The sequence below is a fragment of the Typopeltis vanoorti genome, chromosome 2, assembly GCF_054136105.1.
Source record: "Typopeltis vanoorti isolate ZY-2024b chromosome 2, IOZ_Tvanoo_1.0, whole genome shotgun sequence".
Taxonomy (NCBI): domain Eukaryota; kingdom Metazoa; phylum Arthropoda; class Arachnida; order Uropygi; family Thelyphonidae; genus Typopeltis; species Typopeltis vanoorti.
This window is the reverse complement of record NC_143550.1, coordinates 13,257,263-13,329,351: the sequence shown is the minus strand read 5'-3', so window position 1 is coordinate 13,329,351 and position 72,089 is coordinate 13,257,263. Positions and strand designations below refer to the sequence as shown.

Sequence of the window (72,089 nt, the reverse complement as noted above, 5' to 3'; positions counted from 1 at the left end):
TATATTCTTAATGTCTGTCTTATTGGTGTAGGTCTAAATATTTTAACTTCCTAATTTGTTCAATTATTTTTCTATCGATTTCTATTTTATATCTTAGAAGTTCACTATTAACCGTTATGGTTTAGCTTTTACAATTGATATGTTTATCTGCTGCATTTAATAATGCAGCAGATGCTTTTGTTTGCTTCTTTTATTATTTTATTCATCACCAAATTAAATAATATGGGACTTAATGAGTCACCTTGTCTAATTGCTATAGACATTTTAATTTCTTTAGTCTACCCTTGTTCTGTATTTATTATACTGTAGAACTGTCATTGTACATATTCTGAATTAGTTAAATTTTAGTTAACTCCATCAAACACGTGTAAAGAGGTTTATTGTTCTAATAATTTCTGTATTATTTGCTTTAATATAGACATTGCAACTATTGTCTTTCAAATCTTTCTGCCTATCAGATAATTCAATCAAATTCTTTATTTTATTTCAATTATTTTTATACACACTTTTAATGTTGTGCAACTCCCGTCTTCTCTTTTGAAAAATGGTATTGTTAAGATTTTTCCTCGGTCATTCTTTCTTTAAATACTGTTATTTAGAATGTCACGTAATTCTTTTGCTAATCGATTCTCTGTAGGAAGTTTTTTTTCGATATCTTTTTCTCTTATTTCAGGAGTTATGTTCTCTTCATAAACATCATTATTGGTTATATTATCTTCATTCTTTCTATGTTAAGATTTTGAAAATAATATTTTCACTTATCTAATCTAGTGTTTGACAGTTTTATACTTTCATTTAGTTCTTCCATCTGGGTTTGTATTATTCTCCTGATTCGTCTTCTTTGAGTGCCATAAAAATCATGTTCTAATTCTTTGGAGTATCTACTCCAGTATTGCTATTTACTTTTCCTTATCTCAATATTTACTTTTTGTATAGTTTTATATTCTTCATGCATAGATGTATTTGATTTATCTTGTACATATCTGTAGAATGCGGTTTTCTTTTAGAAAGAAAAAAAAACATTTTTCACTAAGTTTTTTTTTTTTTTTTAAATTTCTTTATATGATTGGTGTCCTGCTATGATTAGTTTTTGTACTAAATGCTTTTTCTCTTAATGCTTCTTTTTTCTGCTTCATGAAAAAAGTCTTGTAAAGGCTATCCATTTCTTTTCTATTGTTTGCTTGTCTTTTTAATGTTTCTAATTTATCTAACAATCTTTTCTCGTGTAGATGTTCTATAATTTCTTCTTGGAGTAACTGTATCCTGTTGTTTGTTCTTCTTCTGTTGTGTTTTGCTTTATTTCTTAACGTCTTTGATACCCCCCCCACCCCCAAGAACTAACTCATGATGACTTTCTGTGTCTGCTGAATTTTTACATCGAATTTTTTTTTTTTCTGGCATGATTTCTCTATTAGTTATAAAGTAATCAATTTCAGATTTTTTTCTGTTCTTATCCATGTTTATTTCATGATCATCTTTTCGCGGTAAACTGTAGCAGATTTATTCTATTTTCATTAATTAAATCTTGTTCATATACCTGGAAGAGTCACGTTGCCTACTCCCATGCACTTTTTTGTGCACGGGATTACACAAAACTAAACAATTACAAACAAATTGGATAGAACATGTAAACCGAATGCCAACACCCGATATCCTAAACAATTAATAAAATACGTGTATAAACCAATTGGAAAGAGAAAGCTGGATAGAAGAGGGCGGTTGGTGATCTCGCAGAGCGCTGCAAAGTATCTACCACGTAGCCTCTTTTAGATAGCGAAGACACAATGAAAGCCAGCAAATATGACTATATACATTAATTAATGTATTAATAAATATTAAATATAATATACTAATCACATATTAATAATACTTAATGTTAATAAATATGTTAAGTAAATTGCAACCAGAATTAAAGTATCCCTGTGTAAAACCTTGTGAAGCGCCACCCAGTGATGTTGCCAAAGTTTACAGGAGCACATTCTGCGTCCTACGAAAGGTACATGAGAAAAAAAAAAAGTAATTCCAAAATTCACCACCATGGCGCTGTATAATGTATTGAATGTAGATGTGGTAATTTTTCTGTGCATGCTAGAAGGAGAAAAGCGACACGAGCATAAATAACATTTTTATTCACTACCGGCTGTACAGTTCAGTGTGCTGCACTTCCCGGTATGTCACAAACTGTACCCTTTGCTGAGTGTGTGCAACAGCAGAACGCGGCTGGTCGGGACTGATGCTTCGCATAATATGTTTTTCAGCGCTGGCAGGTTATCAGAATGATCGCAATAAAGTCTGTCTTCGAGAAATCCCCAGAGCTAGAAGTCACAGGGGATCAGATCAGATGATGAGGCAGCGCTGCAGTTGGAAACGAGAGGCTGATCACTCTGGTTTTGTTGAAATGTTCTCGAAGAACCTCCTGTACGGATCGACAGATTCGTGGAGAGGATATCTTGCATGAAATGACTGAATCCATGCACAGGTGCTGCTATGGCACAATTAAATTGTCTATCACATCGCGAGCCTCTTGACAGTGACTGAGCATGTCATAGAAGCCAGCTGGCAAATGTTTTCAAAGAAGAATAGTCCAATGATAAACTAAGCTGTAAATCGCGCACCAGACAGTAACTGGGTAAATGAAAAGGAATTTGTTGGATTGTATGCGGGTTTTGCGTAGCTCATACCCGGCAACTGTCAGTATTCACAGCTCCGTTCAGCTGAAAGTGAGTTTCTTCTCCGCACAAATTCATCCACGCCACACAGCGGCCAACTCCATCGAGCAAGGAATGTTAAAACGATTGCCCGTCGACTTTCAAAGTTTTGCGGGCGCAACTCCTATGTCAGGGTTATCTTGAACGGGTAGAAATGCAGAATATTCCTTAGAATTTTCCAGAAACATCTTGATACAGCACATACACTACAGAAACGAACGCTGTTATTCATGACCTGCTCCACAACGAATTCACCTGTTGGGAACTGATTAGTTTGCGACCTTTGCCAGGTCTAAATCACAACGATTCCTTTTCTTCAAAACGACTAAACATTCTTCACAGAGAACATGGAGATAGTGGACCTCGTCGACCTTTGTTTTCAGTCGACGAAATTCCAGAGTGCAGCAGTACATGAATCCGGGACTTGCCGTGAGAAGCCAGTGATTCTAACAGGTGAAGTGGTTGATTAGATGAGATGACACAAATGAGCTTTACATTTTGTCCAACGTCGAAGTCAAATGCAGAAAACATTAGACATGTGGGAGCACCCATGTATTCGCATCAGATCAATCAACCCAAATTCTATATCTTGTCCCCAGCATATAATAATTCAAAATGTTCATATTTGAACGCGTTCTAATTTTGCTCTCACAGTGTACAGAAACCAGTATTGATCATGCTATTGAATCCTTTATTACATTCCATTTGTATCTATCCTTCGTGAATATTTCTCATTTTCGCTATGTTTCGCTCTGTTACAGCCAATGCTCAATGACTGCTACCGCCAAGTAACCTGGCTTATGTGATAGGTTAATCCTCTTTGCATAGTGGATTATTGGTTGTCATTTGCGTGAGTTCTTCTGGCCTATTTTGATGGATGTAAAATACAGTTACAGGCAGGAAAAACGCCGTCACCACTACTAAATCGACGGGCACCCACCTTGAATTTAAAAAGTCCTGATAAAAGTTGTTCCTGTCCTAGGGAATTTGAACCTAGGTCTTTTCAACCAAATGTCATTATCGAAACCTACTGTGCTATGGGGGATTCCTCCTCCCTGAATACTGTATTCATATATTTTAATGCCGTATTTTGACATTATTTCCAGTACAGATAAGCAACAGGAACTATTTAGATAAAGTAATGAAAAGCTGAACATTTGTAACGTGCGTTGCTGAATCAGGTGGGAAAAAATGCGCTTCCTGTGTGAGACAAGGGTCAAAGATCATTTGGTTGTTATGTTATATTCAAAACTAAAAATAGATACAAAACCTATAATTCTTACCGACCTGTCTCTTTTCATATCGCCAAAAGAACGGAGAGACGTTCAAAGTCTGCACATGTGTTTATTTCTAACCATTGCACTCTGATGTGGTAAGTGAGCTGTTAATGGCAGAAGGCAAAGGGTATGCCACGTGTACGGCTGAGGGATATTTTGATAGCAATGCTACAAATAAGCATGAATGTGATGATAGAAATTCTAAATCTCATGATAATCAAGATAAAGAAAACATATAAAATTACACGTGATTCTAATTTGACAAGAAGGTTGGTGTGACAGTACGCTGCGTTGCAGAAATTATTCCGCGGAATTACACAGTGCTGCTGCCTAACAGTGGCAATAACGTAACAGTGACTAACATAACTAATGACTAAAGACTAATATAACAGTATGTGACTATTATATTAGTCATCAGTCATTTCTGGTCACCGCAGCATCTTAAATCAACTGTGGATGACGTCATTACAAGATGGAAATGTGCAGGCGAAAGGAAACCGAAGCAATAGGCAGATCGTATAAACTAACGGAAGCAGCAGAATGTTAATAAGGATATTCGTTACTCCTGTCGTGTGCATCGCTCTCAACCAGGAATTGCAATCTCAGCTTTAAAAGTTTCTTCCAGAATATTATGTAGGGTATGCCGTAATCTCGGTGTCCCATGGAAGCAATGCGTCCTACGAGCCAGATATCACCCAAACATTGTTCGTCTTTGCGTTCTACAGTACTACTTCCGAGAACAGCGCAGTGATTGCGAAATGGACAATTGGGAATTTGCAGTATCGAGTGAAAAACCACAACTCTTCAGATCAGATTTTGCTGTGGGGGATGAATCTCTTGGTTTGGAGAAAAAATCCTTAAATAATACACATAAAATGAACATCATACTTTTTACTGACATTCTGGATATTTCAGTGTGACCTGCACTGAAGATTCTGAAAACGGCCCTGTAAAGTATCGCGCCATCACATAACGTGAAATATAAGTGCTGTGGCACCATGCTTTTCGAACATCCGAGTGGAAAGATTAGAATCACGAGCACAAATTGCAGATCTAACCTTATAAGGTGCTTTTCCTATGAAACAAAACATCTTTCCAGGGACTGAACTAACATCCATTGGGCATCTCATCATAAACGCTAACTGCCATTTCGGTAAAAAAAAAATGGGATAAAGTACAATATATTTGCCGATTTAGTGGAAAATCTGTTCAGAAGCTGTGTGCCAAAGGTATATCGAAGTTTGCTAAAATGAGAGGCGTAATTATGGTCTTGGTACAATTCTTGTAGCATGATGTATAATGATAATCAGAGCACGACTTTTGCTCCTCTAGAGCAAACTCTGAGTAAAATAACTCCGAGTATGAAATCATATGGTTAATATCACTGCGCGAGTAATCTCATTTTCAGTCTGTTTCTTTAAATCTGTCTCTTTTAGGTGGTTTTTGAATGAAAATAAAGATGCAATTCCCTTTTCTCTGAATTAAATGATTTCGCGCGTAAAACTAACTAAATAAACGCTTTTCGTAATAATCAATCTACTTCGAAGGCAATCAAATGTAAGCAATTATTTCAGTTATTTAAAAAAGTCAAAATAAAAAGTTAACTTTTAACTGAGGGAAAAAATAAACCATGAATGGAAGTCTAAAATATTGTCACAGAAGGAATTCGAACTCGGATTAATTTCCAGCGCAAGAAAATAAAAAAATGATGAGCTACAATTATTTACCCTCAAGCCTTAGGTGCATAAGTACGGCAAGTTTTGTAAGTAAGGGTAAGCACAAATCCACAGGTAAGAGAAATCTGATTTTCTACAACCAAATGACGCTTTGTATTTGCAAGACACAGAAATTTTCCTTTTTTGTTCTTTCAAAAATCATTTTCAAATCGGGAACTTATAATGGGGAACAATTCACAGTACGAGTTATTTTAAATATTTTTCTTCATAAAAGCTCCCTTCAAGAAATAGCTCAACACTGTTAAGCGTAAAATAAAAATTAATGGCCGTTATTTACTCATTATCTGCCTCTTTGAATACATTTTCTTCAACTATTTTGGCCGTCGATGTGTAAGTGATTTTAAATATTTTCTCTTAGGAACAGTGTTAAACATTTGTTGAAAAATCAAGATATGATGAAGATGGATTTTTAAAGTGGGTTGAGAAGTCAATGCTTCATCCTCATGTGAGCGACTGCGCTGATGCTATTATTCTCTGATAATCATTAGGTGAAAGGCTTTTAAAGAAACAGGTTAAACAAGGAAAAATAAGAATAATGATTTTAAAATTCATTGCATTTATGTAATGAATTTTAAATGCAAAAAAAAAAAAAAAGAAGAAAAAAAAAAGATCCTGAGAATCGCTATAATAAAAGTACTCATTCGAACTGGAAATCTAAACGAATTTATTTTCTAGGAATTTACAGACAAATCACGCAGCTTCTCCTGGCGTAGTTCCTTTGTCTCCCAAGCAACCATCCAGCATATCATCAGCTAACAGTAGGCCTTCGTAACAGCTTAAGATGGTATGGAAGGAAGTACGGTCGAATAGCCATTATACTCTGAAACGAAGAACAGTTATATTTTCTATATTTATTATACTAAATATTTATTATACTAAAATATTATACTTTAATATTTATTATACTAAAAATATAATATTTTTATAAATTTTTATAATATTTATAAATTTTATGATATTTCTATTATATTTTTAAAAAAATATAATATTTTTTTGCATCAAACTCTCGTGTATTGCAGCACACCGAAATGAGAATCTACATGCCACAACAGTGATCTGGACAAAATGCACGCAATTGCAATTCTTCCGTAAGAGTGCTATAGTTTCTGCGAAGACTCTCCCTCTTCCTCCTCGTCTGATCAATGTGCTTCGCCTAAAACGTAAATGTTAACATTTTCAGGAAATATCAGGAGCGGAATGTTCTCAACGTTTTAAAGAGGGTTTCATGTTTCCCGAAACACATGCATGTTTCGTGGTCGTGTTTCATGAGAAATGAAACTGTAGACATCATAGAAGTTATCGATTTTTCTTGGAATGTTGCTCCAAAGAAGTTGATTTGATTTGATTGATTTCTTTTTGAATCCCACGAACTTCACGAATCCATTCTTAAATTAGATAATTTAAGAATGGATTTGCGAAAATTTCCAAAACAAAAATATGTGTTTATTTTTCTCTCATTTTGTCTGTCTATCCTTCTCATTCCTTTCAGCAAATTCCAAACATACGCTTTGACCAACCCGTTCTTTCAAGTAAGGAGGAGCCCAAGATGGAGACTTCAGAGGATAGTAAATGATTATTATATAAATCATAAGAGGCTATGCTAAACGCACTTAGATGAAAGAAGATATATACCGTTGAATTCTTATGAGAAAAACTGACATTTAATTAAATATAATAATTAATCCCATAAATCACGGTTGTTTTTGCCTATCAAAGTTCTAAAATATATCCGTATTATCGTCATAGAGTTAGCGGTGGAAGAGTTTCCGAAATTTGGGTTTTCATTCTTCAATCAAACAAATGGACCAGGAGAAAATGCGCAATTTATACAGGAATATATATATATATATATATATATATATATATATATATATATATATATATATATATATATATATATATATATATATATATATATATATATATATATATATATATATATATATATATATATATATATTGTATATATATATATATACACCTTGGGTATAATATATGTTAAAGATACCAAGCTATTTTAAATATAAACCTGGTTTTTTTACTCCATTTCCCAAGTAAGCAAACAGACAAGTCAGTCAAGTTTGCGCCTGCAAGTGTTGCAAGTCTAGCTGACCCTGCACGTAGTGCAAGTCAAGGCAACTCGTGGTAAAGGGAGTATAAGCTCTGATCACTATTCTTAATATTTACCCTTAATGCAAAGCACATCTCCTCCAGGAGATGTAACATATATATATATATGTTACATATATATATATATGTTATATATGTACATATATATATACATATATATGTAACATATATATATAGATGTAACATATATATATATATATATATATATATATATATATATATATATATATATATATATATATATATATATATATATATAGGGTGATTCAAAATTCCATGTACAAACTTTGAGGGTAGGTAGAGAACATCAAAATCAACCATATTCACATAGGAAAGCATGACCGGAAACGCCACCTGAAAGTCATAGGTGGCACGGTTCGCCAGCGCTCCAGGTGAGCAATTCGGGCTGCCTCATTCAAGCTTCCGACGTCGTACGAAGAACATGCGTTGTTTTACGAACGCCGAGATGCCGACATTTACCTCGTTTATGGGTTAGCTGGTGGTATGGACGAGCCGCTGTACAAATATATCGCGAAAGGTACCCAAACAGACGTGTACCGCATCACTAAATGTTTACACATTTGCATCGGAATTTGTGTGGCTATGGATCATTCAGGGATCGCAAGCATGAAAGTGGGCGGCTACGATCGACGCAAAATCCCGCCATGGAAGAGGAGGTGTTGCATGTGATGGACAATAATCCAGAGACAAGCACACCGATCCAGTGAATTGTGCGTTTTGCACTCTGAGTCCTTACATCCATTTCATCTGCAACAGATCCAGTTACTGATGGCTGAAGATTATTCTCGACGTGTGGAATTCGCGCAGTGGTTTCTGCAGAAAAGTGCCGTAGACCTTTTCCAACTTGTGTTTTGTTCACGGATGAAGCTTCATTTACCCGCGAATGGGTCTTCAATCACCACAATGCTCAGGTGTGGGCCCATGAGAACCCACATGTTATGCGATTACATACTGCACAACAACGCTTCGTCATTAATGTATGGGCAGGTATCTTCGCTGACTGTTTAGTCGGCCCATACCTGTTACCACCCCGGCTGGACTCCCAGAAGTATCAGACCTTTCTGGAAGAAGTTCTACCGGATTTACTGAACAATGTTCCAATGACTGTACATGGGCAGATGTAGTTCCAACACGACGGGGCTCGAGCCCATTTTGGCATTTCTATGCGTCAGTATTTGGACAGGTTCTTTGGGGCTCGATGGATTGGGCGTGGTGGACCCGTCACATGGCCCCCACGCTCACCTGATTTATCCAGCATGGATTTCTTTCTGTGGGGGACCCTTAAAGCCATAGTGTACGAAACGCCTGTTGCCTCTGACATGGATTAAATCGCCATCGCCGCTGCTAATATCCAGGAAACTCCAGATATTTTCGAAATGTACGGCAATCAGTGCGTCGTCGGTGTTAGGCATGCATCACTGCTAATGGTCGTAACTTCGAGCACCTGATGTGAAACCATATTATGTATCCAACTACTATTGAACTGTTCAGTTACGCCTAATAAAGTTCTTTATACTACTTACTGCCCTGTGTTATTTCTGTATCTTTATGTCCCTGTCAGTACCTTGCGATGGCGTTTCCGGTCATACTTTCCTATGTGAATATTGTTGATTTTGATGTTCTCTACCTCCCCTCAAAGTTTGTACATTGAATTTTGAACCACCCTGTATATAATAAAAATAAAATAAAAGCTAATCCATTGATTCTTCATTCACCTTTTCGAATGTATGGGTGAACAACACTTACATTCTGTAATCAGCCGATATCCCGACGGCTTATAAGTGCTATAAACAGAAAGTACCAATGGAAAGCGGGGTTATTTCGGTATTTGATAGCCTTGGATGTATTATCGTACCCTATTAGGGTTAAGCAAAACAGTTTTTATCTCTCTCTCACAAACACACAAGGACGCATGCACAGGATAGAAGTTGCAAGTTATTGCGTAGTATGATATCACTAGAACAGGAAACGGAAACTGTGATTTGGAAATAAAGGTGAAAAAAACTTTTATTTTTAGAGATAAAAAATAGTCATCATTAAAAACGAATTCGATGGCTACCTGCTATAAAAATTCAAAATAGCAATAAAGTTTTTAAAAAGAAATTGCCAGTACAAAGGACATTTTTTATTTCCCAGACGCAGGATATTATTCTGAAGCCACGAGGAATTAATTATAAGTTTCAGTAGCGCATAATTTAAACAAAAATCGTGATAACATTTATTACATTTAAAATTTATTTTCTTCATTTATTAAGAAGACAGATTAAATAGATAGATCTACCTTGCCAACTTTGCTTCATTCACGTGTTTTGATGATGTTAATCCAAGTCTGATTAAAGGATCGTACTCTCGCGAATTATCACTGCAAAACTATGATCTTATATGAATGCCAAATTCTGTCTTAATCTTTAAGATAGCTGTGGTATTAATAAAGTGATTTCCTTGGTTCCAGCACCAAATAGCGCTGTTTGATTGGAAAACCATGCATTCAATTATTGTAGTTATATATATATATATATATATATATATATATATATATATATGTGTGTGTGTGTGTGTGTGTGTGTGTGTGTGTGTGTGTTAAAGATGCCAAGCTATTTTAAACCTGGTTTTACTCCATTTCCCAAGTAAGCAAACAGACAAATAAGTCAAGTTTGCGCCTGCAAGTAGTGCAGGTCTAGGTGACCCGCAAAGTAGTGCAAGTCTGGGCAACTCGTGGTAAAGGTGGAATAAGATCTGAACACTATTCTTAATATTTACCCTTAATACCAAGGTTGGTATTCCTAAGCCTGACTCCCACTGATGAGTCCTCAATAAAGGTCGAAACCGGTCTGGGTAGTGGCCCCTTGCCTTTAAGCATCATACATCTCCTAAAGGAGATGGGCTTTGCATTAAGGGTAAATATTAATAATAGTGATTAGAGCTTATTCCACCCTTTACCACGAGTTGCCTAGACGTGTACCACTTTACGGGTCACCTAGACTTGCACTACTTGCAGGCCCAAACTTGACATATTTGTCTGTTTGCTTACTTGGGAAATGGAGTAAAACCAGGTTTAAAATAGCTTGGCATCTTTAACATATATTATACCCAAGGTAAAAAACCTTCTACATATATATACACACGTAGCTGGAAAACCATTACGTCTGATGGCTATGTGAACATCCTGGACAACTTCTTGCTTCTGACGCTGTGGAAATACTTCGGCAGTGACCTACCTTTGAATGTTTTAGCGAGACAGTTCCCCATGTCATACTGCACTGCGTGTCCGAGACTAGTTTCCACCAAACAACGTTGAAGTGTTGGACTAGCCGGCTCAGATTCCAGACCTCAACCCCATCGAACATCTTTGGGAGGAATTAGAATGCCAAATTCTCTCCAGAGCACAACAATTGGGTAGCTTTGCGCGAGGAATGGAAAAATATTAATGTTCGAACGTATCCGAAATCGGTTGGGAGCATGCCCTAAAGGATAGTTGCTGTCATTCAGGTGTCATTCGGTACTAGAAATGTAATTAAAATGCATTTTGTATGAATTTTATAAATGACGTTTTATGAATTACCACATTTTACAAATGACTTTATTTTACAGAGAGATTAGTATTTTAGTGTTGCAGTGGGAAAGATGACTCTGCAACTTAGAATTTCGCATTGTGGTGTAATTTGAATTCATATAAAATATAATATTGGTAGGATTTTTAAGTTTAGGAATTTGCTTTAAATAACCTGTTTTCTATTAGTGCAATGATGTGGATTCCAACATACTTTCTATTTTAAATTACCTTTTTTTAATTAAAATAAGTTGGTCAGGAAAATCTCTTTGCTCTTCAACCAACAGTCTGTGGATTCTAATTTTACTGTTGCATGGATGTTGGTAAAAGTTGTTAGATGGTAGAGGAACTCTGAGGTTTTTCGAATTTTTTAACCCTTAGCTTATCCACGGTGCTAAAACGTTTGATAGGTTTACAACCTGTTGTAGACCGGAGTACAAGACAAAGCATATTTCAGATGGATTAGTTTGTTAATCTTAGAAGATCAGCATTCAGGACATTACCTCGAAACTGGAAGCCTTAGAAAAGCTTCCAGTTTCCGTATAAAACTTTCGTGGTTTGTGTGGTTTGTGCCTTCAAACAACGTATTCAATACGTCAGACTGTTTCTTCAGGAAAAACTTTTATCACTAGAAATTTCATTACTATATTATTTTAAATTAAGTTCTGTAACAGTCGTCGGTAATACTTAACAACTTATTTTACAAGCCTTTATTGCAAAATTCCAATGGATATGTGCTCGTCATCAACATTAAGTCAAAATCTTATGGTAATTGTTCCACTTTTCGCATCTACCATCTCATGGTCTATGTTTTTTTTCCCATCGTAAGTTAAAATATTAATAGATTATAGGCTGTGGGATAAGGGAGAAGACTTTCGACCAATAAATATAATTATGAAATAAAATAAAATAAAATACATTTGGTTTTATTTGGTTGTGAATACAAAGTTAATGTTAACCTCTATTTCGTCTCTAATAATTGTGGCTTCTTCTAGGTTTAAAAATACATACAAATAAATACAAGAAAGGCAAATGTGAACGGTTACATTACTAAAAACAGACTAGGTAGGGACCTTCACGATATAAGCTGAAACTAAACCACATGGAACAAAGGAGACGGCACGGGTAAGCTACTGTTCTGCTGTACTGATAGTTGGCAGAAAAGGTTGCTGTTAAGCGTACCTTGTGAAAAGATGACCATATTATATTCTTTTATGTTGCAAGCAGTAAAGGTGTCTTCTTTGTAAGGTCTTATTCCACTCAATGTACGTGTATGTATATGTGAGAAAAATGAAAAGTCAGGCCGAGTTGTCTTCTTTGTTGTTTTTGATGTCTCCTATGTATTCTTTCTGTCTTATTTCAAAACTTCTAGATTTCTTCCCTATGTAGAATAGCATGGAATATTGTAGACCGCAAGATGTTTGTAGAAGGGGTTCGGGGCTTTACGCGCAACGAATTAAATTTCAAACAAAAACAGGCTTGAAAGCTACCTTGATGTCATGTGCTTTCAGAAGACTACCAACATAAGGAATAAAAACTGAAATCCTGTATTGAATTTTTGCTTTGGATCAGGATTTGCGAACAACAGTTAAAGTAGAGTTTGTAATTCTTCGTGAACTTTTTCTTCACCTCTTGTGAGAGAAGTCGCCCTTTTTTAAGCATATGCAAATTACCGAGATTTCTTGACACATGGTGCAATGAAAATCAGTGCAAGTAACAACCTGCACGAGTAGACTTGGGATATACACAAAGGAGAAGCCCGTTTTTCAGTTTTTTTTTGGTAACTATTGAAATAAAAGAATAAGAGCCATAGCTAAAAGAGAAGTCAGAAAAAGATATAGAGAAGATATAAAGAATCATGGAACAAATTTGTTTCTAATTTAGAACATGATTTATATAAAATAAGAGCCAATGTATATAAGATTTTGAAACACTTAAATGCGGATACCAAAGAAAACATAAACTTAAACACTGAATTGAAATTAGAAGAATTTCTAAATTACTACACAGAATTGTGGACAGACAAATATTTTAAAAAGGACAACTGGCAAACAATTAACGAAAATGAAAAGGAAATAACTAAAGAAGAGTTAGAAATCAACCTCAAAGAAACAAGAAATGGAAAATCACCTGGAGAAGATAAGCTAGGTTCAGAACTGTATGAATACGCAGGAACAAGATTCAAAGAAAGACTCTTATTATTTTTAAATAAAATTTATTCAACTGGTATTCCCCCCCCCCCAGTAGAATGGAAAAAGCAATTGTGATTCTATCTTTAAAAAAGGTAATAGAGATGACCCTAAAAACTATAGCGGTATTAGTATACTAAATTCCTGTTACAAAATATATAGCAGAATATTAAATAGCAAACTAATGAAATATTCAGAAAACTTTATTTTAGAAGTACAGAATGGATTTAGAAAAGGACGATCATGTATAGACCCGGCCTTTTGCCTAAAATATGTGTTTCTAAATTGTATTATTATTAATACAATTTAGAAACACATATTGCACTTATTGACTTTGAAAAAGCATTTGATAAAGTTAAAAGAAACATATTATTTAACATATTAAAAGAAAGACAAATACCAAATAATATCCTAAAAGCTATCACAAGTATATATGAAAATAATCAAATACAAATAAGATTAAATCACGAGCTATCATATACGAGAGAGATAAACCAAGGGGTTCGACAGGAATATCCTCTCTCAGCAACTCTTTTTAATATCTACTTAAATGGAATAAAAAAATTTACATCAAGGAATTAAACTTTTTCCTACTGTGAACTTAAACACTCTCCTTTTTTCCGACACCCAAATAATAATTACAAATTCTGAAGATAACTTACAAAAAGCTATTTTAGATCTAAATGAGATATCCAAAGATTATGGTATGATAGTGTCAACAGAAAAATCAAAACGTATGGCCTTCAAAGGACAAGATCCAGCAAGAACTAAGATAGTAATAGATAACAAGATCTTAGAACAGGTGAATTCATTTAACTACCTAGGATGTATGATCACATATGAAAATGAAAAAGATATAAACGTAAAAATTGCAAAATATTTAAAAATAACAGGTGTAATTAAATCTATATTTAAACCAAACCTAGTTCAAAAACAAACCAGACTAAAAGTATACAATACATTAGCCCTACCAGTCTTAATGTATGGAAGCGAAATCTGGACTATAAAAAAAAAATCGCGCAAAGCTCGATTCGAACGTTAGACTCAACAGGATAAAACCAAAAATGTCTGCGCTAAGCGAACTGTGTTTGAAGGAAGCTCTTTTCATGAAGGAATAAAGTTGCAAACTGGGATGTCTTTTAATGTCTAAAAAACATCATCTAGGTGATTTCACGCAGGGAAGCATTATGAGAAAGCAAGAAGAAGACCGAAGAATTACTGATATTTCCAGAGAGTTTGGAATCTCACACAACGTCGAATCAGGCACTGGGCAGCGTATCAACGTTTGCTAAGAGGTCGAAATTGGAGCATGAAGACACGATTTTTGGTTATAACAGCAAAACGTAATCGACATACCACGGCAGTTGGCTTGCAAGTGGGCTCCATTCAAGCACAGGTACGCGGATATCTCGACAAAATTTGTCACGACTTGTGCAATAAGTAGGACTATATGTCCGAAGGAGTTCTCTGCGTTCCCTTTATCCACAGCTCGTTATAGAGCACTTTTTCACTGTTGTTGTTGTATCCATAAAAATTGGACAAGACACCAATCGGCTAAAAAACTCTTTACAGATGAGTGTCAGGTTAGTCTTTCTTCCGATTCTAGACGACACTTGATCTGGCTTGAAAGCAGTACTGCTTACTATCGCGAGAATGTTCTTGAAATGGATAGATGCGGTCGTGCTGGGGTGATGTGTGGAAGTATTATGCTTAACGTACACATCGAGCTACAAGTGCGGAAAAAGGGACTGTTTATGAACGATATTGCAACGAAGTTCTTCAACGACACGTTCAATTGTCCATAATGCTGGTAGCGAATAATTAATTTTTATGGATGACAATGCCACACCGTACACGAGCCAGTGGAGATACTTCTGGAGACCGATGATATTAATCGAATCGAGTGTCAGCATGCGCTCCAGATCTCAATCGTATTGAACACGTTTGGGACGCAACAGGGAGAGGCATTGAACAATCAAGGCCTTATCCTTGCTCTCAAGTCGGAGTGGGCCAGTTCCCCCAAGATCTCCTGACTCACTTAGTGCTAAAACATGGTAAGATGTTGTAAGAGCTGCGTAAACATACGCACTGTACATTAATACAGTAATTACATCTTTAGGAAATTTATATAAACGTGGGTGGTATAAAAGCTCTTGGCCTAATGAAAAAACGAATTTATAATTTAAAAATTTGTTTTATTTTCAACATAATCTCCCTTAAGCCTAATACATTTATTCCAGCGATGCTCCAGCGTCAGTGGTTCTCTGCAAAATACCCTTCTACAGCTGCAATCACCTCTTGATTCGAATAAAAACGCTGACCAGCGAGGAAGAGTCCAAGATGAATCCAAGTCCCGTCCATAGTAATAAATCGACGCAAAAAAATCAGCTTTATCCTTGTTCAGAGATCTTCATGCGAATGCGTTTTGGATCTGCTGTGAGCAAGCGCGGCACCTATCTTGCGCAAAGCTTATTCATTTTCACTTCTTCATGCAAAATATATCCTACACGTATTTTTGAAATGCCTATAGCAGTGGTCGCCAAAGTGGTCGATATCGACCCCTAGGGTTCGATAGAAAAATATAAGACATCACTGTATAGGCAATATTTAATTCGGTTAACTTGGATTACCTCCATCCTGAATGGCAACGCGGTTAAGAGTGAATCGTGGGAACAGTGACATGAATAGGACCTATAAGATGGAGCAAGGTCCAGAAAATAGTTACTTAGTTACCAATCAAGTAGGCCAAAATGACGTATTTACCAATAAACGGATGTCTGTGGTTCCAGCCCGGCCGGCGCGTACATGGTTGAAGCTGGTTTCAGTCATGCTAATTCCATTTTAACAAAACAAAGAAATAAGCTAGATATAGAATTCGTGGCGATTTAAGGCTGAAACTTACTAATTTTGAACTCAAAATTTCTAATCTGGTCAAGAGTCATAATGTCCCTTCACATTGACAACGTTAGTAAATTGTATACTAAGTTAATAAAAGTCTTATTTTCATTATTTAAATGAAGGGGATATTAAATCCCATTATTTCAAAGCCGAATAAGAAACTCAAAGATCGGAATCAAAGAGTTTCATGCCGAATCTGGGATTTAATATCCCCTTCATTTAAATAATGTTACATCGCCGAAGCGAAGCCTATTGGCTCTTTTATTTAACTCTTATTTTCATATACAGTATATAAGGAAGATTGTATTATTGTTATTTTGTTTATCTAAATTAAATTTCACATTTTACATATTATTTATCCTCCTATCGAATATGTAATGTTAAGAAGGACGTCAAAAACAAAAACGTATCCCTTTGACGTTAAGCCAATATAATAATATATACTATATTATACATACAATAAACACTGTAATTATAAAATAAACAATCTAAAAAATCACATGAGCGTCTTTTTTGCTTGTCCTATTATAATTACTTATTAGTAAAATAGAGAGGGTCGATAAAAAGTCAAGAAACTCTTGAAGGGGTCGACGGTCAAAGAAATTTGGCGACCCCTGGCCTATAGTCTCAGCAATTTCACGCACTTTGACTCGCTGGTCATCTAATACCATATCGCGCACTGATCAGTGATTTCTGGTGTTATTACACTTGTTGGACGTCCTTCACGTGGATCATTTTCAAGGCTGGTACGGCAGCATTTAAAAACTCGGCTGCCCATTTCTTAATTGTCGAAAATGAAGGAGAAGAGTGCTCATAAACTTTTATGAACTTGGAATGAATTTCTTTTGGCGTTAAACCTTCTTTTACAAAGAATTTTATAACCTCACGATACTCAAATTTATCCATTTCAAGGGATATAGACAACACTTTGGCTTCCGACAGCTGTGTAAAAAAACTACTTGATAGAAAAACTTGCATTTTCACATGGATGCATACGACTGATGTGCCAACTTAGAAAAAAACATCTTGCCGATAGTTTTCCCATTCATGATCGAGGCCGAGAACTTTTCAGACCACCCAAGTCTATGTCACACACACACACACACACACACACACACACACACACACACACACACACACACACACACACACACACACACACACACACACACACACACACACACACACACACACACACACACACACACACACACACACACACACACACACACACACACACACACACACACACGCGCGCGCGCGCGCGCGCCCTCGCGCGCATACAGAGAGAGAGGGAGGGAGAGAGAGAGAAAGAGAGAGAAGTTATAAATGTTATAAAAGAAAAAAAATCTTTCTAATTGAGAGACTGTGAAATAGAATAAATATGATACCACTACCAGTACTTAGCAGTTTTGCAATAGTATATATCAGAACCAGGTTTTAGCTTTCGTTTTTAGAAACATGTGCCTCTGATTTAAACTCCGTTATATTTAACTGAAATCATTTTCATGAGAAAGGAAAATTGCAAACTGAGTAAATTCTACGGTATGATAACAATTCATGATGTTTAACTTTCTCTCTCTCTCTCTCTTCGAGATCTGAGTTTTCACATACATATTTCTTAACTTTTAAACTTAATTTTCCACCCCTTTTTGTTATATATTCTTATGAATGGTACGATGTAAATAAGCTATGTTTTGCTTTTATATGACGCCGTTTTTATACGGCAGGAGAGACTGAAAAATGAGCTAAATGAATGAATTTTGTAAAGGGATTCACTGTTTCGAACTGAACTACTCTCAGAAGTGAACAAACTGCGTATCTCTCTCTCTGCCCTCATAGTGACCGATATTTTTATTTATTAATAACATAGCATTTGGCTGTATTATTAATAAATAACTCATTTTTTCAGTTAGTATTGTTACCGACGTTTTATGTACGGTAATTGATCTCTTATACATAGCATACTTTGTTTTTGTTTTGCTTTGTTTGTGCTTGGCAGGAACAATAGAAATATCGATAAGCGTTGCGGAATCAAAACCAAAAGAATTTGTGTGTGACTTATCTAAAATGTCTCTTTTTTGTTTGCAAACCGTTCATTGATTTAAATGTAAAATGTGGAAATCTGGAAATCATCTGTTATACTTCAAACTGCTACTTTTGATTGATTTCTGTCTTGTTCCGGATAAATTACGGGTTAACATTAAAATAAAGATTGCGTGAATCGGGAAAATAAGAACTGCAGAAATACAATGTAAGTTCTTTTACAAACTTTGCTGTCCCCTAGCATTGTCAACAACTGTTTTATATTAAAAGTTCTTGAAAAACGTCGCCGGCCTATTCTTTCGAAAATGACAGAGACAAACCTATCAAAAAACAAAACAAACTACTTAAAAAAAACGTAAAAGATACAACTTGCACAACCGGAGGTTAAACATAAATGAATATTAATGACGTGCACTACCCCTTGTATACCTGACCTTGTATATGATGCCCCCTCAAAAGTGTCCACTGTACAGTATATTGGTATATCTGGACTCACTCAAACATGATCTGACAGATTAAGCCGCAGTATACGCCACGGGTTGGAAGTCTTATAAAGCGTTACTATGAGGGTTCTGCCTGCGCATTCTATCTACTGTCGGATGAGGTACTGCTGCTCCCTAGTTAATTACCGCGTCGAGCATGCATGGTGAAGAGGAAGAAATAGAAATCGCAGAAAGTACTATAAAGACGAAATATGGGCAGCTGATGAAAATAATTTCCCCACACAGTAATTTAATACTTTAATACTTGGTAAATTCCCAATATTTTGGGCTTAGTTTACTGATTCGAATGAGATGTTATCATAGGCTTCCACACTATGCTGTCCTGAGTGGTTGAGGGGATAACATTTCCCACTCTCCATTCCGAATCTCGCTGTAGCATGATTCGGAATGAAGAGTAGGAGATGGTATGTTTGCAAAATTCTTCAGTTATGCTATTAAGATTTTGTCGTTCAATGTGAAGCCGCCACACTGCTAACTCAAGTCCTGAAGTGGCTTCATCAAGTTCTATGTTTGGTCTTTAATGCGGGATTCTGGGATTATTGTGGCCTGTAACCGTTCTTGGGTGGGAATGATATAAAAATTATGTATGTTAATGTACGTGACATTGCAGTAAAAATCTTCCACGAAAATCACAAAACAATTCCAAAATTGCAATAAATTGAAAAACAAATATATATACATAAATACATATTATACATATATATATATATACCGAAAAAGATTAAAAATCTGAAAATTCCAACCAAAAAATACAAATCCTTTTCATCTAATATCGCACCTAAAAGCTTCAATATAAGCATTAATAACTTCCACCGCCGCTTTTTGTCTCAAATAGATGGCATTTAAATTAGGATAGAACAACGTGCAAGAAAAGTGAACTAACGTAATAAATAATTCACAGCTTGAAACCAGTCCTACAGGAAACGAGTTCCCTGACATATCCGGAGACGTCAAGGAATTTACTTATTTTACTGAGAGATAACGCGATGACCTCATTCAGTATAGTGGAAATTGCGTGATGCAAGAACACTGTTCTTGTGAAATTGTATTCAAGTTATTTGTTGTTGTTGTTATCGTGGTATGAAGGATTATAGTAAGAAGAATAAGGTAAGCCAATATTCGTTCTTTATTTTATATAGATTTTTTTTTTAAAAAAGTAAGGCTATTCTGATTTCATTTGCAGTAACCAGCACTGTGCTTTATAGCGGCAGTATCGCCCTTGCTCATGATAACGTACCAAGATGGGGTGTGAGGAACTTATGGCAGTTAGTTAAAGCGGTGAGCTAGTAACAGTGTAGAATGCGTGCGTCTTTTCTTGAGGATTTCGCTATCAATACTTGTGATAGCCAAATCAGGTATTTTAGAACATACCAATAAAAAGGGATTAATCAAATTATTATTTCAAAGATATCTGACGTGAGAAGCGTAAGCCTAGTCTAAAAAAAGCAACAAATTAGTTGCAATTCAGAAGCATGTTTTGATGTCATTATTTTTATTTGTAGTGTTATTATTATTACTGCTGCTGTAATTGGCCGAATTTTATAGGAATGTACATCCTAATAAAAGTAACTCCTTAATGCCTTTTTATTCCCCAAAGGAGATAATCTAAACTTTATGGATATTAGCTGATAGCAGAGGAAAATCAGTGCGATTTCTAGCTGCCATACAGAAAGGTCCACAAGGATACGCACAGAACTGTAGCCGCCCGCATTTCTATTCCTAAATATTAATATTTTTGTGAGAAATAATATGATTTATACTGCCCAGTTTACTGGACTGTACCATTAATTGTCATGTGGTCAATGTTTCATGCATGTTAATTGCATGTTCTCCAATCAGTTTCTTCTTTCTTTTTTTTTCCTTTCATTTTTTAGAAATGAAAAATTGAAGTTTCTCGAGAAAAAACCAACTACCACTTCGACGTGAAAACTGGGAAACTCACCTTCAATACAAAAGCCCTTATTAAAGTTTCTTTCTGTCCTAGATAGACAGGATTCGAACCTATGTCCATCCATTCAAAATCTCTATTGAAAGCCTATTCTGAAGGAAAACGTATTATCTTTATTCTGCGTATTATCTCCTTCCTAATCTGCGTCAAAGATAAAAAAACTTCAGAAGTAGCTGAAAAAAAAGCATATAAAAATGTTCTCTAGTCTGCGAGTAAAACACTAGTCAAAAGCATAAGGTCTTTTTTGTAGAATTAGCGTTATACAAGAGATTATTTTTAGGAGATATCGTTTATATATTAGATGAAGTAGATAAAGCAGTGATGGGATAATTGGTCGAAATCGCTTGAAGTATGCAACAGGGAGGAATGAGTGTAGCATTTTACTTTCTTCTTCTCTCTTTTATACATTCGCTTCCATTTTGGGTCCAGTTACATTGATATCCATAGGATGTCTTGAGCGATATACGAAATGACCATCTTTTGAATTGGATCGAAATCGATGCAGTCTTTAGATGCAATCCTGAAAGCGAAGAATTTAAGCCCCTCAAACAAACTCCCTTTCAGTTTAGTCTGATTGGGTTGAAATTCTTTGAGCAAATTGAAAACCTTGCCAGCCTGGTTGCCTGTGTGGTTAGCGTATTTGCTCTGCAACCAACAGGATACCAGTTCGAATCCTGTTGTACGCATGGACGTTTATGATTACCTTCAGATGAGAGATGAATTTCGTCACCCAATCTGAGACCATCTCCCTGCTTATTGAGGGCCTGAAGCGGCTTGAAAAAAGAGAGTTCCATATTTCATATCTAGATGAGGGTTTCCAGGGTCTTTCCGCAGCAAATAAGTTTTTCTGGGGGGGTGGGGGTGGGGAACAAGAAACTAGGGGTAAATGAGCCTCGTCTACTCCTTATAGGGATAAAAAGGATTATATATATATATATATATATATAATCAAACAAAAAATATTGAACAGAACAATATGAAACATGTATAAGTTGAAATAGTAACTGAAATAGTTTTTGTACCTGATTTCTAAAAGTTCAATGTACGCACCACAGTTGCACAGCAGAGCTCAAAACGATACGTGACTTCTTGCCACACAGAAACCAACATCTGATGATCAATCGTTTCTAAAGCTCTGCGTATGCGATCCTTCCGATCAATCAAGTTTTGTGGAAAAGGCAGCACATAAACTTTGTCCTTTACATACCTCCAGAGGGAAAAAATCTAGAGGCGCAAGGACCGGTGACCGTGCAGGCCAGGCTCTAGCACCCATTCGGCCTATCTGTCTGGTAGGAAGATAGATGTTCAGAGACATGATTTCGTGATGAATGTACGGCGGTGCTCCATCTTGCTGAATGAGAGTAATCTTGCGTAATCTGAAACTCTTCGAGTTTCTTTTTTCAATTACTGCATGTTGCATTTTCCAATCACTAATCGTTTCTTCGTAAAAATAGGAAGAAGTCGCTCACATCATATTGACTCACCCTACATTAATGAGATATTAATTTAATCTATGCATTAAAAAGGAACAGAGACAAGTCATGTATTTCACTGTATTTTTTATTAATTCTGTAGATGTGTCACTGGCTTTTACTGTTGTGGTATTATTTTCGTATATATTTCCAATGAATTTATTAATTGTAGAGATAACTCAGTTTTAACTAATATTTCTAAACATTTTCTTCTTTTCAGCTCAAAGTGTTTTCATAATCTACGAATATTGACAGGAATATTTGCGTTAATTCTCTTTGTTTTTAAATTAGTTGTGATAAAGTGAAGACAATCAATACGTGAAAAACGTTTTAGATTCTTCTTTCCTTGGATTTTTTTTTCTTCCTATCTATAAAGTAAAATTTTGCAGTTAAAGAGTTCTAGATGACCGAAAGAAATCAATTATACTGCTCCATTTATACTCCGTTTTCGGAAAATACGCAACATAATGGATTTCTTCCTGTCCTCTAGAACTGTTCATAACTGCACAATTTTACTCTATAGATTTTTAATAATCTGTTATATAGCACCAAGTCAGTATATTTAAATAATTCCATGTTTATTCAAACATTTGCTGCTGTTTTATTCTTTTTCTTTAGAATTTTAATTAATTTATCTAATGTTATGGCTTTAATTTGCTACTGTTATTTACGTATGCTTGCAAATTCATTATCTCTTTCGTATAAGTTTACACAATAAGTATATCATACCTTTTTATTTATCATCTATATTATTTTTTATTTCTATAATATCTTTAATTTCTTTGTTGAGGTACGTCAGGATTTAACATGTCGATAACTCTGTTTCTTAGTTTTTAATTGGCTTGTGCATTTTCTTTGTTTCTGGACTGGCTGTTTACCGAGTAAAATGCATTAATTTGCATTATCGCGTTTCTTGTGAGCGATCATGCAATAAAAGGAAAGTCTGTAAGATTTCTTATCATTCATACACGAACTGTTTTTCGTTGCCTCTTACCTTACGTGAGCGTGCTTTGTTAGTCAAACAAAGCACGCTCAAACAAAGTCAAACAAATTATCAGCGGAACAATAATGCCAGTGCTTGTCTTCGTGATTTTCGGCGTATGAAAAATTTACGAAAAGGACCGATTAGCGTAACAAATTCACGAAAACTGATTCGGCGATTTGAAACTACTGGAACTCTAGCAGTGCAGGTAGGCAGGGGATGCAAACCAACCAATCACCAACAAGTTGAACAAGTTGCAACTGCTATTGTGGAACAGGAGATGACGAATGTGTAGGGTACCAGCAGTGCACGAGCAATATCCCGGCAAACGAATATCGCATACACAACGGTGTGGAAAATTCTACATCAGATGTTGAAGTTTTACCCCTATAAAATCAGTTTATATGTTCAAGAATTGAGCCCTGGTGATGCGACCACACGAATCGACTTATCTTTGAGATTCTTAGCGTGCATTGAAGTGGATGATGCATGGCCGTGGCAGATTTTATGGAGTGACGAAGCGCACTTTTATTTGAACGGCGATATTAACAGACGCAACTGTTGCATTTGGGCTGCAACTAATCCGCAGGTTTGTTTGCAGATGCCTATCCACTCGCCCAAAGTCACAGTGTGGTGCAGATTTACGGCATCTTTTATCATCAGTCCATACTTTTACGAGGAAAATCGCCAAAATGAACCAGTGACCTGTTCCGTCAATGCTAACAGGTATGCCAATATGTTACAGAACTTTGTGGTTCCACAACTGCAGCAAAGAGGATGTCTCAATTCGATGTCTCAGAGAGGATGTCTCAGTCCGATGTGGGATGGTGCACCACCCCACATCGGACTTCAGGTACAGCGTGTTTTGCGACAACATTTCTCTGACAGAAGAATCATTAGTCGTGCATTTCCCACGCCATGGCCACCGAGATCGCCTGATCTCAATCCTTGTGACTTTTGGCTGTGGGGATTTCTTAAAAGCATTGTGTATCAAGAACATGTACCCGATATTCCAACTTGGAAAGATTGAATAACGTTACACGTGAGAGACAAATCAATTCCGATATGTTGCGAGCCACTGTGGAAAATGTCGTGCACCACATGCAGTTCCTGGAACATGGTGGTCATATTGAATCTCATTTTGTAATTAACAATAAACGGTATGAAATTGATGTGTGCTGTCTCTCATTTGCCATTTAGTCATACCTACTAAAATGAATTTAGCAGCGCCAAAATTTCCCCTGTTGGCGACTTTTGGTACTATTCGTTTTGCGTTAAATCGAATCCCCATGTTCTACTGTGTACGTCTACCGAATATTGGTGTGTTTCGTCCAATACATTACTCGCTAGAGGGCTCTGAACACTTGACGTTATTTTATAATCACCCGGTATATAAGAAAGCTGCAAAGAAAGTCAGAATTCTTTCAAAAACAAGACAAAATCCTTTGATAACGCAAAACATAATTCTGGATATACACAGAAAGGACATCCTATAGAAACAAAGAAACAATTATAGCGATATCCAAATAACGCAGTTTTAAAAACCTAATATAAGATAACAAGGAATCGCCTTACAACGCAAATAACAAATACAGAAACTACTACAGAGACAAATTAACCTTCACAGAAAACAACACGAAACCAACCTGGCGACAAGATGCTAGATTGTGCTCCGAAAACCACCGCCTCTGAAACCGTAAAACACAATTTCATGAAAGGCGCTACATTTATCCAACAACCAGCAAATGACTTTAACCAGTACTTTGTAGACTCCATCCAAGAACTACAGAGAAATATTCCGCCAAACAAAAAAACGTGATCCTCCACTTGGACCACAAGCAAAACAGACATTACGGTTCCCAGTCATAAAATAAGCAGAACTTTTCTCTGTAATGCAACAAATCAAACCAAACAAAAGCTCAGGAATCGAAGATATAATACCTAAGGATATCAAGCAACACGCAAATAGCGCCCTGCCCTACTAAAATTAATGAATAAAATATTTATAACCGGTAAAATACCAAGTATATTAAAGGTGGTCATAATCATATTCATATACAACACGAAAAAAAAAAACATAGAAAAAGAAATTTAATCAGTAATGCAGTTCCATAGCAACATTACCGAGTATTAATCAAATTATGGAGCGGATCGTACCAAGGAAACTCGCAACATACACAGAGAACTTTCATATTATTCCCAAAGCATAATACGGTTTTCAGAAAAATAAGGGAACAACATCTCTCTTGAACGATTTTACAGACGTAATTAATACCACCTTAGATAAAAATAATATTGCCGTGGTAGTCTATATCAATTGGACTAAAGAATCTGACACGCTCATACATCGAACCTTATTAGAAAAGCTAAAACATGTTGGAATAGATGGGCCTCTGCACAGGGGGTTTAGAAACGACCTTCAAAATAGAAAACAGATCCCATATATCTAGTGAAACTGCCTTAGAGAGCTACCAGTAACCTGTGGAGTACAACAGAGATCGGTTCTCTCGTGAACTATATTCAACATTTATATGAACGATATATGTGGTGGTGGGCGGTAGATGGCGTTGATGGAGATGATTGGAGTAGAGGTGTAATGGTGGAGACAGTTGTATAATAGGTGTCCTCCGGCGATGATTTCCTCGGACTCCTTGGAGGTGGCACGAATAATAATAATAATAATAATAATAATAATAATTTTTTAATTTTTTTTATATAATTTTATTTATTTTTTTTATTTTTTTATTTTTTATTGTTCTTTCAAATATTTACATATGTACAATGATCATCTATTCAGTATATTATTTTACAAGGTTCAGCACTTTGAGCTACATATAATGAGATTTAAATAGTAATGATGATAACAGTTTTTTTTTATATAACAATCATAATAATAATTTACAGTTATATTGTTCAGAGTTACATAAGTTGTATAATATTACATGTTGTAGTTTACTATTTTTTTTTTCAAGTTTGAAAAGGTGCGATTATACAACAGTATTTACACATATACAATCTAAATATTATATTTCCTTATTCTCACAAACATACAGTGTAAACTCACGATTTACATTTAAAAGAATTTTTTTTTTACATTGCATATATTTGTTACAGTAATTATATACATTACATACATTTGTTTACATATGATACATTACTTACATTTGTTTACATGTGATATTTACATTACCTACATTGGTTTACATATAATACATACATTACATACATTGGTTTTCATCTTTTCATGTGATACGTACATTACATGCATTTGGTTACATATGATACACCTTGGATGAGAACTAATTTCTTTGCTTTCATCCTCGAAGCTTATATGACACCAGTTGGTTATTATGTATTTTTTTTTTTTTTTTTTTTGCTGTGTTGGGAAGCTACGAAATCTATGATTGAGAAATTCGCGCGCGCGCACTCAAACAAACACACACACACACACAGACACGCACCCCCCCCCCCCCCCCCACACACAATAACTTGGAATGTATTGATGCGTCGCTGAACTGGAAGCCTGAACGAATATTTGTGTTTCATTAAGTTTGTATGGTATTTTGGGTGCGTGTTTCTTGTTCATAGTATATCCTTAGAGCTCTTTTCAAGCTATTGTAGTTTGTAAGGTTTCTGTATTGAAAAGGTAATTTGTTTATCATGTCTGGGATGTAGAAGTTTAGCGTGGCTATCCGTAGTGATTATTGTATTTATATGTGATATAATTAGTTGTCTGAGGTCTTGTTATACGGTATGTATTTCTGACTGTCCTGTAGATGGCATCGAAATAATGTTTTAGCAAAGTTGCATAGTGACATAAATGTTTTGCTGTCAGTATTTTGTGTTCTGACATTGCAATGTATATAAAGTCGTTATTTTCTTTTTGTTCCCAAAAGATCAGTTTTATCATTTTGTACTGTAGCGACATTAATCTATTTCATTTGTAGTTTGCACAGAAAGCATACGTTGTTATAGCGTATCTTAGTATATTTTGGCATAGTGCTTTGTATATTAGTGTTTTTAGGCGTATGGAAACTGTCTTTTAACCTGTAGAGTTTGCCACTTATTGTTTGGAGTTTGATGTGTAGATGGTTTATGTGGCTATTCCAGTTCATATCTGCATCGAAGTAAATTCCAAGGTATCGTATTGTTTCAACCTGAGTGATAGTAGTGGTTTTGTTGTTCTGTGTGTTTTTTATGTTGGAAAGTGGATGTTGGATGGTTATATATTTGTTATCAGCTGGTTGAGTCAGTGGATTTCTGAATATCATCAATTTTGTCTTTTCTGAGTTTAGGTGTATGGAGTTTTTCGTGAGCCAGGCTATGATCAGATTTATGTCATGTTGCATATTTGTTGGGGCTATGCTTGCGTTATTATGGATGGATATTATTTCTGTATCGTCTGCGTATTGGAATATCTTACCTTTGAGTGGGAGCTGATTAATATCGTGCGTGTAAATGTCGAATAGAGTTGGGGAGAGTACATCTCCCTGTGGCACCCGGTTACTGGTAGCTCTCTGCTTCGGTTTAACCCGATACGTGGGATATGATTTGTATTTTGCAGGTAGTTTGTAAACCACCTGTGAAGATGCCCGTCTATTCCAACATCCCTTAGCTTTTCTAACAAGGTTTGATGTGTGAGTGTATCGAATGCTTTAGTTAGATCAAAGACTACCATGGCAATTTTGTTTTTGTCTAAGGCGGTATTAATTACGTCTGTAATGTCTTCGAAGAGAGATGTTGTTCCCTTATTTTTCTGAAACCCATATTGTGTTTTGGGGATAATATGAAAGGTCTCTGTGTATGCTTTGAGTTTCTTCAGTATGATCCGCTCCATAATTTGATTGATAATTGGTAATGTTGCTATGGATCTGTAATTGCTGATTAAATTTCTTTTTCCATGTTTGAATATGGGTATGATTATGGCGGTCTTTAGCATACTTGGTATCTGTCCTGTTTTAAAATATTTTATTTATTAATTTTAGTAGGATAGGACTTAAACTAGTTGCATGTTGCTTTATATCTTTAACTCTTATACCACCAATTCCTGGGCCTTTGTTTGGTTTGATTTGATATATTGCAGAGAGAAGTTCTGCTTCTTTTATGGTTGGGAACCATAATGCCTGTTTTGATTGTGGTCCAAGTGGAGGGTCACGTTTTGTGATTGGGGAATATTTCTGTACAGTTCTTGGATGGAGTCTGCAAAGTATTGGTTAAAGTCATTTGCTAGTTGTTGGATAGGTTTTGCGTCTTTTATGAAGCTGTGTTTTATGGTTTCGGAGGCTGTGGTGTTGGAAACACAATCTAGTATCTCATTGATCAGATGCCAGTTTTGTTTCATGTTGTTTTGTACAGAGGTTATTTTGTCTCTGTAGTAGCTTCTTTTTGCATTTCTGATTTGTGTTGTAAGACGATTCCTTGTTATCTTATATTCAGTTTTTAAACCTGTGTTATTTGGATATCGCTTTAACTCTTTCCATAAAGCGTCCTTTCTGTGTATTTCTAGGATTAAGTTTCGTGTTTGCCAATGATTTTATGTTGTTTTGGAACGAATTCTGACTTTTTTTGTAGCTTTCTTATATATTTCCTCCAGAGTGAGTTTAATGTTGTTGTATAAGATATTTGCTGAATCTGATGCCAGGTGTTCCCAGTTGGTTTTTCTTATTTCGTAGTTGACTACGTCTTTGTCTATTATTGTTTTTTGTCGCTTTTCTTCTGTGGGACATTGCATTGATATTGTCTTGGTGTGCAGGTTTAGAGCGGTTAAGTAATGGTCTGCTACTTTGCACTTTATGACTGATGCAGTGTAACTGTTTGGTGGTGCTCGGACATTTATATGATCTAGACAAGAGACAGTGATAGTATTTCCGAATATTTCTTCTCTAGTACATGATGTTATTGTTGCTATTAGATTATACATGGAAAGCGTGTCTAGGTATTGTACAATGTTGTTCTGGTTTTCGTTTGCAATATTTATGTTTAATAATGTTTAGGTTATGTTTATGTTAATAATAATAATAATAATAATAATAATAATAATAATAATAATAATAATAATAATAATAATAATAAACAGCACACCAATTTTTCATTTTAGCGGTATCAAGCGATGACTTCAACTAAATTAATTAATTAATTGAATTTTACAATCACTTTTAATAATATTAAGTGGCATTAATCGGTTGGTATAAATATATAGTTACTGATTTCAAATTCTGCACATTTTCATCTGATAGGTGAGTGCTTCTAAGAAATGGCATCAGGTTCAGTTAAATTTTCAATTAGAAGCTAAAAAGTAGGAACCACATTCATCCTTCTCGTTGTAAGGATGTCATTTTCGGTAAACGTGACTCCTTTGACTTGGCAGATTAGGCGTGCGCTTGTGCTGTATTGAAACTATGATTTAATTCATCCTACACGCAAAAGCAGGTCAGGCTATCGTGCATTATTACCAACAGTTGTAAAGAGTTAAAGAATTGAGAAATGCTGTCTTAGACACCAAACGACTGAAACTCTTTCGAGGTCACTTGAGGCCTCCTTGTTTAAAACCAGCGTAGTGATTCCACATCTGGCATCACATATTTACATCTTATCCATCTTAGCATTATTTAGCACTGCATTTTATTCTAGGCTAGGCACTGAAAACACCTGAATCATTGATTAGTATCTTTATTAATAATACGTGTACAAAGAATATATCTGAATTACCTCAAAGGAAAACTTAATCAAGTTCAAACAACACAATTAATTTCAAGCAAAGTTCAACAGAACTCAATTCAAGGTCTTCCATAACAATATCTTAAACAGTGATTTCCATAACCTTTCCCGAGTGAGGTGAAGATAATCCAGTGAGTTTTTATTGCTATCAAAAGACAGTCATGTCTTATTACCCGAAAGAAAGATTTTACTTCTACCCCTCTTACTATTTATTGTGTTCTATCAACAGTCAAAATCAGTTTACTCTTTTTGGGTTGGGTTTTAAAAAATATTTATTCTTTTAGTTCACGAGACCACGTCTCCCTTGCTCAACTTCATAACATTCTATAAATCTAAAATTCGACTAAACTTTGGATATTCTTCTGATATTTAGGTAATGCTGGAAAGACGTCTTTAAGGATTCCCGATTGTAAGTAGAAGAGGGCAGTCCGCTTAATAGATGAACCCCCTCTCATAAACCCCCTCCAACCCCTTTCTAATAGACGCCGTGTTTCGGCATCGACTTTATTACAGCTACTTTTATAATCGCTGCTCTTCTGTTTCTGCATCACGCGCATTCTACGGATATTTATGAGTATTTGTTTCTCCACCTAAGTGTCCACTGTCATTCCTCTGCTTTCATATAAAACAAGAGAAACCACATGTCACCATCCATACATACTTCAGCTCCACATACATTGCATCAATTTCTTATTTTCTGCCTTCATTCCGTCAAATTCTTATATTCTTTGGAATAGCTTTCGTTATACAATTTTCTCTGATGAATACGACCCCAATATTTCCGAGAAATATGTTAAGAAGATTGCATTCTCACTAACCCCCTTCCCCCAGACAGCACTATTCTTTAATATACAATAATGGTCTTTCCCACTATTGTGTAACAGCATTTTCACTGCTTGTATTTGGGGTTGAGATAAAAAAAATTGTAATATCGTACACGAAATAACACATTAATAACTTTACATATAACAACTCTGTTTAGCTGCCAATCACTATGAACACAATATATCATATTAATTGTACCTATACCCAACTTTAATTTCACCGATGAGAATCATGCATCTAGATCTAGAGATGGACAAACTCATCTTTCGTCGAAAAAGACCAGATAAAATTCCTCACATCACGGATGGGAATCGAACCCACGTCTTTCCGACCAATGAGTTTCGTCCACGCCGAGTGAGCTACAGAGGCTCATCTATTAAGAGAATAATGATATAATTTAATTCAAACCGAAGATATTCCAAAATATTTATTGAATCTTTACTATGCTGAGAGGTTGGACTAGAGAATTTGGGAAGAGATAGAAGTCAGAGGGAGCCAAATCTGGGAAATAGGGTGGATGTTCCAACAATTCATAGTGCAGATCCCTTAATTTTCTCATTGCCAAACCGCCTTTGTGGGCAGGTGCATTGTCCTGATGAAAGATGATTTTTTTCTTCTGCAAACCGGGGCTTTTCTCACGAATTTTTTCGTCTAGTCTGGTTACAAAATCGGAATAATATTCCCTGGTTATTGTTTTGCCCTTGTCAAGATAAAATAAACAAAATGCCTTTAGCATCTCAAAACACCGATGCCATGACTTTTCCTGCTGATGGAACCGACTTTATCTACTTTGGCGCTGAACAACCGGCTTCTGTCCACTGTTTTGACTGCTGTTTGGATTCTGGTGTGTAATGGTGAATCCAGGTCTCAATCATAGTAATAAATCGACGCAAAAAAAATCAATTTTATTCTTGTTAAAATGCTCCAAGTACTGTTCAGAGATTTTCATGAGAATGAGGTTTTGATCTCCTGTGAACAAGCGCGGCACCTATCTTGCGCAAAGCATTTTCATTTCCATTTCTTCATGCAAAATACGAGTATATCCTATACGTTATTTTGAAATCCTATAGTCTCAGCAATTTCACGCACTTTGACTCGCCGTTCATCCAGTATCATATCATACACTTAATCAATAATTTCTGGTGTTGTTACACTTTTTGGACGTCCTTCACGTGGATCATCTTCAAGGTTGGTACGGCCAAGTTTGAACTCGGCAGCCCATTTCTTAATTGTCGAAAACGAAAGAGAAGAGTGCCCATAAACTTTTTTGAACTTGGAATGAATTTCGTTTGGCGTTAAGCTATTGCACGATACTCAATTGTATCCATTTCAAGGGATACAGGCGACACTTTTGCTTCAGACAGCTGTATAAAACACACTACTTGATAGAATGGCTTGCAATTTCACATGGATACTTACGACAGATGTATCAACTTAAAAACAACCTTGCGGATAGCGTCACAATCTATGGTCGAGGCCGAGAACTTTTCAGACAAACCGTCGTATAATGTTTTTACTAATGAATACAACCCCCCAAGCTTTTTCAATAAATATTAACAACTTCAACAAATGCTTTCTCCTTGAATAATTGCTCATACCATTGTTATATCATAGGTTTTGTAACCTTGTATGGAGTTAATATAAAAATCCACTAATTACTAAAATACTCTTGCACAGTAATTATATTTTATTACTGTGCAAGAGTATAATTGTATATTTTATTGTATTGTAAACTATTGCTCTGCAAGTCTGTTGCTACATTTAGTGATTCTGTTTTCGTTATTTCATTATACTTTTGAAATCACTTATCTGTTATTCTATATAATGCAATACATTCTCATTCATATATATTATGCAGATTATCGAAGGATAGTTAAGAAAACACGATCCATGAAACTTTTAATAATTTCCGTTCTTCTAAGTGTTTTTGCTGCCTATTTCGCCTTAGATCTGTTAAGAGGTAAGTTTATTCAAAAAATCAGTTAATTATATGATTACATGTAAACGATAATAATGAATTTAAAGCAAACAGGCTTCACATCGACTGTTTTTACTAAAGCAACTTCAACACTAATATGTATTATACGTAATGTTGATAAACGGATCAACTTATGCAGAAGTATCTTTCATAAAAATGCTCTAGAAGTGACAGTTCTCAAGGCTTTTAAAATTTCTACAAAATACGAAGAAATAATAAAAAATAAAAATTAATTGACGGAATAAATAGTAATACTTTCAGTGTGCAAAGTTACAAACTTGAGATTACGTGACGAATAAACTTCGAATTATCTTTCTCGGATACATTCGTTGGGCATAAAGCACCCGACATTGATTACCCCGAACTGCCACCACTGAATGAATTTTTATCCAATGCAAATTTTGAAGATTAATAATCTCGATAAATAATACCCGCTGAGTGAGTGATTCCCTGGATTTTTAACATGTACAGCAGGGGATACAAACCTTCCCACAGAACGAACTATTACGTCACTGTGAATATTCTATTCACAGTAACAGATTTCCTAAGTAATGGAACACAGCTGGCAATTTAAGTAAAATATTTAAATTATTTCAAAACATATAAGGGTAAATTATTTTTTATTTACATGCTACACCGGTATCCAAAACCTAAGGACGAACACTCTTTCTGAGGATTAGAACCGCGAATTCAAACGAATACAAAATAATTTGTATGACTGACAAATCGTCAGTAGAAAGTGGGAACATATTCAAATTTTCGAATTGCATGCAAACGGAACACGTGGAAGCACTCAACGGGATTAAACGAAAAAGGGTACTTAGCGAATTGTCTTTGAACGAAGCTATTTTCGTGAAGGAATAAAATGTCAAACTGGGAGATCTTGTTATGTCTCAAACATCATCTAGATGATTTTACGCGAGGAAGAATTATTCGAAAGCTTGAAGAAGGCCGCAGAATTACTGATACTGTCAGAGAGCTTGGAATCTCACATATCGTTGTATCCAGGCTCTGGGCAGTGTTTCAAAGCACCGGAATGCTTTCCAAATGTTTGATAAGAGGTCGCCGTCGCTCTAACACGGAGCATGAAGACAGATTTCTGGTTAGAAAAGCAAAACGTAATCGACGCACCGGGGCAGGTCAGCTTGCTAGTCGGCTCCATTCAAGCAGGAACCGGAGATCGTTACAAATTGTGGCAAGACTTCTGCGACAAGTAAATCTGCGTCCCTTTATCCATAGCTCCGATCTAGCGTGAAATTGATACTGCTTACAATCGCGAGAACGTTCTTGAAAGGAACAGATACGACAGTGCTGGGGTCATGCTGTGGGGAAGCATTATGCTTTTTCCAGCACTTTTAGCTCGGTGCGTCCGTTAAGCATAATGCTTCCCCACAGCATGACCCCAGCACTGTCGTATCTGTTCCTTTCAAGAACGTTCTCGCGATTGTAAGCAGTACCAATTTGACGCCAGATCGGAGCTATGGATATTGCAACGAGTTCTTCAACGTCATGTTCGATTGTTCCGTAGTGCTGTAGGCGAAGAATTATTTTTATGAATGCCAATGCCACACCACATCGTAAACGAGCAGATACGTCTGGAGACTGAGGATATTATTTGAACTGTTTAGCCAGCAAGCTCACCAGATCTTAACCCCATAGAACACGTTTGGGACGCAATAAAGAGACGCATTGCGGTTCGCAATTCCCCTCCAGAAAAAAAGGCCTTACCCTTGCTCTGAAGGAGAAGTTTGCCTTAAGAATTCTTGAATCACTTGGTGTTAGGAACAGTAGACGGCGTGATAGCTGCATCGCGGTTCAGGGTAGACATATTCCATACTGAAATGTTTCTCGCATAGTATTCTGAAACACCGTACATCAATTCCTTAGCTATATTTTTAGGAAATTTGTAACTTTTACCAGAAACGTATTTCAATTTAATTTGTACGAAATTTAGAACATATTTTTGTCTCATATAATTTATTAGTATACGGGCAATAAATTTATGTCCTCATTTGGCTATACTCATGAAAATTGTTTTCATATGTACTTCGTCCTTCGTTTCTGGACACCAGTGTAGATAATGTACTTTTGTGTCGAGATTGTTAGTTCGAAGTGAAGTTACGGTAAACGCTAAGTAACCTGCCGGATTTACCTATCATTATTTAGCAGACATACAAAGAATAAATCCTTACCTAGATCGTCCATTACTTGGGATCTTAAACCAACTGATTTATGAATTCATGGATGTGGACTGAGGATGAATTTAGGATTATACAGTACTTACGTATGGCTAACCGTTCCATGAAGAGTTCTGAAGAAGCAGCTCTCTCATTCTCTCTCTCTCTCTCTCTCTCTCTCTCTCTCTCTCTCTCTCCATATTTCTCTTTCTTTCTTTCATGTACATTATATTTTTAAATGTGGTTCAATCCGTCGTGTCTTTGTCCATTCTCCAAATGGATAAAGACACGACTGGTTTTCTAGATTTCCTCAGTTCATAACTCCAAAATTAAATTTACCAAAGTCCACGAAGTTGGCGTCCTTTTTTCGAACAGACCATCCCTCTTTCTCATCCACTTTAGGATCTTTCCTCTCTTGAATAAGATTTTCGAATAAAATTGTCTAATTCTGGTATGTTCCTTAATTAAAGAGGTGTTTATCAAGATAGCCATAGAATAATAACCTTATAAGTTTAATGAATTTAGGTTTGGTTGGACAAGTGGAAACGCCATTTTCCCTTTGCAATTTATAGCTGAAGATTTAAATCCCTTTCTGGCATGGATATTAGGGAAAGTCTTTAGATGGAAAATGGATTTTAGTGAGATGAGACACCGCCATTTTGGTAACTAGATGTGTATGGGGATATAAGGCTATGGGTTATCTGCAGAGTAGGGTTCACTGATTATCTAGCTTTTAATAAATGAAGAACAGATAAGAATTCGACTGAGAAAGCACAGTCATTACAGAAGTATTATGTGTTTTTCATAAACAAAGAACGCGCTAGAATCTGTTTTGCATAAACACAGTTTTCGTGAATTTTCATCAAGTATTGTTTTAGTTACGCTAGAAAAAAAAGTCATTTCATTATTAAAATATCATCAATAATAACTTGATTTATTAATTTCGTTATTAATTTATGTTAGAAAATAAAATCTGTCTCTTTTCAGAGCAGTGCTCATGGTGTGATCACGTGTTTTGTTACGCACCCCCAGTCGTCAATTGTAGCACACACGTAGATTGTGGACGAAGAGAAATCTGCTGTCAATGTGGATGCACCGTGAAATGCCATCCTGATCCTGTTTTGAACATTTGCTGAAAGTTCGTTCAAAATTTATTGACGCCCTTATGGGAACAGGAAATTTTTGTTCGGAATGTTAACCTTTTATTTGCAAATTAACATTTAAAAGCTTTTATTATTATTATTTTTTTAAATATCAGATACAGAAATATTGCAGTTTTCGAAATCTCCTCAGTGACAACTTATAGCTGAAGGAATCACCTGTTACGTTATCCGGTTCCTGTCTCTTTTCAAAGCTGTGCTCATGGTGTCATCACGTGTTTTGTTACGCACTCCCAGTCGTCAATTGTAGCAAATACACAGATTGTGGACGAAGAGAAATGAAGCATAATATCTTCGCCAGTAATATGCAGGAACTGTTTTTGTGTTATGCATATGTATTATTTTAGAATGCATATAAACAGAATTTAGTGTGGTGTTAATTACTGAAATTTCACAATGAACATTAATAAATTAAATTCATTTTACTCATAGAAAGTACAATACTCATAGAAATATCAAGAATCAATGATATCTCAAAGTATTAGAGTGAGATTTATTCATGGGGATTAGAAAACCTGCGAATCTTATACATGCATACTTCTCAAAATAGATGCCATTTCGCACCAGAGCATCAGTCTCCTAAATTGCGAACCAAGAACTCTCTCTTTCTCTCTCTCTCTCTCAGCAAATGAACACATAACGTATAGCACATAAACGTATTTATTGTTAGCACCAGTTAATTTTGAGAGAAGACTAAACGGTTTTGTAAAGTCCATTTCTGAAGCCCATTTCTGTCTTTTCCTTGGCAACGCGGTAGTAAAAAAATACCATTCCCAACAAAGTGGAATGTTTATTAGGAATGGTTTCAATTCAGTGAATATTTAATTGAAAAAAAAAAATATGTACTTTTTTGTATAATACTCCAGATATGCTGAAAAATCAGTTTTCCAAAATTTCGAATATTGCGAAACAGTGGAAAAACACGTCTACGAACAAAGCATAAATAGCAAGGAAATGCATGATAAAATAACGTAATTTTATTATTATTTTTTAGAATGGAAACGTTCTTTGAAAAGCAGAAAAGGTAGAAAAAATATAATTCCGAAGTTTCTATAATGTAATTTTGCTCAGAACATGTAAAGAATTGTGATTCAGAGTTAACTCATTTCTACGGAGGTATTATCTTTGGCTGCGATATTACTCGTACGATAATTTCATGTCTGTGATACAGCGTTGTTAGAGTACCTGAAACACCAGAGACAAGGAGTGAAAGCAAACACCCAAGAAACGGTTTGAGAAACGACAAAAACTGATGGAAAGGAATAGGTAAGTACTCAAAAGGATTGCATGCTGCCGCTGTGCTGTCGTGCAGTGGCGCACCCAGGGAAGGGGCCAAGGGGCCCTGGCTCCCCCAAAAGAAAAAAAAAGAAATAAAAACTAGAAAATTTTCCAAAAATCTTTTCCTAATTAAAATTGATTTTTTTAAATTTATGTTGTGTCTTCTATTTCTATACCATTTGTCATGTATTGGCGATCACTGCAGATGCTCAGTCATAGGTTGTATACAATGCGTAGTGTGTATTCGTAAATGGTCTATTCAACTCGGTTCCCCACCCCAAGATTAAGTCTTGAGTGCTCGGGCCCCCTCTAAGATTATATCCTGAGTGCGCCACTGCTGTCGTGTATCAGTAGATTCTCCATACCCATGAGTTGAGCACTTCCACAGCCGTATATGCTAGAGCAGAACGTTATGTAACGAACTCCATAGCTTTGTTTACATGGAAGTGCCGCGACATACAAACAAACATCACCATACGTATATTGCTCGGTTTTAGCCTGCGTAGTGTAAAGTTTCCGGTAATGCAACGTCAGTGCATTACCGGAAATCGATGCAAGATACGGCCTTGAAATCAAATTAACGTAATTGGGCAGCTACTACGAGTACGTTATTTTAAGGACTGGGTATGGATAGAGTGCTTCTTTGCATTAGAATCCAGTCTCGTTCCAGGAATTTAAAAAAAAACCATACCGAACGGTACATTGACAGTTCTATGGAAACGGCCCAGTTGAGATCAGCAGGCTAACTAATGTGCCGTAGGGTGAAGAGTGCCGATCTAGATTCGTATATATATATCATCTTTTCGAAGGTTTAGAATGTTGATTGAAGGCATATAACATCACCTATAGGAAATGGCTGTTATTTTATAGAGAAATTGGGCCACTTCTATCAATTTATCCACGTTTAGTCAAATGCATACCGAAAGAATGATAAATATCAGCAAAGGGGATCCTCCATAATGTGAAAATGAGGGATTTTTGAAACTAATTTACTCGTAGATGTCCAGATGATGTTTGTAACATGGAATATGGTGACAATTATTTGGATGAAACTGAATGCATGTACTTATGTTGTGTTGTAATTGTAAATGACATAATCAATAGGAAGCTGATCTCTCGCTCCTCTCATCACCAGCAAGGTTGAGTGCATTGCCAGAAGTGCTGGAATGGATTAGAAATTTCGATCTGATATTCTCTTCTTAGGTTCGCGTGAGAACTGAAAAGAAATGTAGAAATGTGTTTGACCTATCTCATATTACTTGCATGGTAATCCCCTAGTGCTAGGATTGTTAACTAGTGTCAATAGGCTTGATGCTTTTAATTAGTGAACACAGTATAAAAGAGAAGAATCACTGTTCCCAATTGTTCCCAAGAATAGGGACAGTTTACAGCTAATGTAGTAGAACTACTGTATAGCATAAAAAGGAATGCCTAGTGCAGCTCATTTATACGACAGGTTTACTATATCAGTACGAGCAGTTGCTACAGAAAATGATACAGAATGTATAATAGCAGCGAGACAAAACACATTAAGAGAATAAACGAAAAGTTTATTCTCTTAATAAAGAGAATAAACTTTTCTTAAAGTAAAATAAACGAAAAGAAAAACCAGCCATCAAGAGAAATGGAACAATTTCGAGTGGTGAAATATACTAAATTTAAAATCGAGGTTTTTAATTTTTCAAATGAATTATATAAAATGTATATATATATACTGGTATCCAAAAACAAAGGAGACGAACACTCTTTCTGAAAGCTACTACCGCAAATTCAGACGAATCAGCTTGTAGCAATTTGTATACCTGACGATTTCGAATAGAAATCACGTACACATTCAAATTTTCAAACGCATTCAAAGAAATCTTGGAACCACTCAATAGGATAAAACGAAAAAGGTTGTGCTAAGCGAGTTGTGTTCAAAAGAACCTCTTTTTTGAGAAGGAATAAAGTTGCAAACTAAGATGTCTTGTAATGTCTCCAAGCATCATCCAGATAATTTCTAGTATCGAAGAGTGATTGGAAAGTTTGAAAAAGGCTGCAGAATTACTGATATTGCCAGAGAGTCTGCAATATCACATAGCGTGGAATCGAGGATCTGAGTAGCGTTTCAAAACAATGGAATGTATTCCAGACATTTGTTAAGAATTCTTCCTCGCTCTACCAATGAGCATGAATACAGATTCAGTAATAAAATAAATAAAATAATAAATAGGCTAACATCATTTATTCTCGTATAGGGAGTAGGCGCGGTCTTTTCAACCCTATCTAGCTTTCGCAGACTCAGTTGGAAGTTTAGTCTTCACCGATAGCCAATTAGAGATAATTATAATCGGCAACCAATGAAGAGACTGGCGAACAAGTGCTGCCATCTTTTGGTACCTAACGCTAACAGATATGATCTTGTCTGAGTTAGTGTAAGAACAAAAAACCTGCTTGCCCATGTCAGACTCGGTAACCTATCAAAGAAAGTCTTAAAAAAGTTCCTCCAGTCAGTGACTAGACTTGAACTTAAGTCTGTCTTTGGGCTGCTTATTACAGAGGATGTAAGCGTCACTTCCACTGAGCTACACAAGTCTTTCCGATATTTGATTATAACAGCAAAACATAAACAACCCACCAGGGCAGGTCAGCTCCATTCAGGCACAGGTGTGCGGATTTTGCGACAAACTCTGGCAAGATCTGCAACAAGTAAGTCTGTTATGCCACCAGGCCTATATACGTCCCTTTATCCACAGCTCATCGTAAAGCACGTTTTCAGTGGAGTTGTATCCATATAAATTGGACAAAACATCAATGAGCTAATGTACTCATTGCAGATGAGAGTCGATTTAGTCTTTCCTCCGATTCTAGACGATACTTGATCTGGCGTAAAAGTAGTATACTGCTTACTATCGCGAAAATGTTCTTGAAACATGGATACAGTGTTGTCTGGACGCCAAACTACAAGTGCTGGAAAAAAAAGGGACCATGACCCCTGCATAATATTGTGACAAAGCTCTTCAACGTCATGTTCAATGTTTCGTGGTTCTGTAGGTAAATAATTCAATTTTTATGGCTAACAATGCCACACTGCATCTTACGCGAGCAGTGAAGATATTCCTGGAGACTGACGATATTAATCGAATCGAATGACCAACACGCACACCAGATCACAACCCCATAGAATACGTTTGGAATGGAATAGGGGAGACGTTGCTGTTCGAAATTCCTTTCCAGAAAAAAAAAAGACAAAAGGCCTTATCCTTGCCCTGAAGGAGGAGTGGACCAGTTCCCTCACCCCTGAATCACTTGGTGCTAAGCATGGTACGACGTTATGAGAATTGCATCGCAGTTCAGGGTGGACATTTCATACTCAAATGTCACTCCTCATCGCTTTCTGTAAGCACTTCACATTAATTCCTGAACTATGTCCTTAAGAAATTTGTGAATTTTTGCCAAAAGCGTATTGCAATTTAAACTGTACCGATTTTGTAACTTTTTTTGTTTACTATAATTTATTAGTATGCCGGAAATAAATTTATGTCCACATTTGGCAGTAGGCAAGAAACGTTTGTCATATATACATTAAAAATATAGTTCGTCCTTAGCTTTTGGACATCAGTGTATAATAACAGATCTATAGATCATAATATTCAAAAAATAAAACAAAAAGCCAAGTAAACTGATTAATGAATATTATAAATCTGCTAACTATTTCATTTCTAAAGTGAGTCTCCTAATGGAGGAAATCGTATGAAGATGCTCTTTCCTCGCTTCCTCAGTTATGAGGAAGCGAAGAAAACGAACCGGGAAACTTTTCAGTGACTTAAATAACGTTCATTTTATTTGCCAGCAGTACTGAAATTGTATTTTATTTTGAAATTATATTATTAATGTTAATGTACTTAAGATATGAAATATTTTCACATTCCAAATTGCCTCACATTGATCTCTTCGATGTATTATTGAGTTTCGGATGGAAACACCATCCGAAAAGAGTCAAAAAATGAGGAGCTTATGCAGTTTCCTTGACTTTTTTTTTCTGGTTGATATTCATTATGAACGAAATCACCAGTGATGGGGATGCAAATCACATTCAGTAGGTGATTTGCAAATCCATCAGTTTAAACATGATTACAGAGATGAATTCTTTGCGTAAGTCATGAAACTACTTTCATGAATGTACTTATTACATTCTAACTAGATATCTACAATATGATTTGTTAGAATCTCCTGGAGATCACCCATTGTATTCTGTACTTTGCGCACAGAATACAATTTATTCTGAAATTCTGGGAGAATTTGTTTAAGCAGCTTATGGTAAGAATTATTACAAACAAAAATTAACATTTATTTTACTGGGATTTTTATTGTCAGAGAAAAAAGAACACAGAAATACCACGTAATGAATTTTCAGTATAACTGCGTACATTGTCTTAAATGCTTAACTACATTCAGTATGGATAGACAGAATAAGATGGAATTCAACAGAATTGCTTTGGATAAAAGCATCCGATATTGCACGATCTCTGGCAGCACACTGAACCTCTAGGACACGGATTTGTGCAATTGTTTACTGGTGGAACGAAGCAGAATGTTGGGTAACATCCTGGGCAGAATCCTGGTAAGAAAACAAAATTTATGTACTTTGAAAATAAATGCATTATGCAGATATAATTTTATAATTTAGTGAACAAAGAAAGCTTCATATGAAGCATAAAGCGCGGTGGATTTTTTAAACAGCATTTCGATCTTAAATAGCAAAGAATATGAAAAGAATGAATAACATTGGCTGTGTATATAAAAGGGTAAGGAATATCTATTGGTACATGATTATAATTACGACAATAGTAACTAAGAACTTGAATTCCATTATTACGTCCATAAATTTTATGTTTTCCAGCAGGTTTGTTGTTTTATGTAGGAGAAAACTGTCCCATTTCTTTATGTATTCGGTTCTGCTAACTGTGCTTTTGAAAAGTGGAGAAATACAGAGTACCATTTTTAGTTTATGTCATGGTGCATAGAAAATTGCCTCGAGTTGCTGGCCATACACTCCTTAACATAGAGATATAGAAATAACATAGAAAGCTTAATAATTCCAACACACATCATATCGATATGTTTCGATAATTAGAATTTCGCATGACATTCTGAATAGAAGAACAGCAGCTATAATGTGTCCGTAATTAACAAATATTTCACACATATCATAGTTGCTAAACTAAATGTACATTAATTTTAAGCGAATTAGAAATTAGAACCTCGATACAGTCAAGCACGTCTGTTGAGACAAAGCAATTACAATCAACTCTCACTCGTAACATTATTATTATTATTATTATTATTATTATTATTATTATTATTATTATTATTATTATTATTATTATTATTATTATATACTGTTCAGTTCATCGTGCGATGGACTGAACAGACAAAAAAATATCGGTGAGTCTTGTAATTTGAGTTCCGTAAATTTATTACTAGAAAAAGGTTTAGAAAATATAAAAGCTAGCCTGGTAGATCTTGTCCAAGAACTGTTTGATAAACAGAATAAACAAATAACAAAAAATTAGCGAATATGAAGAGTTTGTTAAATTTAATAATTCAAAAGTCGAAGAAGTCTTACAAACGGTAAAAGACATTAAAACCGGTATTAACGCACTAACTGACAAGCAGCACAAATTGATAAAAGACACTTCGGAACTCAGTGAAGAATTTAATTCCCTGAAACTACAATACGAAGTTTTAAACCAACAACAACATAAAGAAGACCTTGTCATAAACGGTCTTCCAGAAACTGAATCCACAGAAAGTCTCAGAGGCGTAGTTTTAAAGTTAGGCCATGCGATTGACATCCCCTTACAGCATAATGATATTCAGACCATAAATCGGATTCCCAGGAAGAACAAAAAACAAGGCTTGCCACGACCCGCACCAGTAATAATCCATCTGACAAGCAAGGCTACAAGAGACAATCACATAAAAGCCAGCAAACTGAAAAAAAAAAAACAGTAGTCAAGGATTTAAATGCATCACAAGAGAATACGCCAATCTTTCTATCTGAGTATTTATCACCTTTTAATCAGAATCTTTTGAACCAAGCAAGAAATGAAAAAAAAAAGAAAAAAGTATCAATTTTTATGGATCAAAGACGGCAAAATATTCTTGAGAAAGTCACAGACTTCAAAGTCTATACAAATAAAAAGCTCGGAAGATATAAATAGGTTGCCAGAGTGAAACAAAAGACTCCAATTTAGTTCAATAAGAAGATCTCAACACAACAAAATTGAATGTGAACCAAAAAAAAAAAAAAAAAAAAAATATATATATATATATATATATATAATGACACCAGAATACATCAGTGATTGTACTTTCGAATTGCTTGATGCACGGAAACAACAGACAGTACAAGTGAGAAGTCTCTCAATCTTGCATAGATTGAGAGAAGCATCCGAAAACATTGGTTATTGTTACAGGCTTATCTGAGGAATTACACTGATTATTGATATATTGATTCTAGCAGAAGTATCGATAACTAATGAAGAAGCGACTGCTTTCCACATTCCAGGCTTCCAACAACATAGATCATGCCACCAAACAAAAAGAGGGGGTGGAATATTAATATTTATCGAACAAAAATTAATAGCAAAAGAAACGGCCTATCAGCTTGAGCATGCTGAAACCCTTTGCCTCGAAAACACTAATACCACCAATAGACAGAATCCCATAATACTAAATGCTATTTACAGTCCACCAAACCTAAACATGATAAAATTCTTGCATGAACTCAATTGCTGGCTTTCAAGCCAAGAAATATGCTCAACCAAATACCTAATGATAATTGGCGACATAAACATAAATATTGCAAACAAAAACCAGAACAACACTGTACAATACCTAGACACGCTATCCATGTGTCTAGGTATCCATATTCGGAAATACTATCACTGCCTCCTGTCTAGATCACATAAATAAACGTCCGAGCACCAGCAAACAGTTACACTGCATCAGTCATAAAGTGCAAAGTAGCAGACCATTACTTCACCGCTCTTAAACCTGCACACCAAGACAATATCCATGCAATGTCCCACAGAAGAAAAGCGACAGAAAACAATAATATTGTTTTCTGTCGCTGGAGGACATATAGTAAGAAAGCTGCAAAGAAAGTCAGAATTCGTTCCAAAACAACACAAAATCCTTGGATAACACAAAACTTAATCCTAGAAATACACAGAAAGGACGCTTTAAGGAAAGAATTAAAGCGGTATCTAAATAACACAGCTTTAAAAACTCAATATAAGATAACAAGGAATCGCCTTACAACACAAATCAGAAATGCAAAAAGAAGCTACTACAAAGACAAACTAACCTCTGCACAAAACAACATGAAACAAACCTGGCATCTGATCAATGAGATGCTAGATTTTGTTCCCAATACCACTACCTCCGAAACCATAAAACACAGCTTCATGAAAGACGCAAGACCTATCCAACAACTAGCAAATGACTTTAATCAATACTTTGCAGACCCCATCCAAGAACTGCACAGAAATATTTCCCTAATCACAAAACGTGACCCTCCACTTGGACCACAATCAAAACAGACATTATGATTCCCAACCATAAAAGAAACAGAACTTCTCTCTGCAATACATCAAATCAAACCAAACAAAGGCCCAGGAATGATGGTATAAGACTTAAAGATATAAAGCAACATGCAACTAGTTTAAGTCCTATCTTACTAAATAAATATTTTATTAATTAATTAATAAATAAATTATTTATAAATTATTAATAAATAAAATATTTAAAACAGGATAGATACCAAGTATGCTAAAGACCGCCATAACCACACCCATATACAAACATGGAAAAAGAAATTTAATCAGCAATTACAGACCCATAGCAACATTACCAATTATCAATCAAATTATGGAGCGGATCATACTGAAGAAACTCAAAGCATACACAGAGACCTTTCATATTATCCCCAAAACACAATATGGGTTTCAGAAAAATAAAGGGAACAACATCTCTCTCTTGGAAGAATTTACAGACGTAATTAATACCGCCTTAGACAAAAACAAAATTGCCATGGTAGTCTTTATTGATCTAACTAAAGCATTCGATACACTCACACATCAAACCTTGTTAGAAAAGCTGAGGGATGTTGGAATAGACGGGCCTCTTCACAGGTGTTTTACAAACTACCTGCAAAATAGAAATCATATCCCACGTATCGGGTTAAACCGAAGCAGAGAGCTACCAGTAAACTGTGGGGTACCACAGGGAGCTGTACTCTCCCCAACTCTATTCGACATTTACACGCACGATATTAATCAGCTACCAATCAAAGGTAAGATATTCCAATACGCAGACGATACAGCAATAATATCCATCCATAATAACGCAAGCATAGCCCCAACAAATATGCAACATGACATAAATCTGATCATAGACTGGCTCATGAAAAACTCCACACACCTAAACTCAGAAAAGACAAAATTAATGATATTCAGAAATCCACTGACTCAACCAGCTGATACCAAATATATAACCATCCAACATAAAAAACACACTGAACAACAAAACCACTACTATCACTCAGATTGAAACAATACGATACCTTGGAAGTTACTTCGATGCAGATATGAACTGGAATAGCCACATAAACCATCTACACAACAAACTCCGAACAATAAGTGGCAAACTCTACAGATTAAAAGACATGGTTGTCACACGCCTAAAAATACTAATAAACACAGCACTATGCCAAAATATACTAAGATACGCTATAACAACGTATGCTTTCTGTGCAACCTACAAATTAAATAGATTAATGTCGTTACAGCACAAAATGACAAAACTGATCTTTTGGGAACAAAGAGAATATAACGACTTTATATACATTGCAATGTCAGAACACAAAATACTGACAGCAAAACAATTATGTCACTAGGCGGCTTTGCTAAAACATTATTTCGATGCCAACTATAGGACAGTTAGAAATATATACCATATAAGAAAACCTCTGACAACTAATTATATCACATATAAATACAATAATCACTACGGAAAGGTCACGCGAAACTTCTACATCCCAGACATGATAAAGAAATTACCTTTTGAATACAGAAACCTTACAAACTACAATAGCCTGAAAAGAGCTCTAAGGACATACTACGAACAAGAAACACTCACCCAAAATACCATACAAACTTAATGAAGCACAATATATTCGCTCTGGCTTCCAGTTCAGCGACGCATCAATAATACATTCCAATTAATTGTGTGTGTGTGTTTTCCATATTTGTATCACACACACACACACACACACACACACACACACACACACACACACACACACACACACACACACACACACACACACACACACACACACACACACACACACACACACACACACACACACACACACACACACACACACACACACACACACACACACACACACACACACACACACACACACACACACACACACACACACATATATATAATACAAATAAAAGCAAAGTATTTGTAATTTATTTACCTGGAGAAAGAGGAGGAGGAGGAGGTGGTGGAGGAAGAAGAAGACGAGGAGTAAAGCAGTAATTCCCACAACATCCCTGACAGCAGACCTCTCCTGGGAAGCAATCGTTTTGAGTAGAGCATCCGCATCTCACACCAGTGCAGTCTCTTTTGAAACAGCCCCCTTCAGAAAGATAACGATAATAATATATTAGCTTCTCTGTCTTTCTATACACACGCACGCACGCACGCACGCACACGCACACGCATACACACACGCGCACGCACGCACGCACGCACACACACGCACACACACACACACACACACACACACACACACACACATTACCAACAAACCTGGATGATATATTTACAAATTTCATGTTACAAAGGGAAATAATAACATCAGGTAATAATATTGGCATCCATAGGAAAAAGAAATAGAGGAAAGCTTTAATAAAAAAACAAAAGCCCTGAATTTGCTCCTAACAGGCAGTTGGTGAACTGTATATCATCATCATCATCATCATCATCATCATTATATCCCCTAATTATTTTATAAGAGGTCAGGTAGAATACATTTATGGTAGTCTAGTTGGCTTCTGTGGAAGTGGACATATTAGAAATGCTTTTTTGCTGGTGATACTGCAGAAGAACTAACCAGATGGGATATAAGACTAATTTTTATCGACTCCTCTACTAATTTGGCGAAAATTCTTTTGTTACCCATCATCATCATCACAGCCATAAATACTTGAGCCCCCCCCATGAGGGGGCTCAACTCGCCCCAATAGGGACGGGGGAAGAAAAAAGGGAGGAAACTCCATACGAATAAATAAATAAATAAATCATCATCAGAAGAAATACACGAATTAACTAAAAAAACAGGTTATAACAGGTAAGGTACATAATGCTATGTTTGAACACAAAAATAAAAATGGAAAACGCGCATTTGCTGTGACGTTGTTTACAGGTTCCTGGTCTTCTTGAAATTACTCTAAACCGTGTATGTTAAATTAGAGAACACCAGACGATATAAAAATCGTGGATGGGATACAGTACTAATTTTTATCGACTCCTCTACTAATTTAGTGAAAATTATTTTGTTACCCATCATCATCAGGAGAAATACGCGAATCAACTAAAAAAAATTGATTCCTTGAACATTCTTGAGGAAATAAAACCTATATTCTATGTGGAGCATTTTGGTTTGTTTGTTTGTAGCCGTAATACCCGATGTTTAGTTTCAGTTGTAAGTGCTAACAGTATTTTACTTTTGTTCTCGACTTCCTGGAGGTGTCCTGATCAGCGTACCTCTCCTGACCACGAATAATGCTCATTTCTGCGCTGTGATGTGTAAGTAACGTCGGACATTCATGTGTTGGCTTCCTGTAAACCGAGAAACGTGCTGTGTTCTGTTCGGATACTTCAATAAATGTATCATAAAATGTGAAGGACCTGCTTACCTCCAATTCAACAGTGAATTTTATCCAAAAATGAATGTTGCTATGGCACGTAAGGAATTCTTCCAATTGGGTAATACACTTGGACCGGCCAAACGATGAAAAAGTCGTCGATGTGAGTCAAACTTTTGGTTGTGTACTTGGTAATGAAATGCTTTTTTCTTCAAATCACTCCATGAATAGATTTACTAACAAGGGAGAGAGGGAAGACCCCATTGCTAATCCTTCGTTCTGTTCAAAATATATTCCTCATAGAATTTGAAGAACGCACTATTGATGCAATTTTAAAGAGATTTTCGGTGTCTAGGGAAAAACGGTCTTTGTAGTAGTTGTGTAGGTTCTGTTCTTGTTGAACAGATTACGATGTTCAAGCTTTCAAGTAGATCAGTAGGATCTATTATAGACATAATGTCTTTGGTTCGTTCTATGAAGTGTGTCGTGTTCTTCGTAAAAGAGGTTGTTTCGCCTGTGTGTGGGCTTAACAGGTACGGTATTCTTGTTCAGATATTTTCATTACATACGTTACGTGTTGTCTGTTTTTTTTTAGTTTATTTCACGTATTTCTCCTGATGATGTGAAACAAAACAGTTTTCACGAAACTTGTAGAGAAATCGATAAAAAAATAGTATATTTTTATTCCATCTGGATCGTTCTTGTGGAGTAAAGAACAAACGGAATCCAAGAAATATGCCCTATGGGGGAACAATGGGGGAATTTGTGGTATTTAATCATTTTACACGTAATATACAGGGTGTTCGGGATAAATTTGACATATTTATAATTAATTATATTTTTCCGTAAGTTACATGTATTAACACACACTTCTCTTCATTTAAAAGTTTGGACCCTTCTTCATTCATATACAAGATGTCAGAAAGGATGGATAGCTGGAACCCACCTGAATCATGGAAGAGAATAACTTGTATCATGATGATTCGTGCCCGCCATCAAAATAAGGATATTACGACTGCTGCCCAATGCTCCCTGAATACAGTAAAAACAATCAGGCATGAACTAGAGACTTGCAATGGTGACTACGAGGATGTAGCAAGAAGAAAGATCCCTAGCAGACGATCTGGTTGCGTTCGTACAGCAGAATTCCTCGCAAATCTGCAGGAACAGGTGTTGAAGAACCCTGGCATTGGAATTCGGGCTTTGTTCGTGGAGTTGCTAACTGTAGTCAAGCCCTGGATAACAAGGGTAGGCAATGGTAGGCCGTATGTATGGCAGCAGGATTCGGCCCCTTGCCACACCTCTGGGAAAAGTCAAAAATGGTTGTCTGAAAATTTCTACGACTTCACCAGTCCAAATGTTTGGCCTCCAAACTCCCCAGACCTTAACCCCATGGATTATTTTGTATGCGGCGCAGTTGAAAAAGACACCAATCGCACTTCCAGTAATACAAAAGCCCAGTTAATGGATAAAATTAAAACAGTTTTTGCGGCCCTTCCCAGGGAGACTGTAGCATCAGCTTGTTCGAGGTTCCGAAGCAGAATTGAAGCTGTGATCGATGCTAATGGTGGTTATTTTGGGTAAATCTTGTTGATAGTATTGTAATTAACTCTGCCTGTAATGTTTTTTTGTCAATTCATTAAATTTAATAGATACAAAGAAGATTTTCTTTTTCCTTACGAAACTGTCAAATTTATCCCGAACACCCTGTATATGCGTCATTTATTTACTTCCTCAAAGTTAATTTTATATACGTATATTAAACGATGCTGTTTCCCTACACGAATACGTGCATGCAAATAGTATGATTTCTCGACATTTCACTAGGAAACGCATAGCGATTTTGGTATAGAAAATTTAGAAAATCAATTCCAACATCCCAAAATAAACTGAATTTTGTCATTATTATATTTGACATTATTATGATTGGCTTTTATTAATTGTTTTTATACGTTTGAATAGACTTTATTATTAATATTTTTCTAATGACACTTTTTTTCTACACAGACCTTTGCAGCCCCATGGAAATAACGCTTGCATCCACAGCATCAGGCAGTCTGAGGAAAGATGTTGTAATTTCGATTTTCTCGTCTCCGACTAGAGAAACCTCTTTAAGCTTTTTTTGACTGGTTTCAAGTTAGCCAATCTCCGGGCACAGCAAAGTGCTGTTTTTCTTAGTGAACTAGAGATTTTAATCATCCCGTAACTCAAGAACATCGACTTTAAAACTTACGCTATCAGACAATAATATATAGTGCTAGGGTTATGGAGCACGAGATGGTGGTAGTTGTCTGTTGTACTCTCTTCTCCTCTCAATTTTCTATAAAATTTGGAGAAGTAACTTGAATTTTATGATTTCACGGAATTCCTTGTGCTTGGCGCTACGATTATTTATCTTATTACCCCGACAATGCGTTAAATGTGACTTTCGATGGGCCAATCTACCTGACCTTCTACATAATGTTCCCACGCTAGTGGTCACTGCTTAACACACATTCTCAGAGTATGAAATGATAGTTAACCTTAGGTATGAGTTTTTATTTTGTTACGGTTTTCTCTGTTACGAGTTTATTTCCTGACAACAACGAATAATACGCTTAAAATACAAGCATTCCTCACAAAATGGAAGCAGAAGAATTATGCAGCTGCTGTGACAAGAACCTTCCGATTATGTGCAATGCCTTGACTATAACAATAACTTGCACTATGATTGCTCTGGAGTACTGGAAACAATACTCCAGCAATCATACTCCTAAACACTGTATCAAACACAAAACAACTTATTGAAATGTACTGTCAAATTTTGGCTACCAGCAACCATTTTATCTTATATTAGAGAGGAAATGACAAGTGAAAGTACTGTATAATCCTCTATGGATAACATTAATGTTTGTGGCAGAGATAATAACTTTTACCAGTGGCTGTTAAAGAAAAACTAGCAAACAAACTCTACTTTATGTCATTACACATCCCAGTACTGAAGAAAAGAAACTCCACTCAAACCATTTCAAGAAAGTAATAAACGGCAGCATTGTGGATGAAGAAAATAGAAAAATCGCGTGGCATCTTATAACGCAAAACGATAATCCACAAGAACTGTGAGCATTTTATTCGCATCGATGCATTGCATATACAAGAAACTTACCAGGAAAATAGGATTCACATCCATAGCTAAACGATGATTTGATGCTAAAAATAAACACAAAATACCAATTATGGTATCAGCTCAGAAATAAATCCTTGTAATCAGAGTTAAAAAGCGAATATGTGGAATACAGAAGCAAACTTCAATCAGAAATACGCTGAAACAAATGTAACTATTACAGTAATAAAATGTTATCCAGAAATTTTCCATACACGGTTTAAGCACGATTCAATTAGCGGATAGAGACTAAATGACAGACTAAAAGAAGCAGAAATTAATCAACCATTTTCCGATCAGTTTTGAGATTTTGTTGTATTTTGGAGTCAACCATTCTCTTCTTCACTGCCCGTATTTCAGCGTAATCGCTTTGATCGTTTTCCATTGAATTCAGATTGTCTTTAATACGCAATCAGAAATTAAAGCGGCCTTTCTGGAAAATTCTTCTGCTTCTGGTCCTGATGGTTTTACTGAAATTAAGTTGAAGATTATTCCTCTCAAGATCCTACAGGAATCTTCTCTTGTTTGTACAGTAAATCACATTTCTTTATCGGTTAAAAAGTCAAGGACTATTTTCATCCCTAAAAAATCAAATGCTACTCATCCCTCTCAATACAGACCAATTACTATAGCTCCTATATTTCTTAGCCTATTCCATAAAAATATTGGTAAAGCATTTACAAAAGATATTTCCTTATTTCCTTATTCCTTATGATTGTAGGCAGGCAAAGAGCCTGCCTACAATCCTACCGATGGATGTGCCAAAAATGTCATTATATTAACCGTCTTAATTTCTGAAGCTCGTCGATTGCGCGTTCCACTTATGATTACTTCGCTCGATTTATAGAAAGGTTTTGAAAGTGTCTCCATTCTTGTATTCTTGAAGTACTTTCAGTGATTGGTTGTCCTGTTCTTTTTAAACATTATATTTCTGAGTTATATAGTAAGTAATCTACTACGATTAGTATTGGCGATAAAACATCGAGTATTCCTTCTACACGTGGCATTAGACAAGGAGATTCCTAATCATTGATAGGTTATTCATGGCATTCTTTCATCTGTGCTGCCATATATGTAATGGTTTTAATTTGAATGGATCCAAATAAATGCGACGGCGTTTGCAGATGGTTTGATACTCGTTGCTGAAACTAAGATGGTTTTCCGGAGTTGTTAGACCATTCTGATCAGTATTTTACTCCCAGTGATCTTGCTTTTAATGAAGCCAAGTCTTTTACCATCATCCTCATACCATTAGGGCATTACAGGAAAAGTCCAAGATTACGTATTTAATGTTTCCAACCGCCTATCGTTAGTTTGGACGAGTCGCGGTATATGGGATTAATGTTTTCGACTGCTGGACGATGTCCTCGGTCGAGTCAACTTTCAACATTTTTGTATAAGTTTCGTAAAGCTCCATTGAAGCTTCAGTAACACACTGCGTTATTAAATTAATTTACGTTACCTAAATCATTACATTCTTTAGTATTAGGAAAAACAACTTTAACTTTCCTGAACAGATCATATAAACAAGTACATCAAGCAGTTAGATCTTGACTTAGATTACTGCATGAAATTCCAGCTATTTATCCTCATGTGACCTTTAAATCTGGCGGATTAGGAATTTCTGCAATGAGGTGGATGGTTCCTCGTTTAAGATAAGGTTAAATAAACTCGAACATTCATCTCCACATTTTACCAGAACTGCCTTTTGAACTCTTTTGATTCAATGAGAATTAACTAAAACACTGCGCTGAATCTTTCATAATGGAATACACATTGTTTCTAACTCTCTTGAAATGAAGAGATGGGAAAGGCTTCTATATCTCGTTGTCGACGGGAAGTTCTTCAGTGGCTAGGAGAGGGTTTCATTTCAACATCTTTTGGTCAGTAAAATAACACACATGACGCCTGGATGGGAGTATATAGATCTGGGCAGGACTACGATAATTGCCCTTCCCACCAAGGTTCTTATAGCCCGCCGTAGGCATAATATAGGTACCTCTCTCTGTAGGATCAGAGAGACTATGACACACCTATCTCAATGTTGTTTTAGAATCCACAGCATTAGAGTTAAAAGATATCGTGCAATAGGTACCATCATAAAGAACCGACTAGAATAGAAGGGTGGTTAGTGAGATGATTGATTGTTTCATGTCATCCATACTTTTAGGACAGGTAGAATCTCCTAATGAGGGTTTCACGATGAATTTAATGCAGCCGGTTCGTCAGGTTAGCGAAAAAAGAGCCAAATATCAGGACTGAGGCAGGCATAAGAAAGCCTGATCTTTCGGCATCAAGAGAGGCAGTGTTGTCGTCCAGGATATCCACGTTCGTCGATCTATCTAGACTATGCCCATTGTAAAGTTCTATAAGATCCACAGACATCAAAATACTTTCCCTCCGAGCCCTTCAAGAACATTGGTTGCATGAGGAATGCACTAGAGAATGACGAACAGGATAATTATGGAAGGTGTTAGGCTACAAATATAATTCTGAAGTATGCATCAATGGTATGCCCAATGTAAGTGTGTGTGTTAGTTATTACCTTAGCGTTAGGGTACAGTAACGCGAAAAACTAAAAATAAGAAGTAAGGGATTATAAATCTAAGATGAAATATAACCGACCTTGACAACAATAAGATTATAGATATTATGCAGACACAAAGAAAGACACTTTTGTTCTCCCAGATAAAACAAAAAAATTTGGATATGGCCAACTCAAAAATTAACTTTCAAATATCTAATGGATTTGATATTTGAAATATCACCACATACCACCAAGGGATATCAAAATACACACTACATTTCCCTCCTAAGTTTCCATGTTTGCAAAATACCACTAAACCTAAAAACTGTAGTGATAAAGCCATTACATGAAAAAGGAAAATCCGAATAATGTAATAATTACGCCTCGCCGACGTAAGAGAAAAAAATCACGGAAAGACTCATCAATGATAGAATATCAACATGCACGTACTTACAGAAAGCCAACGTAATGTCCAAATGTCCAAACGTTATATATATATATACATATACTATACATATACACCATTTATTGCAAAATTCTAAATGTACTGCATCACACATCATTGTTAATCATGATGCCTTCATCACTGTATAGACATACTGTATATACGTGGGCGTCCGCTGAAAATTTTCCAGGGGAGGGGAAAGCAAAACTTTCCAGGGGGGGGAGGGGAATGCTTGGAGACAAATAATTATATCAATAAAATTCTATTTCATTGTTTAATTTTTTTTTTCCCAGAAGTAGATCCCCGGGGGGGAGGCAAGTGCTCTCCCTGGATCTGTCTATCTATATATAGATAGATAGATATTTATATATAGATCTCTCTCTCTCTCTCTATATATATATACAGGGTGTTCGGGATAAATTTGACATATTTATAATTAATTATATTTTTCCGTAAGTTACATGTATTAACACACACTTCTCTTCATTTAAAAGTTTGGACCCTTCTTCATTCATATACAAGATGTCAGAAAGGATGGATAGCTGGAACCCACCTGAATCATGGAAGAGAATAACTTGTATCATGATGATTCGTGCCCGCCATCAAAATAAGGATATTACGACTCCTGCCCAATGCTCCCTGAATACAGTAAAAACAATCAGGCATGAACTAGAGACTTGCAATGGTGACTACGAGGATGTAGCAAGAAGAAAGATCCCTAGCAGACGATCTGATTGCGTTCGTACAGCAGAATTCCTCGCAAATCTGCAGGAACAGGTGTTGAAGAACCCTGGCATTGGAATTCGGGCTTTGTTCGTGGAGTTGCTAACTGTAGTCAAGCCCTGGATAACAAGGGTAGCCAATGGTAGGCCGTATGTATGGCAGCAGGATTCGGCCCCTTGCCACACCTCTGGGAAAAGTCAAAAATGGTTGTCTGAAAATTTCTACGACTTCACCAGTCCAAATGTTTGGCCTCCAAACTCCCCAGACCTTAACCCCATGGATTATTTTGTATGGGGCACAGTTGAAAAAGACACCAATCGCACTTCCAGTAATACAAAAGCCCAGTTAATGGATAAAATTAAAACAGTTTTTGCGGCCCTTCCCAGGGAGACTGTAGCATCAGCTTGTTCGAGGTTCCGAAGCAGAATTGAAGCTGTGATCAATGCTAATGGTGGTTATTTTGAGTAAATCTTGTTGATAGTATTGTAATTAACTCTGCCTGTAATGTTTTTTTGTCAATTCATTAAATTTAATAGATACAAAGAAGATTTTCTTTTTCCTTACGAAACTGTCAAATTTATCCCGAACACCCTGTATATATATATATATATATATATATATATAGGGTGTTCGGGATAAATTTGACATATTTATAATTAATTATATTTTTCCGTAAGTTACATGTATTAACACACACTTCTCTTCATTTAAAAGTTTGGACCCTTCTTCATTCATATACAAGATGTCAGAAAGGATGGATAGCTGGAACCTACCTGAATCATGGAAGAGAATAACTTGTATCATGATGATTCGTGCCCGCCATCAAAATAAGGATAATACGACTGCTGCCCAATGCTCCCTGAATACAGTAAAAACAATCAGGAATGAACTAGAGACTTGCAATGGTGACTACGAGGATGTAGCAAGAAGAAAGATCCCTGGCAGACGATCTGATTGCGTTCGTACAGCAGAATTCCTCGCAAATCTGCAGGAACAGGTGTTGAAGAACCCTGGCATTGGAATTCGGGCTTTGTTCGTGGAGTTGCTAACTGTAGTCAAGCCCTGGATAACAAGGGTAGCCAATGGTAGGCCGTATGTATGGCAGCAGGATTCGACCCCTTGCCACACCTCTGGGAAAAGTCAAAAATGGTTGTCTGAAAATTTCTACGACTTCACCAGTCCAAATGTTTGGCCTCCAAACTCCCCAGTCCTTAACCCCATGGATTATTTTGTATGGGGCGCAGTTGAAAAATACACCAATCGCACTTCCAGTAATACAAAAGCCCAGTTAATGGGTAAAATTAAAACAGTTTTTGCGGCCCTTCCCAGGGAGACTGTAGCATCAGCTTGTTCGAGGTTCCGAAGCAGAATTGAAGCTGTGATCGATGCTAATGTGGTTATTTTGAGTAAATCTTGTTGATAGTATTGTAATTAACTCTGCCTGTAATGTTTTTTTGTCAATTCATTAAATTTAATAGATACAAAGAAGATTTTCTTTTTCCTTACGAAACTGTCAAATTTATCCCGAACACCCTGTATATATATATATATATATATATATATATATCTTGAATATATATATATATATATATATATTCAAGATACCAAGTAATTTTATATAAACTTGGTTTTTAATCCTATTTCCCAAGTAAGCGAACAAACAAATAAGTCAAGTTTGCGCCTGCACGTAGTGTAGGTCTGACGCCACTCTTGGTAGTGCCAGTAGTCTGGGGCAACTCGTTTTAAAGGTGGTTTAAGCTCTGATCACTTTCCTTAGCATTTTTCCTTTAATGGAAAGCACATCCTCTTGCGGAGATGTATGATGCTATGCATTAAAGGCAAGGGGCCACTACATTATACCGGTTTCGACCTTTATTGAGGTCTCGTCAGTGGGAGCCAGACCTGACAATGCTAAGGTTGAAGTAATGCAGAGCTTATGAATCTTACCTAAACAAGTTGCCACAAGGTGCTTTGACCTTACTAAATAAAATATCAGGATGAGAGATAGATGTAGAACATTTTTTTAACGTGGGTATATTATGTATTCAAGACTTATTGTGTACGTAATTAATGCAAAAAATGCACGCAAACTTGACTTACTTGTCTGTTTGCTTACTTGGGAAATAGGATTAAAAATCAAGTTTATATAAAGTTACTTGGTATCTTGAATACATAATATACTCAAGTTAAAAAACTTTCTCTCTATATATAACTGTGTACTGAATCATTGTTGAAAACATAAAATCTAATAATAATGATGCTGCTGGATTATTATTCCCTATTCTGTCAGTGTGAATAACGATTTATGCACACACTGACATAAACTAATTCTTACCATAAGAACGAGGTTGGCAGTATCTTCCGCAGCAGTCTAAACAACACCTTTCGTTGTGGTTGCAGTCGTTATCCGACACACATCGATTTAATTGTCGGCACAACACAGCAGAGCAGTCCTCCCGTGGACAAATATCTAGCAGGGAATTAAAAATGAAGACATCATTAAGTCATTTCCTAATTCACGTAAGTTATCGGCGTAATTAATTTCATTTCATAATTCACAACTCTGCACAATACAGCAAATTTAAATGACCACCTTATTAAATGCATGCATTACACTATTTGTTTAATACAGTGCTGTGTATATAAATAGCACAAATTAATATATGTATACTAATAATACACTATCTGATCAAAAATATTCAGACTTCTGATCGTCCCGACCCTCACTCTAATATGAAAGACATTATCCAAAACGTTGAACTTCCCTCCAATTTTCTAGGAAGGCTTCCCACTAGACATCGTTATATTGCTGCTGTAATTTCCTTCCATTCTTCCAGAAGAGTATTAATGAAGTCGGTTGCTAGTGTTGGGAGATTCGGCCTGGCTCACAATCGGTATTTTAATTCATCTCACAGATGTTCGATGACGTTGAGATGGGTTTTGTGCGCCAGTCAAGTACTTCAACATCCGTCTCATCAAACCATTTCTGCACAGACCTTGCTTTGTGGACTGTCGTGTTGTCCCAGGAAAGGATCTACACAAAACTGTTGCCATAACGTAGGAATCGTAAGATTTGCCAGAATCTCATTATAGGCCGCAGCGCTAAGATACCTGCCCGAATGTGTTGTGCCAACTTCATAGTTGACGGAACACATTCGGACAGGTAGAGTTCTCCTAACATCCGCCAAACCAAGACTCATCTATCAGACTGACAGATGGTGAAGCGTGATTCATCATTCCAGAGAAGGCATTTAAACTGCTCCCGAGTCCATTGGCAGAGAACTTTACACGACTCCACCAGATGCTTTGAGTTGTCGTTTCTGATGTCAGGCTTATATGCTGCTGTACAGCCATGGAAACCCAAGTTCTTCAGCTCCTGATGAACAGTTGTGGTGCTCATGTTGCTTGTAAAGGCATTTGGGACCTATTAGCGAGTGTTTCAGCGAAGGACAGGCGATTTTTTTCGTGCTTTGCGCTATTGCACTTGGCAGTTCCGCTCTGTAATTTTGTGGCCTCCAAGGTTGCGATTGTGTTGTTGCTTCTCACAGGTTTTTCCACTCCACCACAACGTCACTTACAGTTGATTTTGGGCAGCTGCAGCAGGGCAGAAATTTTCCGAAATGAGTTGTTGCAAAGGTGGAAAGTCAATGAGCTTGACAGTACAGACCACTTTATTGTTAATATGTAGATTGCAAAACCAAGTGTCTCCTTTTATACCTGTGTGAGCCATGGTTGTGATGTATACAGCGATATACATAACTACGAAGGGGTATCCGAATATGTTTGTTCAGATAGCGTGTATATATATATATATATATATATATATATATATATATATATATATATATAAATTATTAGAATACCATGGCCATCAGAGCTGGCAGATAAGAATGAGGCCAGTACATTTATATATTAGGTGTTGTTACCGCTCTCACATGCAGTTCTCACATGTAGGTGGCACTAATATTTGGATGTGAGAGCGGTGGAAATTTGGGTATGGAGAAGCTGCTCAGGACGGCCTTGGTGATCAGAAGGTTCGACTGCTATTAGAACAGGAAGCATGTTTGTGACATTTGGTCCTTTCAAAATAGGGTGTAGATTTATTGATTTCATTTCTCAGTTGTGAAAGCTACAATATCATGCTGGATTATTAATCTAAAGCCATTTTTGATTGCTGAATTTTTTATTTTCATTAATTACATGAAAAAAAAATGGGAATTTGGGGTGGAATAAGGTACAAGCTTACATTCCATTTGTGGTTATTTCTATTATTCGGTATGAAAAAGTGTTTGAATCGGGAGGAGAACTGAAGCTGTAATCAGACCTTGGAAAGGAGGAACTGAACTCATTGAGATCGTCCTTTGCAATGCCAGAGGACAAAAGAGACTGTGAATTGCTGGCGTAGGTTGTTCTAAAGTACAAGAAACTGGGATCAGGCTGAGGCCAAGTGTTGAATGGGGAACTTGTTAAGAAAAGGTCAAGGGTGTTGGTAAGATTCTGGCATGTCGAATGATGTCACCTGCACTGCACGTGAGAACAGAAACTTGAGGTCTTGCTCTGAACACCAAACATGAGAGTAAGCTGTTCCATAGCGATGAAAGATGTGTATCGCCACTTATACATCAACTTGGCATTTCCTGCAACTAGTAAAGGTATGCAAAATACTTCACGGCGTACAAATTTATTGCTACAACTATATTGCAATTTTTGCTCACCCTTTGATATTACAAGACTTAATATGGTTATGAAGTCGCTAAAAGCAAATTTCAGTAGGATAGGACGTATATCTACAGGATTAGTACAATTGAAGAAACCTTTGGTTGCAATTTTAAAAAACTGGATTTTTTAGTTATTTAGCAATATTGCAAGCAATTGCCTTTCTAAAACCAGGCAAATCAACAACTGAAGAAAAAACTATAAGGATATTTATTTTCTCTCTAATCAATAAACTACATGATCAATAACCAATGTACGAAAGTATGAGAACTACTTACTTCGGCTATGCTTTGAGAAATATTTTATCCCAGAACAAGCTGGAGGAAAAAGGACATCACAAATCAGGATTTTAGTGCATCTAAGATGGATTTGAAAGGAAGCTTAAGACAATATCTGTGAGGAAATCACTGATTAAAAGGTGAGTTCAAACAGCTTGTGTATTGTAACTCTTCTTGCGCGAGATCCAGGAAGATCCTTCTTCTTGGATCAGCATCCAGCTTATTCTGATCCAGATATATCAAAATATCTTCCATGATTTCTGTTTCACCACACCTTTAGATAACTGAATTTTTTACATAAACCCACTTATTGAGATTGTGTTTGGATTTTCTTTCCTTGGTGTTCGGATTCCTCCTGTCTAGATCCTTGTCAGGTAGGTCTTCGGATAATGCCTGTTATTATGAATGTTGAAATCAATTATCACTGCCACAATGTTGAATAGCAAACATCATTACAGGTGTTTGTGTCATCATGTTATTTTTGTTGTTCATGTTTTGGTGATAATTTCTAATATGGTCACATTCAGAAAAATAGCTACATGACAACTTCAGAAACTGAACAAATTGGATATTGTGATTCATAACTATGGGTTGCATAACTTGTAGAGAAACGCACATGGGCGAGAGGAGTGGAATGGAACTTCAAATATTTGGGAATTAAGAAGTGATGGAAGTTTATATTTCAGTCACCTATTTGTTGGAAATTTTGATCAGGATTAGGAAGAACAGTGAAGTGAAGGCCAATATTGATTATCAGAAGTTACGTCTTGCTCATGTTATGGGGATTATAAGATCATTAATTTTACAGAAATTACAGAAATACAGAAATAAATACCATTTTTACTAAAAACCATTATTTGAAATACATGTATATACAGTTAGTATAGTATACAAGTGATATATTATACTGGATGGTATATGGTATAATATCGTTATAAAATTGTGTGATTTGGTCATAATAATGATAAAATATATCACTTTTCAAATATATCATTATCTGGAAGAGGGAATTCTCCATAGCAACAGGGACTGTCCCTTAGAATGATGATGATGTCGTATATTCTGAATACACAGAATTTAGAATGTATAAACAATCAAAAACATTTCAGTATGTACACATTTTATGTGAATTCACACTTTGTATGAGATGTCCCATCATTAAAGAAATTTAATACTTGAATAATTTATGAGAAGAAGATGAAAAACTGAAGAAAAAACACTTACTGTGTTGGTCTGCCATAACCAGCATCAAAGTGGAAAACGCCATCCAAACCATGTACGTCATGATGACCTATCACAAAATATTATCTATTTGAAATGACGTTCATTTGCTGTGTTCTGAAATCAGAACTAATAAAATAATGATAATAATGAATATTTTCATTATTTTATTACTTTTATTTCATTATTAATTATTTTACGATTTTCATTAATTTTATATGAATTATCTAATTAATATGAATTTTATGATATAACATAGATAATTTATAATTTTATACCATAATATCACATAATGGATATCATATAAGTTCGTAATATAACGTAATTTACACATTATGATTTTATTATTTCGCCAGTATAATGTAATTTATATTATACATATCATAATATAATATCACAATATTGTATAATATCATAAAATATTTGGAAGAAATATAAAATACGGCATTCCTTGTCAATACTATTTCCTTACTAATTTTCATGGTGTATATTCCCACAAATCTTTCCTAAATTCTGGTGATTTCTGCGAGAGGATAATGAGGGTCGATACGAAGGTATGATGTTTGATCACAATCTCATTTTTTATATATTTTTCATACTCCACGAACCTTTCATGCTGTTGAATATGCACCGCTAATAGTGCGACATGGATAAATCGTGAACGAACTGTGGTAACGATAGGAGCAAGAGTAATGACAGAAAAGCAGCAATGACAATAACAGATCTAACGGCACATCCGAATAGAAATGAATGTCTGATTATTGTTGCAATGCTATTTTCACCAAGTAACTCCAGGGTATGCAATTATCCTTATATGAGATATTTCCACCCTCTCCCCCATAATAATTGCTCTGCCTATTTTTTCTTTTGATATTTTTGAAAGAAGTGCAGTGCAAACATGAAAATATTTTGTTTTAAAATAGGTTTAAAGTACTTCTTAAAATGTTGCTAAATCTGTAGGTAAGTTATACCGGAACAGAACTTCGACTGGTTTTCTAGATTCAAGATTGGACGATTGTCGGTTGGAGGCCAGAATGTGTGATTCGGTAATTCGTTCCTAGAGATTAAACTGTGGTAACGAAAGATGAAACTATTACTTACGTACAGAACTTCGTTCACCGCTTAAAATGTTCTTCACAAGTCACGAAAGGAAAGATGAACACTACAAAAGATTTCAAGCAGTTGGATTTCCTAAAGGAATGAAATGTTAAATGAGTGGCTAAAAGGTCTCCTGCACGTTGTCTGTGCAAAGGGCTTCTTGTGGTTTGTTGCTCGCCGAGTGAAATAAAGAATTTTGTACCTCACACAATGAGGATAGTTCAGTGATCCAAATCGAATCGCATACAAATCAGATAGGAAGACTACTGAAGTGTTGCAGAAGCCATAGCGACCGCAGATTTAATGAAATTTTCTTTATCAGTTTTATTTGGTTTTATTCTAATTGTATTTATGAAATGATTTGGATAAAATATGCAGGTGCTTTTTCTAATTCAGTCTGTAATCTTATTGAAAAACAGAACAGAAATTCAAAGTCATTTTCAATTCGAAAGAAAGCAAATTATCTTACTTACCGTAAAATTCTTTTTCAGAAATAGAATCTAACTCGCTGGTTGTCGGATTGGCTATGCTTTTTAATATCTGCCGATAGTTGCCGTTATATGCACTTACTGTCGTCTATATTCTCTGATCTAACAGTAAAAAAAATCGCTTTAATTGGTGCAGTTTCATATTTCTGCATACCCTATCTCCTTTTCCAATACCTCAGCACAATTAGCTAAAGCATGTGCAGGTGTCATTACAAAATAACCTTTAACATGGTTTAAGGTTATTTTGTAACGACCCATGCAATGTCTACCAGCGTTTGTAATGACTATCTGTTTGACATATAATCTGCACATTTTTATCTACAAATTTTCAATGCACAGTTAATGTCTATATATTTAGTAGATAGTAAATTTGTATTGTGAAAATGAAATTATTATTTCGTTGTTTCACATATTAGAAATTTAACTGCGATTACACACAAATACACAAATTGGTGAGTGAGTGGTCGATAAGGGTGTTATGCGAATATCGAAAACTTTTCTCAAAAAAAAAAAAAAAAAAAAAATTACGGAATCATAAAAGAAATTCCAGATACACCACTTCCACATTCACTTCATCAACTTACAGAACACAAACATAAGTACGCTGTACATGACGTACGTGTACGTATATCTTGATCTCCTGGACCACATCCTTGTGTCTGATACATGATTCTATCAGACACAAGAGTTTCATTTACACATTACTGCCATCTTATATTCCGCGATAAAGAACCTACATCTAGAATTCTGTCTTTCTGACCCTCTTCAGTTCCTTTTTTTTTTTGAACTCTCTCTCTCTCTCTCAACATTCTAACAAATAAATACCATAATGTCATCAAATTTTTTTAATCGCACAAGCGTGAAATTCTGCATTCCACCTTCCCAAACGATGACCAAAGTTCCTTCTTGATTTTTCTATTTCACTTCGATAAAAAGTTCTTCCTTCTTCTACTCCTGCTAAATAGAAGAACTGTTGAAGTGCGTGTTGTGAACAATAATTGAAAATCGATTCATCTGTTTAGCCTATTTAGCACTAAATATTACCGTTTTCATATATTTAACTATTTTTTATGACAAGATAATCTTCTCCATTCTCAACGAGGAGAGTTGAGAGGACTGACTCGTAACCCAAACAACAATTTTTAACAATTCTCCTTCCGCTATGGTGATATTTTCTCTACATAACTGAGCCAATAAACTCACACCAATTCAGCAACTAACTCTACAAATCTAAAACCTCCCAACAATTCTCAAATATCATTCTCATATTTGGAATGGAAATGTCTTAAGCTCTCTCTCTCTCTCTCTCTCTCTTTCTCTGTTTTATGCCTCTTAAAAAGTACTAAGTACTTACAGTTCCACTGAACTTAAAAGAAGCCATCGTTCGTTTGTTCACTTTCTTTTAGATCTTTATTAATATGAACATCAGTTGCCTGAGTAGATATTATTTGGACGGACGAAGGTATCTTCAAATAATATTTGCATAACATATGAATTGCACAGTGTCACTCCGTTCGTCAAGTCTCGTTCGCTCTCAAACTCGTGTGCGCAACAGAAAAAAAAAATGCGAATTTCTCATCAAATTTATGACCCCAAAATATGATCCTTGATGACTAAAAAAAAGCTTTCTAGTGAGATAAATGCAGATTCGTTCGCATAACACTGAAGGTGGAGATAGGATAAGAACTCTGAAGTGAGAAACTACTGCTCATGTAATAGGAAGACGGAGGTAGTGTAATAATCTCTGGTTCTTCTATTTTACTGAGCATGAGTAATTAGGAGCCTTGTATCCCCCCACCCCCAATATATATATATATATATATATATATATATATATATAATATATATGTATATATATATATATATATAATATATATATATATATATATATATATATATATATAATATATATGTATATATATATATATAATATATATATATATATATATATATATATATATATATATAATATATATATATACAGGGTGTTCGGGATAAATTTGACAGTTTCGTAAGGAAAAAGAAAATCTTCTTTGTATCTATTAAATTTGACAAAAAAACATTACAGGCAGAGTTAATTACAATACTATCAACAAGATTTACTCAAAATAACCACCATTAGCATCGATCACAGCTTCAATTCTGCTTCGGAACCTCGAACAAGCTGATGCTACAGTCTCCCTGGGAAGGGCCGCAAAAACTGTTTTAATTTTATCCATTAACTGGGCTTCTGTATTACTGGAAGTGCGATTGGTGTCTTTTTCAACTGCGCCCCATACAAAATAATCCATGGGGTTAAGGTCTGGGGAGTTTGGAGGCCAAACATTTGGACTGGTGAAGTCGTAGAAATTTTCAGACAACCATTTTTGACTTTTCCCAGAGGTGTGGCAAGGGGCCGAATCCTGCTGCCATACATACGGCCTACCATTGGCTACCCTTGTTATCCAGGGCTTGACTACAGTTAGCAACTCCACGAACAAAGCCCGAATTCCAATGCCAGGGTTCTTCAACACCTGTTCCTGCAGATTTGCGAGGAATTCTGCTGTACGAACGCAATCAGATCGTCTGCTAGGGATCTTTCTTCTTGCTACATCCTCGTAGTCACCATTGCAAGTCTCTAGTTCATGCCTGATTGTTTTTACTGTATTCAGGGAGCATTGGGCAGCAGTCGTAATATCCTTATTTTGATGGCGGGCACGAATCATCATGATACAAGTTATTCTCTTCCATGATTCAGGTGGGTTCCAGCTATCCATCCTTTCTGACATCTTGTATATGAATGAAGAAGGGTCCAAACTTTTAAATGAAGAGAAGTGTGTGTTAATACATGTAACTTACGGAAAAATATAATTAATTATAAATATGTCAAATTTATCCCGAACACCCTGTATATATATATATATATACCCAAGGTAAAAATACTTTCTACATTTATATCTCCTCCAGAGATTTTTATTTAATAAGATTAAAACACCTTATGGTAACTTGTTTTGGTGAAATACTTACAAGCTCTGTATTACTAAATCTTGGTATTTCTAGCCTAGCTCCCACTGACGAGACCTCAATAAAGGTCGAAACCGGTCTGGGTAGTGGCCCATTGCCTTTAATACAAAACATCATACATCCCCTTCTTGGAGATGTGTTTTGGCATTAAGGGTAAATATTAAGATTAGTGATCGGAGCTTGTTCCACCTTTGCCACGAGTTGCCCTGATCTTGCACTACCTGTGGGATCAGTTAGACTTGCATCAATTGCAGGCGCAAACTTGACTTTATTATATATATTTATATATATATAATAAAGTCAAGTTTGATATATATACAGTATATATAAATATATAAATATATATATATATAATAAAGTCAAGTTTTTATATATATATAAAAAATTATATATATATATATATATATAATCCATTAATTCAACCTGTAATAATGTAGTATGCTCATATCGGGTTAAAAAAAAAAGATGATGAAAAAGTGATGGAGTGAAGATGGAAAGAGTTGGGCATGAAGAGGGGAAAATGAAGACAAATGCGAGAGGCCTCGAGCCAAAAATAATTATAAAAAGAACTCGAGCCACTTTTTGTCATTTGTAATTTTAAATTATGAATTACAAATTAAATATTAAATTATTTCTATTTAACATTTTTAATTTTATAAGTTTTTTTCACTTTTTTTTTATTTCTAATCTATAATCATTACTTTATCATATATAAAGTGATTTTTCCGAAAAGTTTAAAAACTGTAAGTTCGCAAAGATTAATTTAGAAAAATAATATTTCGGATAATCATGTTTATACATGGAATATCATAAAACGGAAAATAAATGGATTGTTTTATGTCACAGTTATAATTGTAAGCAGAAGCAGTAAATTATCTACAGTTTAATGTTTTGATAAAGATTGGCTGTTTTAAGAGCAGTGCGTTAGCAAAGCCAACAGGTAATGGGGAATAATGCATTCTTCATTTTGAAAATTGCTTGTCAAAAAAAAAAAAAAAAATCAGCTAAGCTGTCTTTTTGTTCCGTATAGGGAATTAGGCGAGGCCGTTTTAGCCCTATCTTACTTTTGGAGACTGAGTGGCAGTTCAATCTCCACTGGTACCCAATCAGAGACAGCTGGCCCAAGGCTATCACTAATTAATCGGTACTCAGTGAAGAAGACGGCTAACAAGTGCCGCCATCTCGTGGTCCCTATCCCTAACCAAAAATATTTTTAATGTCTGAAAATAGTGTTGGTTCGACGGTCGATTTTCTTGAGTAAAAAAACGAAACACCCGAGTTTCCGGGAGAAAAAAACCTGCTTGCCCATGCCAGAAATCGGCTAACTAGGGAACGGGTCGAGAAAAGGCTTAGAAATTGCTTGTGGTTATGTTTCCATTTTTAAGGATTCGTATCCAAGTAGGAAATTCCTTTCTATGAAGATTAGATTTTAATTGGAGCTAGTCTGTTTTCCAGTTGAGCACCGAACATTCAACAGTAGCCATTTTATACTAATTGGCTTAGGCTACAATTACACTACTTCTAAACATCCTGAATATTTCTGATGATTCCAAATCAAAACAAGCGTTACATGTTACAAAAAATGACCGCTGCGTTTTCCTTTGCGTTTACCTCCTGTCATACCGTGCTGCCATCTATTGATAAAAAAATAATTCTTGTATTTAAAAGCATTCTACTACAGTAGTCTTTCTCAACCTCTTGGCCCTGACATTATTTATACCGGGCCGCGAGAAGTTCTCCTGGCATTTGTCATTTTAGTTTTCTAAGCATTTTTCGTGAATAAATATTTTATAGTAGCAATATTTTGAGGAGAATAATATTCGTGAATGTGTCGAAAAGCTCAGACTCAGAATGTCTAAATAACATCTGAGTAGCAAATGTCAGTGACCAAGCCGCGTATTTTAAACATGGAAGTACTGTATTCATGAATTATAGGGAATTTTCAGACATCGAAATTTTTCAACATTCGGGAAATAACTTATTGTCAACGCATTGCTACATTCATAGGCAAAACCTGGCCTCCAAAAAAATGGCACCTGAGTCTAATGAAGTCCTGTTTCAGTCTGTTAAAATAATTTTCTAAAAAACAGTACTTTATACAAGACTGTCAAAAGCATCGTGCGATGATCATCAAAATCTTGTTTTTCGTTGGCTGTTCTCAAGAGGTTATATACACCCCGAAAGGAATCTGAGCTGTTTCTAATTGATAAGAAAAGTGACCCGTCGCATTATTTCCAGGATAAGAAATGGGTATCCAGGCTATCATATCTCAGCGACATATTTTCTTAAATAAAGGAGTTGAATTTAAAACTTCAAAGTCCAGATACAATAATATTTAATGCTTGGAACAAGATCGAATCATTCAAAAAGAAACTGAAACTCTGGCTCAATATGATTGCAGAAAGAAATAATGAAATGTTTTAGTCGTACTCAAATTATATTATGGAAGCAGGTGATTTCCATTCACAGAATTCAGTTTCAGATATTATTGCAACCCAATTGAAGATGTTGTTTTTGATTGAAAAGCATTATCCCGAAGGATCCCCGGAGGCAAAATATGTGGATTGTGAACTCCTTTGTTGAACACAAAGAGACAGCCCTTTCCCCATGAAGAAACGCTTCAACTTATTGAATCGTCATCGAACAAAGGACTGGAAAGTACTTTTAATTCTATGATTAATTCGAAATTCTGGATAAGAATGAAAAATGAATATCCAGATTTACATGAAATAGCAATGAGATTTCTTCTTTGTTTATCCGCCACATATCTTTGTGAAAGTCCGCGCGGTTAGCCGATTGACTATGCTTTTCGCAACCATATGGTTGCGAAGTGCATAGCTGTTTTGTTCTCACACCGAATGCCTGTTTCGTTCCTCACATTATGGTGTCGGTTGACTTCAATCCAAGCAGAGTATATACACTGCTTGGAAAGAAGTCGTCAGGCGGACGTCCCTTGACCTCACCCGATGCTCTAGTTCATCCCGCAGATGTTCAGTATGGTTGAGATCAGGGCTCTAAGGAGGCTAATCAAAATTTTTGAAGTACATGTCCACAAACCACCCAGTTACAAGTTCTTACAGCAGCCTTATGACAGAATGCATTGTCTTACTGAAAGAGATAATGGTCAGTACGTAGAAAAGACACAAAGTAGGAAGCATTGCTTTGCAAAGAGTGTTCAGATACCTCTCGGAGTTCAGTCTTCGTGGCCTCACAAACAGAGGTCCGAGGCCAAACCAGTGAATTCAGGACCATACCATCACACCACCAACTCCGAATTTCATAGCTACGGTCGCGCATTCTGATAAGAGATGTTCAGCGGGCATCAGCCACACCAATCCCCGGAGTATTGTACAAACCAGTCTAGGACACGCAGTACAGCATGGCATGGAACATTGTCGTGGTGAAACATGCAAATGTCACTGCCAAAGTGGTTCGACCGCATCTGAAGCATAAAGTTGACCAGGATATCCAGGTAGCCATCAGACGTCATGGTTTTAGCCCCGTCCTCCAATGAACTAAGCCCCATCCAACTCAGACATCCCCATACCATTACCGAGCCTCCACCAAACTTGACAGTTGGAATGATCAGTTCCTGCCTGAACCGTCTTCCGGATAATCTCCAGATACAAACATTACCATCAGAATGGTTTGGAAGCGTGATGCGTCGCTTCACAAAACGCTTTTCTAATCATCTACAGTCCTGGAACGGTCTGAAAGATACCAGTTCAAATGCCGTTTGGCGTTTAGGGATCGATTCGCAATAGCTTTGCCATGGTAACATACGGCATGGAACGCTTTGCTGACAGTCCTAGTGCTGACGGATGTTCCTACAGCATTTTCCAGGTTGACTGTCAGGCCCACAGCTGACGACGTACGGGATGCTCGAACAAGACAGATTGCTTCGATCGCTGTCAGTGAGTGTGGGTGGCCTCTTAGGGTGTTTCCCTGCTGTGGTAGAACCAACAAATTTTCATCTACGAATGAGATAAGCAACGGTAGATTTCGGTATACTGAGGTGGGTAGCAAAAGGGACGCAGACTACAGTCCTTCGGATGTATAGGGCTACTTGTCGCTGACGTCCTGCCAGAGTTTGTGGAGATATCCAGGTACCTGTGCTTGAGTGGGACCCACTTGTAAGCTGACCTGCCGTGGTCCGTCAATTACGTTTTGCTGTTATAACTAAAATTCTGTCTTCATGCTCTGCGGCAAAGCGAGGGCGACCTCTTTGCAAACTTCTTCAAGCATTCCAATAATTCTTGCCGACGTGAAGCCATCTAGATTAAGTCTTTGTGGCATTACCGCAGCTCTCCGTTTGAAACTCATTTTCCGACCGTTCGTCAAAACGCACTGTCACTCTTGGCACTATAACTAACTCGGCTTCTAATGAAACAAATGTCATAAATAGTTGACATAACACTAATGAAGGTTGCCGCTTTTGACAACAAAAAGATACAACAGGTGGCGCCACTAGTTTCTTCTATTTTCGAAAAGTTCGGTTTCTTTTTGGACAGACGGTGTATATATATAATTTCGACCGAAGGGGGTGGGGGGAATCTTGCACACACTCAAAAATTTGCTCGGGCCGGCGAGAGGTGGACTAAATTTAACTACAAGTATTATAGTTAACATGTAAGATACTAGTCTATTATGAATCAGGATTTACGTGATAATGGTGCTGCAAATTATAAACTCATGGTGATAAACTGGTAAAAATTAATACGTCCACTAGTTGTACAGAATTGTTTTCACCAGTTGTAAGCAATTTAGGAAGGTTGGGGGAGCAACATCATCCGAAATCACACGATTCATCGTGCCAACTGGGAACTAAACAAGTGCGTGTAGTAATAGTAGCTGTAATGCTGAGATGTGTCTAAATCTCAGCGCATGTTATAAACCTTAAAACCAATAGAACGACGTACGAATCCCATGCACTAATTAGATATTATTTCATTTAGGGCACTTGGTCATTTAGTGAATCGCAATCCAAATGACCGAACTATAATGGACCCAGCTGTTTGTAAGGAATATGCCATAGCTGAATTTCAACCAACCGCATGTTGGCGGATACTGCATTAGGTAGAATACGACTATAAAAGACAGACCAGAACTGTTTTCGGAACTTGGTAGGTAGCTTGTTATCTTGTAGTGTTGAGGCTGTCACACTGAAATGGGCATGACAGACACAAAATATCGAAACATATCCAGCCAGAGACGCTAACTCGCAAAGATCTCACTTCAAGTAGTTGGTTCCGTTTGGACAACGACTGATTCCTCTTACAAAGTTTTCGGTTGAGCCATCAGTTTGTGACACAGTCCAGCCGCAATATTATAACCATCCTCTTAATTTCACAATCAGTCATTTTACTCTTGGAGATTGGCACACGCATTTTTGCAAAAACTAGTACTAATCATAAAAGAGGGATATGTCATTTTCATCATTCAAAGTTGCTGATCGATCACGGAAGGAACACGATCTGAAAGGTTGAAATGCTTTCCCTGCTGAAAATCGTTCGCATGGTGCGGAACCAGCTGTTTGAAGAGCACTTCAACAAAACTTCTACAACAGTAGGCAATCAAGACCGTGACTATAGAATTTAACGAGGGTACGCATGACAGCGTTTCACAGACAAAGATCCCAGGTAACCTCCTGTGTAAGGACGACCTCAATTGGTGGTCCTTACACAGAATCTACTGGCGCCTAGTTGACGCACCCGTAATTTGGCCTATTCATCCTGACTTTGTCTAATTTACATGCGAGAGAAGTCCTTGGACTATTGAAGACTAGATAAAGGCCTACCTATTTGGATGAATCTTGTTTTCATTGTGTCGTGTATGCTGTAGGGGAGGATTACGGGGAAATCTTAAAAATCCCACAGGCAAGAAGCGGCATTCTATGGTATGGATGATGCTTTTTCTGAA

At 36.1% G+C, this 72,089-nt stretch overlaps 1 protein-coding gene and 1 long non-coding RNA gene across 2 annotated transcripts; one reads left to right on the top strand and one right to left on the bottom strand.

Moving 5' to 3' along the window:
- Window positions 1-20,043: 20,043 nt before the first annotated feature.
- Window positions 20,044-36,697, top strand: LOC150108829 (uncharacterized). Its single transcript, XR_016549340.1, has 3 exons — window positions 20,044-20,165; window positions 32,861-32,962; window positions 36,145-36,697. It is a non-coding gene; the product is annotated as an uncharacterized LOC150108829 (long non-coding RNA).
- A 5,220-nt stretch (window positions 36,698-41,917) lies between these two features.
- LOC150108828 (uncharacterized) lies at window positions 41,918-63,241 on the bottom strand. The gene is made up of 5 exons (XM_090403588.1): window positions 63,153-63,241; window positions 61,585-61,651; window positions 57,702-57,836; window positions 47,137-47,298; window positions 41,918-42,195 (listed from the first exon to the last, which is right to left on the bottom strand). The coding sequence occupies exons 2-5, from the start codon at window positions 61,643-61,645 to the stop codon at window positions 42,059-42,061; spliced, it is 495 nt and encodes a 164-aa protein (XP_090259714.1). The 5' UTR covers window positions 61,646-61,651; window positions 63,153-63,241; the 3' UTR covers window positions 41,918-42,058.
- Window positions 63,242-72,089: the final 8,848 nt, after the last annotated feature.

Coding starts and splice junctions, on each gene's coding strand:
- LOC150108828 (XM_090403588.1), bottom strand. CDS start 61,645: ATGACGTACATGGTTTGGATGGCGTTTTCCACTTTGATGCTGGTTATG. Junction 57,837..61,584: donor GGTTATGGCAGACCAACACA/GTAAGTGTTTTT, acceptor ATTCCCTGCTAG/ATATTTGTCCACGGGAGGAC. Junction 42,196..47,136: donor TCCTCCTCCTCTTTCTCCAG/GTAAATAAATTA, acceptor TTTTCTTACCAG/GATTCTGCCCAGGATGTTAC.